At 37.8% G+C, this 72089-nt stretch overlaps 3 protein-coding genes and 1 pseudogene across 3 annotated transcripts; 1 reads left to right on the forward strand and 3 right to left on the reverse strand.

The window, feature by feature from the left end:
- Nucleotides 1-21675: 21675 nt before the first annotated feature.
- On the reverse strand, nt 21676-22698 carry LOC102905510 (olfactory receptor 2AJ1-like). The gene has a single exon (XM_006987723.3). It carries the CDS (start codon nt 22615-22617, stop codon nt 21676-21678), a length of 942 nt encoding a protein of 313 aa, XP_006987785.3. The 5' UTR covers nt 22618-22698.
- A 23154-nt stretch (nt 22699-45852) lies between these two features.
- On the reverse strand, nt 45853-52605 carry LOC143267995 (olfactory receptor 2L13-like). The gene is made up of 2 exons (XM_076548322.1): nt 52377-52605; nt 45853-48515 (listed from the first exon to the last, which is right to left on the reverse strand). Exon 2 carries the CDS (start codon nt 48294-48296, stop codon nt 47358-47360), a length of 939 nt encoding a protein of 312 aa, XP_076404437.1. The 5' UTR covers nt 48297-48515; nt 52377-52605; the 3' UTR covers nt 45853-47357.
- Nucleotides 52606-59134: 6529 nt separating this feature from the next.
- LOC102921273 (olfactory receptor 2L13-like) lies at nt 59135-60151 on the reverse strand. Its single transcript, XM_006987779.3, has one exon. It carries the CDS (start codon nt 60149-60151, stop codon nt 59213-59215), a length of 939 nt encoding a protein of 312 aa, XP_006987841.1. The 3' UTR covers nt 59135-59212.
- Nucleotides 60152-70644: 10493 nt separating this feature from the next.
- LOC107402545 (small ribosomal subunit protein uS5 pseudogene) lies at nt 70645-71537 on the forward strand (annotated as a pseudogene).
- Nucleotides 71538-72089: the final 552 nt, after the last annotated feature.

Raw genomic sequence — 72089 nt, forward strand, 5'->3', positions numbered from 1 at the left:
CAAATTAAGAAGGGGACTACAAGAACAGGCCAATCAACTCAAGCATATGACCTGATGCCCACTAAGTCCTCCCACAAGAAAAACATGGTACACAAAGTAAAAGAGACAGCTTGAATGGAACCTGCCCCAAGCCACTATGTGTAGGATCCAAGTAAGCACGTCTTTGTGAGGTCCACTTATCTAAGTGATGACAAGGAACAGTGTTGGAAGGGAAAGTAAATGAGAACAAAACCAATGAGACTAGTGATTGTGAAGGGCAGGTGCCAGGCCAACTGTAGAGGGGAAAAGGACTTGGGATCTGATCTGGATAAGATGCTAGAACAGGGAGAGTGATGCTCTTAGATTCCGAGACATCATACCAGATTTTCTTGCTCAGAAGGGAGCTGCCATGAGTACCATATAGAGAAGACTACATTATAGAGAAAATACATTATCTGGTGACTTATTTAGATTTAAAAACAGAGGCACACAGGCTGGAGAGATGGCTTAGCAGTTAAGAGCACTGGTTGCATTTCCTAGAGGACCTGGGTTCAATTCCCAGTACCCACGTGACCGCTCACAACTGTCTGTAACTCCAGTTGTAGGGTGTCTGACACCTTCACACCAATACAAATAAAATAAAGTTAAATAATTATTTTAAAAAAACAGAGCCACACATCCCACAAAACCACTGATGCCTGGGTGGTTAGAACAGTAGGATACATACCTGGACCATAGGCCCCTATCTGATGATTCACTATGCCTACTCCCTGGCACAGCACTTACAGCAGGCTCTCAACCTGTTGAAATTAAGGAAACATTATCCTTAGAGATGATAGATTACAATTGTTCATATTGACATCATTTTTTAAAAATCAGTCTTCTGCATCATGACTTGTGAATAAAGAGGAACCTCTTAGCGGCACTTTTTTTTTTACATATTTTATCACGTGTTTAGCTGGTGAGGAAGGAACATTCCGCCATCCCATGAGGAGGGGGTTTCTAATATTCAGCTTTGGCCACCGTCTGCACTAAACTTACTTTCAGATGTTTGATTTCTTAAAAGAAATGCACAAGTGTGTGCTCTCAGATCACACCTCAGTGGTTCATAAACACACTTTGAGGACAGTCACAGCAATAATTATTTTGTTTCCATTGTTTAGAAACTATCATTTTGGCAGGAAATATTACAGAACAGCTATTTTCAGGAGGCCAGATACCTGGAACTTAAGGTTTAAGACCCAAGATATTGAGTCAGAGATAAAGATCTGTATATTGGTAACAAGATAATTTCAATATTGGGTGTGGCCTTTATTCATGCAGAGTCACAAATGGATTTTATTATTTATTTCATTGTAACTTTAAATATCCTCCAGTGGTTGCAAGGCAAATATAATGTTAGTATTCCCCTAGATCATTCCAAAAGATACAAAACTCATGGGGCTCTTTAAGGTGTCATGGAGACTTCTATTATACAGGAATGATACAAATTCAGGATGCTCAGTTAATTTTGACAAAGTTACAGGTATGTAAACACAACAGAGACACATAGCAAGAAATCTACAGAGCACAAGACCAGGCAGGTAATTGAACATCAGTGTCTCTGCTTAGTCTTAAAAACTCCATGTGAATCTGGAGAACGTGAACCTCAATGAGCTGTCTGCATTCCACTCTGTCAGGTGCTAGAGAAGTGCCCATTTCTTTCCTCCATTCCACATCTTAGCTTTTGAGAACACCAGAAAAATGCACAACCTTTAAAAACAGCACATTATAAAATTCAAGTACGTTTACATTGATTCTTTTGTATTTTAAACTAATATGAAAATCATACCTCTAGAATCTCTCCTAGTTATTTTAACCAAAAACCCACTGTGCTCAATAATGTCTTCTGGACTCAGCTTATACACGGATCTTATACTTGTGTTAGTATTGATGGAAAAAGATACCTTCACAGTACAGCCATTCCCTGTAGACAGTCTGTGGGTCTTGTGAAGTCTTCAGCTTCCCCTCTTTGTTCAAGTCCTCTGCCAGGTACAGGGGATGCCACAAAACCATCACCCTGTGCATCAGCCACAGTTGAAGGCTGAAAATCTGTTTCTTAACTAAGAGCCCCTTTGTCCACCAAAATACTAGGAAAGAAATTTTCAAGCATTACCTACTATTATCTTATTCACAGTGAAACTAAGAGAACATCATTAAGCCCTTCTGAAATATGTACATGCTCATTGCCCAGGTAAAACATCATTTCTTGCTAATTATTTTTAAATGAAACACAAGAGACATTTTAGATTTATTTCTCACAGACTATATTGGTGAAAGACAGAATGAAAAATGCTGTATTTTATATGCACAGTCTTGGATCACCAAGTCTTAGAAGTTCCTCCTTTTCCTCTAATTGATCCCTCATGTCTAAATCTACAGAGACCAAGCCTTGGCCATTTCTCCTGACTTGGCTGCTCTGGGGTAGCTCAGTTCTGAACTTAGAGAAATAAATGCATGATGATCACAACTCCTGCAATCACAGGATGTCTGAAGATAGACTAAGGAGGAAGACTGCATTATTTCAGAATGTGACTTGAGAGATGTAAAGGATACTGGGCTATATTATATTATTATAGTGCCCATTTTAAGTGTTGGGCCCAAAAGGGTACAAATTGATATATTGAAACACAGATTGAGACAGAAATTCTACTTTAATAGTGCATTGTTGCAGAGGTCTTATTATAAAGTGGATCTTCAGACTCAGGGTCATCCACGTTGACAGATCCACCACTGATTAGAAAAACAATTAGATCAAACTTCAGAACAAATGAAAAATTGTGACCTAATCTTTAAATTTTGTGCAGGGCAGTGGTGGCACACGCCTTTAATCCCAGCATTCAGGAGGCAGACCGGGTGGATCTCTGTGAGTTTAAGTCCAGTCTGGGCTACAGAGTGAGTTCCAGGAAAGGCACCAAAACTACACAGAGAAACCCTGTCTCAAAAAACTTAAATAAAAAAAAATAAAGTATCTGAGTGAGATTTTCAATGAAATTCTGATAGGATTTTTCTGTGCATCTGTCTGGTCCTGGGGGATTTGTTGGGAGAAGGGTGGGGGTGTGGGGGGTGGGAGGAGGGAGGACAGGGTAATCTGTGGCTGATATTTAAAATTAAATTAAATTATAAAATAAAAACTTAAATATTAGGCCACAATCTTTAATTTCTTTTGAAATTCAATCAACTTGTTTTTCTAATCAGTGGTGGATCTGTCGGCCTGGATGACCCTGAGTCTGAAGATCCACTTTACAAGACCTCTGCATTAACCTGTGACTAAAGTACAGTTTCTGTCTAGATCATGTTTCAGCATATCAATTTGTACGCCTTTGGGCCCAACACTTAAAATGGGGACTATAATAATATAATATAGCCCAGTATACTTTACATCTCTTTTTTTATGATTTACAATTTTTATTGTGTTCCTACCACCTTTAGCTAGACTGTACACAAAAATATTGTTTTAAGTTGTACAGAGATCAAAGTCTTTGCTATCCCATTATTTTCTAAGAATAAACTAACAGTAGGATCACAAGGTAAAAGGATATGAACATTTAAGTTAGGATAAATGTTACAAAGTTGTCATTTGGAAAGCTTTATCAGTATGGTCTTATCAGAAGGGCTTATTTTAAAGCCTGTTATCTTTCAGGGTTAGTTAAAAAGCCAAAATTCAAAGTGTGGATTTGTTTGTTCTACATGATAATTACTGTACTAGGTTCCAGAATGATCTCTTGAAGTACTACTTTGGTTTTGTATTCCTTAGTCCTTCCCTCAGAGGTACTGTAGGACCTATATCAGAGATCCCTATTTCTTAAATTTTCCACAACTTTTTCTTATTGTACTTCATTTTGGATAATTTCTTTCTTTTTCATTATCTTTTTTTTTCTTTTATTTTATTTTACAATACCATTCAGTTCTACATATCAGCCACGGATTCCCTTATTCTCCCCCTCGTGCTCTACTTTACATCTCTTAAGTTATATTCTGAAATAATTCAGTCACCCTTCTTACTCTATCCAGCCCACCCCTCATTCCCATGTCCTCCAGGGCAAAGACTCCCTGGGGATTGAGTTCAACCTGGTAGATTCAGTTAAGGTAGGTCCAGTCCCCTCCTCCCAGGTTGAGCTAAGTGTCCCTGCATAAGCCCCAGGTTCCAAACAACCAGCTCATGCACTGAGCATAGGTCCTGGTCCCACTGCCTAGATGGCTCCCAAACAGTTCAAGCTAATCAACTGTCTCACTTATCCAGAGGGCCTGATCCAGTTGGGGGCTCCTCAGCTATTGGTTCATAGTTCATGTGTTTCCATTCGTTTGGCTATTTGTCCCTGTGCTTGTACCATTCTTGGTCTCAACAATTCTGTTCATACAAACCCTCCTCTTTCTCGCCAATTGGACTCCTAGAGCTCCACCTGGGGCCTGGCCGTGGATCTCTGCATTCAGAAGAGAAAAAAAGTCCCATGACAGATAACAAACAAAACACTAAACATATAGAATAAAGAAAGAATTTTTAAAGTGACAAGGGAAAAAGTCCAAGTAACATGTAAAGACGGACCTATTAAGAGTTATGTCAAAATTTCAATGGGGACTGTAAAAACCAGACAGATGTCTAACAGACTCTAAGAAACAGTGGATGCAAACTCAGACTATTATCACCAGAAAAAAATTCAATTACCATAAATGGAAAACATAAGATACTTTAAGACAAAGTCAAAGTTAAAGAATATCTATTGACAAATCCAGCTAACAAACACAGGCTAACAGCATAGATATAAAACAAGATCCATCCTCTCCTGCATACAATAAACACCTCAACATCAAAACCTAGCTCTGGGTTTCTAACAATTTGTGCTACAAAAGATAGATATTACCTTACAGTAAAGGGTTGAAAGGAAGATTTTCTAAGCAAATGAATGTAGGAAGCATGCTGGTATAGCTAGCTATTCTAATATTTAACAAAGTAGATTTACAATCAAAATTAATCAAAACAGAGGTCAGCACATCTTTAAAGTATACAGTCTGATTTAATTCCGCAGTTTTTTCTGTTATCCAATGTTTCTCCTCAGCTGTCATTCCTTTTTCATTAGCATTTACAAAATCCAAAGCATTCCCCAGTAAAGCACTATGCAATCTGTCTCTGGGGGTCTTTATTACCCACTTCTCTTTGCTTACTATATCCTTTAGAATTGAATTGATCTTTCTATGACTGCTTGACCCATAGGATTGTGTGTTATACCTGTAATATGCTTTATATTGTAATAAGCAAAAAACTGTTTCATTTACCAGAGACATATGCTGGGGCATTCTTGGTCTTAATTTGTTCATGTATAACCACGATGGCCACAAGTTCTAGCAAATGTGTGATTACAGAATCAGCCTTTTCAGAACTCAAAGCGGTTGCCCATTAAAATACTGAATAGGTATCCATGATGTGGTGTATACATTTGAATTTAATTTTCCAAACTCTACAAAATAAAACACATCCATCTGCCAAATTGAGTACCTTTTGGGTTACTTCCTGCAGGTAGTGGAGTTTGGTTGTATAAAGAACAAGTAGAACATTTCCTTACAATTTCCTTGGTATTGATATGAATTTTTATGAAATTCTGAGGCCTCCAGAACATTTCCTATCAATAGTTGATCAATTTCAACATTATCTTGTGCTAGAGAGCCTGCAGACCTGTATGGGATCAGATGTTTGTTATATATGAGGGATAATTCCTATTCCTGATTATTTGTTGTAAATGAATAATGAAGTTAATTCTGACTCATCAGGAATAAATTCAGCAGTTTTAATGTGTAAAACAGCTCTGCATACTGAGAGTCAGTAACTATGTTAAGAATTTTGGAGATCAGCCCTCTGTCAGATGTGGGGAGGGTGAAGATCTTTTCCCATTCTGTGGGCTGCTGTTTTGTCTTATTGACTGTGTCCTTAACCTTAAAGAAGCTTTGAGATTTGCTGGTGTGAGATTATCTACTGCCTGTGTTTTCATGCGTGCTTCTTACTTCCTTGGATTGGAGTTATCCTCTAGTGCTTTCTGTAGGGCTGGATTTGTGGATAGGTATTGTTTAAATCTGGTTTTGTCATGGAATATCTTGTTTTATCTGTCTATGGTGACTGAAAGTTTTGCTGAGTATAGTAGTCTGAGCTGGTATCTCTTGTCTCTTACTGTCTGCAGAGTATCTGTCTAGGACCTTCTGGCTTTTAGGATCTCCACTGAGAAGTTGAGTTTAATTCTGATAGGTCTGTCTTTATATGTTGCTTTGTCTTTTTCCTTTGCAGCTCTTAATAATATTTCTTTATTCTGTGTGGTTTGTGTTTTGATTATTATGTGGAAGGGGACATTTTGGAGGGGGGCAGTCTATTTGATGTTCTGTAAGCTTCTTGTATCTTCATAGCCATGTCCTTCTTTAGGTTGGGAATGTTTTCTTCTACAATTTTGTTGAATATATTTTCTGTGCCTTTGAATAGGAATTCTTCTCCTTCTTCTATCCCTATTATTCTTAGGTTTGGTCTTTTCATGGTGACCCCGATTTCATGAATATTTTGTGTTTCCTATCATATTTTCAGTGCCTAAGATTCTCTCTTCCATCTCTTCTATTCTGTTGGTTATGCTTGCATCTATAATTCCTGTTCATTTACCTAGATTTTCCATTTCCAGAATTTCCTCAGTTTGTGTCTTCTTTATTGTATCTATTTCAATTTTCAACTTTTGTAATGTTTCCTTCACCTATTTGATTGTTTTTTGTCTTGGCTTCCTTGGCTTTATTTAAGCGATTTATTGATTTCTTCCAATATTTTGTTTGTCTTTTCCTCCCTTTCTTTGAGAGAATTTTTCATTTCTTCTTTAAGGGCCTCTATCATCTTCATAAGTTATTTTTGTTTGTTTGTTTTTCGAGATAGGGTTTCTCTGTGTAATTTTGGTGCCTGTTCTGGATTTTGCTCTGTAGACCAGGCTGGCCTCAAACTCACAGAGATCTGCCTGGCTCTGCCACCACCGCCCAGCCATAAAGTTATTTTTAAGGTTGTTACTTCTGTTTCATCTCCATTGGGATGTTCAGGTTTTGCTGTTGTAGAATCACTAGTTTCTGGTGGTGCCATATTGCCCTTTCTATTGTTGAATGTATTCTTATACTGCCATTTACCCTTCTGGGTTTTGGGATAATTATCGGAACAGGTGTTGATTCTTGTGATGTCTTTGTTGTGTGAATCTTTCATTCCTACTGTATGTTTCCTTTATTGTCTTTTGGCCTAATTGGTTATAATCATTGGCTGGTTGTCAGTTCAAGTAGGGTTTTCTCAGCTGAGGGTTGTGAGGGTTTGGGTGCCTAGATCTAGTGTCCAATTCTTCTGGCTGGTGTGGGCTTTACTTGCGCCTATTTTGGGCTCTATTCTACCAACTGGTATGGGTGGTTGGCCTAAGGTCTAGTGACTGGGGTAGTTCAGCTGGGAGACCAGTCCCTCATCTCTTCCTTCAATGGTACCGAAGTGTACCCCTTTTGCCTCTGGGGACTCCTGGTTTTGTGGGGTATGATTGGCCAGGGAGACAATGATGAGTTTGGTGGGTTTGAGTGGCAGAATGGATCTTGTGGGTTATAGGACTCTTACCTGCTGGCCTGCTGATAGGCCTGAGATGTGAGGGGGAGAGGAAGGGATGTGCCTTGGGGCTTATGGCCTAGGACTTGGGGCAATTTATCTGGGAGACCAGTCATACAACTCCTCCTCCAGTTGATGCAGATGTGCTTGTATCTCTACTGGCTGCTGACTTTTTAGGGGATGGCTGGCCAAGGGGAGGATGATGGGTTCAGTGAGCTTGGATGGCAGAGTGGGACTTGTCGGTTACAGAGTCTAGTGGATGGCAGCAGTGGTGGCATGGCCTGTCTACAGGTCTCTTAACTGCTAGCTGGATATTTCATCTTGTTTTAATGATGAAAGTACAGATACAATGTATTGTCCCTGATACAATGAAAAAGATAATTTCTCTGAATAATTTAAGAGGACTTTGTTGTAGCACAACTTTGAAATCTGGTAGAATTTCAAGGTAAATCTATTTGGGCCTATTTTGGTTTTTTGTTGTAGTTGTTTTGTTGATTTTGGTTTTGTTTGTTTGTTTGTTTGTTTGAGGGTTTTTTGGTAGGAGGCATCTGATTACTGTTTCAATCTCTTTATTAGCTATGTATGCATCTGTTTTGGATGTTGAATCCTTCTTGGTTTATGTTTGATAGATAAGCTGGATCTCAACATTCATGCACTTCATTTAGATTTTTCAACTTAATATCGTTTAGGCCAAGGAACTGTCAATCATCTTTGTTGTCTTAAAGACTCATTGATTCTTTGTACTGTTTTCTAGTTCATTCATTTCTGATCTGATTTTTATTATTTCATGCCATTACCGAGTTTGAGCTTAATTTGTTCTTTCTCTGGTTTGAGTTTCATCATTACTCATTTATTTTCAGTCTTTCTGAATTAAAAATGAAAGCACTTAGAGTATAAATTTCCCTTATAAGACTGTTTTTAATGTGGTCCAGAGGTTCTGTTGTGTTGTGGTTTCCTTTTCACTTAGGTGTAGAATTATGTATATCTTTACTTCTGACCCTTTCATCACTCAGTAATGGATTGTTTAATCTTGAGTCTGTGTGATTATTAGAGATTTGTTTGCTGTCAAATTTAAGTTTTATCACATCCTGATCAGATGTAACACATGGAGTTAATTCAGTTTTTATGAATTTCTTAGGATTTATTTTGTTTGTTTTCAAGGATGTGGTCTATTTTAGTGAAGCTTCCATACATATATTCTTTGATGTTTAGACAGAATATTCTGTGCATATCTGATAGCTGTTAAGTCTGTTTTATGTATAAGGTCATTTAATTCTTATGTTTCTCTGTTTTTCATCCAGATGACCTGTCCATTAAAGAAAATGGGGTATTGGAATAGCTTAATATTATTGAGTTGGTGTTAATCTGTGTCTTTATTTCCAGTAGTATATCTTTTTATAAAATTGTGTATACCAAAATGGGTTTATATATGTTTTAGGATTGTAATGTCCTCTTAATCGTTCCATTTGCTAGCATAGAGTGATCATCTTTATCTCTTATGTCCAGTTTCTGTTTGGCACCTATTTTGTTAGAAGTTTGGGTATGAATGCCCACCTGTTTCCTTGTTCCATTTGTCAGGAATACTTCTATGCATTCTGCAACTCTAAGGCACTGCCTGTCTTTAAAGTTAAGATGAGTTGCTTGTACAAAACACAAAGATGGCTTTTGTTTCCTGATCCATTTGTCTAGCCTTTATCTGTTCATTGAATTTAGAGTTAAAGCCAATAATATTAAGAATTAGTATTGAAAACTATATTGATTACCATCATTATGTTGCTGTATTTCTTCTTAGTTATGCATTGCATTTCAGTTATTATACCTTCATTTATTTTCTTCCTAAAGTATCTCAGTTATGCTTAATGCTGTCTCTATTCTATAACATTGCTTCCAGTATTCTTCATGAGTCTAGTTTGGTGAATATGGATTCTTTTAGCCTGTTTTATTATGAAAAGTTTTTCTTTCTTTCATAACAATGGCAGATAGTTTTGCTGCTATAGTAGTCTAAGATGGCATCTGTGGTCTCTTAGTATGTGGAGTACATTGTGGAACCTCCTAGTGTTTAAGTCATGATTAAGAAAGATGTTATTCTGATGGGTTTTATTTATATGTGACTTATTTTTTTTTCTTTTACAGCTTTTAATATTCTTTCTTTGTTTTTTAAAGTTAGTGTTTTAATTTTAGCATGCCATGGGGAGTTTCTTTATGACCTTGTCTATTTGGTGTTTTGTGTGTATCTTGTATCTGTATAGATATATGTTTCCTTCAGCTGGAAAAGTTTTCTTCTACAATATATGGTCTATATAATTGACCTGGGATTCTTTTCCCCCAGTTAATCCTGTATTTTAAAAATTTGTTCTTTTCATGGTGTCCCAGATTTCCTGAATGTTCCTTTACTGTATTTTTTAATTTTTCATATTCTGTGTTTGTATGGTCTAATGATGATACTTTATCTATAAGACCCGATCTACTTAATGTGTTCTACTTATATGGATCTTCCCCCATGATATTTTAAATTAGTTTGTTGGATATTTCAATTCCATATGCAATTCAGCCTGAAGATTTCTATATCAACCTTGAATTATGTATTGTCATCATCATTTAATTAAGCCATAGGATTTGGTTTTCTTAGGCAACACTTGAGCATTTATTACTATTCTAAGGTCATTGATATGGTTGTTTCTGTCTTCTTTAAAAACCTTGAAACTTTCGTTGCTTTTTATGACTGTTATTTAAGAACTGTACTCGGTTCAACTAGACAATTCTCACTGGAGAGCATTAATATAGGTTTCATGGGTTTATGGGGAGGCTTACTGTCTGACATTTCATATTGTTTGTCTTTTGGTGATGAGTCCCAGAAATATGTACACTTTTTTATTGTGTGTCTGATATGGACTCAGTATAGTTGACTGGAGCAAGGATATGGATCCTGGACAAGAGTAGATGTTGTGGAAGTATGGGTGGAGATCTTCAAGCTGGGGCACATGACTGGATATTGGGACCAGGCTCAGTCAGAGGACTAATTTGGATACATTGGTATCCAAGGGCAAAGTCACCAAACATCACCTGAGCACAGGATGTACTGGCCTGGCTGGATCATAGGACACCTTTGACATTGGGAGTGATGGGATAAGATATGATAGTCAAAGGGGACTGAGTTGAACAAGGATGTGAATCCTGGTCTAAGCCTAGAGCTAAGTCATCCTTTTAATCCTTGGAATAGGGAATTTAGAAGATTTCTTTCCCATTTTAAAACAATTATCCATTAGGCAAAGTTGCACCCTAAAGTAATCATCTGTTGAAAACCAGTCCATCCTCTCAAGCAGTCAATCTCCTGGGAAGTCCTTGAGGAACTTCCTGGACTACTTTGTTGAAGGATAATTGAGACAAGGATTGATATATTAACACACAGACATTTGTCTTAAGAGTCCACTTTAAACTTTAAGCTCTAGTCAGATAGCCAAAAGACAGACTGAGGTTCATCAGATTCCTGCATTCTTTCCCTGAGTGTGGAAACACCATGAAATATTCATTCTGCCCATCATCATTACACTGTGTCTTTATTTGACAGTTATACAAACCTAATTAGTTGGGGTTGTTGGAGCTGAGATCTTATTCTATTAAAACTCAAGTTACAATGTAAACCTAAATGAATTCAGGATAAACACACACACACATACACACACACACACACACACACACACACGTATATTTTACATGACCACTCACTTGTAAACCCATTTAGTACCAGATAAATGATATAAACATACAAGTACATGTAAACAATACTTATATACATGTACAAACATGAGTGTCTATGGCCTGAGAACATAGATTTAAGTTGCTCCAAATTCTATGTTTCAATGAGATAACAATTTCATGAAGTTTTTGTAGCAACAGAACAAGGAAAGCTATAAATCAGCATACTTTTCAAGTACATCACTGAGCATAGAATCAAAGGTAAAGACGGACCAAGAGAATTTTGAATTAGACTCTAGGCCTGGAACATTCAAATCTCTACAGAATCATTGAAATTCTGACCAATCATTCTCTTCAGGATGATATTCTTTGTGGAAATTTTTATTCATAAGAGTCATTTCAATATTTGTATTTTGTTTGTTTAGACTTTGTTTTTTGTTTTTTTATTTTTTGTGTGAGAGAGAACATGAAGGTGAGCAGGATGGTGAAGAGGATCTGGGAGAAGTTAGGGAGGAAAAATATGATCAATATATACGGTATGAAATTTTTTTAATTACAAAGTGAGGGAAAAGTTTATACATATAAACACATATAAACGCCTATTTTTCAGAATATTCTTTCTAAATATTTTGTGCTGATTCCAGCCTATCCATAAAATATTATAGTCAAATTCACATATATGTATATTTTATACACACACACACATATATATATATATATGTATATATATATATAACATAGAGAGAGAGAGATAAATATAGATATAGACATAGACATATATACACTTTAGGGCTTCCATTTAACTTTTAATTTCTCCTAGAAATAGTATGCATTGATCATTATGCTAGTAAGTTTTCTGTTGAGTCTCACTCAACCTGTCAAACAATTCTGAAGAAGGGATTGTGGAATTTAGAAATTTAGCTATGGAATATAGATGTAGATGAAGAAAAAGACAGAGACATAGGATAGTTTGGAGGTATGTTTGGGGGGAGGGGCTCTGGATCAATAACACAGATTCCTGAGTTTATTACTCACAGCCTTTATATGCCCAAAGCATGGTGGCAAAAAGACCTCCCCCTTTCAAGGACATCACCATGTTTCAAGCTAAAATGTACAGTCAAGTGTAAACAACTCCTTAGTACTCAAGAGATCTGATGACCATGCCTTAAGGCAATAGTTCCTGTAATTAGGCATAGAGGTACAAGATACCTGGTAACCATGCCTTTGGACAAAGTATCCTACTATGCAGCCTTGCAGGGGAAAATAAGCTGGACTCTCTGACCTTGAGTCAAGATGAAAACAAGTCACAAGCTGGGGTTTCTGTGGGGCCCACAGATTTACATGCCTTCTATTGAAATAACACTCTTTAGTACAAGGACAGGAAGTAAATTACAAGGAGAAATGTGTAAAATTCTGCATTGAGATCATAAAATACTATTAAAAGCATAATTGCTAGTTTTGTCTTATTTACCATGTCCTTTACCTTATAGAAGCATCTCAGTTTCAGGAGGTTCCATTTATTAATTTTTGCTCTCAGTATCTGAGCTACTGGTGTTATATTTAGGAAGTGGTCTCCTGTGCCAATGCATTCTGAAGAACTTTCTACTTTCTCTTCTATCAGGTTCAGTGTAGCTGGATTTATGTTAAGGTCTTTGATCCACTTGGACTTGAATTTTGTGCATGGTGACAGATATGGATCTACTTGCAACTTTTACATGTTGATATCCAGCTATGCCAGAATCATTTTTTGAAGATGCCTTTTTTTTCATTGTACAGTTTTGGCTTCTTGGACAAAAATCAGGTGTTCATAAGTGTGTGGATTAATACCAGGGTCTTCAGTTCAATTCCATTGGTCCACATGTTGGTTTTTATGCCAATACCAAGCTGGTTTTATTACTATAGCTTGAAGTCAGGGATGGTGATGCCTCCAGAAGGTACATTATGATAAAGGATTTTTTTAGCTATCCTGTTTTTTTTCTGTTTTCCATATGAAGTAGAGTATTGGTCTTTCAAGGCCTGTGAAGAATTGTGTTGAGAGTTTGATGGGGATTGCATTGAATCTGTAGATTGCTTTTGGTAAGACTGCCATTTTATTATGTTCGCTCTACCTATCCATGAGCATGGAAGATCTTTCCATTTCCTGATATATTCTTCAATCACTTTCTTCAAGGACTTAAAGTTCTTCTCAAACAGGTCTTTCACCTATTTACTTAGAGTTACCCCAGGGTATTTTATATTATTTGTGGCTATTGTAAAGGGTGATGTTTTCTTATTTATTTCTGTCTATTTATCATTTATATAAAGAAGGGCTACCAATTTTTTTTAGTTAATTTTGTATCCCACAACATTACTGAAGGTGTTTATCAGTTGTAGGAGTTCCCTGGTAGAAGTTTTGGGGTCACTTAAGTATACAATCATATCTCCTGCAAATCATAAAAGTTTGACTTCTTCCTTTCCAATTTATATTCCCTTCATCTCCTTTTGTTTTCTTATTGCCCTAGCTAGAACTTTGAGTACTACATTGAATAGATAGGGGGAGAGCAGACAGCTTTGTCTTATTCCTGATTTTAGTGGAATCACTTTGAGTTTCTCTCCATTTAATTTGATGTTGGCTGTTGGCTTACTGTATATTTCCCTTATTATGTTTAGGTATGGTCCTTGTATTCATGATCTCTCCAAGACCTTTATCATGAAGGAGTGCTGGATTTTGTCAAAGGCTTTTTCAGCATCTAATGAGATGATCATGTGTTTTTTCTTTCAGTGTGTTTATATGATGGATTACATTGACAGATTTTTGTATGCTGAACCATCCTTGCATCTCTGGGATGAAGCCTACTTGGTCATGGTGGATGATTTTTTTATGTGTTCTTGGATTCAGTCTGCCACTACTTTATTGAGCATTTTTGCATCAATGTTCATGAGGGAGATGGGTCTGTAATTCTCTTTCCTTGTTGCATCTTTTTTTTTTTTTTTTTTTTTTTTTTTTTTTTTTTTTTGGTTTTTCGAGACAGGGTTTCTCTGTGTAGCTTTGCGCCTTTCCTGGAGCTCACTTGGTAGCCCAGGCTGGCCTCGAACTCACAGAGATCCGCCTGGCTCTGCCTCCCGAGTGCTGGGATTAAAGGCGTGCGCCACCACCGCCCGGCTTCCTTGTTGCATCTTTGTGTGGTTTAGGTAACATGGTAGCTGTAGTCTCATGAAAAGAATTTGACAATGTTTCTTCTGTTTCTATTGTGTGAAACAATTTGAGGAGTATTGGTATTAGCTTTTTTGAAATTCTGATAGAATTCTGCACTGCCCTGGGCTTTGGGGGGGGTGGAAGATTTTTAACAACTGCTTCTATTTCCATAGGTATTATAGGTCTACTTAAATTGTTTATCTGGTCTTGATTTAATTTTGGTATATGGTACCTAATCGGAAAATTGTCCATTTCTCTTAAATTTTCCAATTTAGTGGAGTACAGGTGTTTGAAGTATGACCTCATAATTCTCTGGATTTCCTCATTGTCTGTTGTTTTGTCTCCCTTTTCATTTCTGATTTTGTTAATTTGGATATTCTGGTTAATTTTCTCAAAAACAAACCGTTTGTTTCATTGATTCTTTGTATTATTCACTTTGTTTCTATTTTATTGAATTCAGCTCTCAATTTGATTATTCCTAATGTCTATTCCTCCTGAATGAACCTGCTTCTTTTTATTCTAGAGCTTTTCAGTGTGCTGTTAAGTCACTAGTGTGAGATTTCTCCAACTTTTTTATGTTGATATTTAGAGCTATGAACTGTCCTCTTAGTACTGCTTTTGTAAGGTACCATAAGTTTGGGTATGTTTTACATTCATTTTCATTGAATTATAGGAATTTTTTTAATTTAAATTTTATTTTACAATACCATTCAGTTCTACATATCAGCCACGGGTTCCCCTATTCTCCCCCCTCCCACACCCTCCCCTTACCCCCAGCATACCCTCCATTCCCACCTCCTCCAGGGCAAATCCTCCCCCGAGGACTGCAATCAACCTGGTAGACTCAGTCCAGGCAGGTCCAGTCTCTTCCTCCCAGACTGAGCCAAGTGTCCCTGCATAAGCTCCAGGTTTCAAACAGCCAACTTATGCAATGAGCACAGGACTTGGTCCCACTCCCTAGTTGCCTCCCAAACTGATCAAGCCAATCAACTGTCTCACCTATTCAGAGGGCCTGATCCAGCTGGGGGCCCCTCAGTAAACTTGTACAACCACTGTGGAAATCAGTATGGCGGTTTCTCAGAAAATTAGGAATCGAACTACCTCAAGACCCAGCCATCCCACTCTTGGGCATATACCCAAGGAATGTTGATTCATACCATAAAGATACATGCTCAGCTATGTTCATAGCAGCACTATTTGTAATAGCCAGAACCTGGAAACAACCTAGATGCCCATCAACAGAAGAATGGATGGAAAAAATGTGGTACATATACACAATGGAGTACTACTCAGCAGAGAAAAACAATGAAAGCATAAAATTTGCAGGCAAATGGATGGAACTAGAAAAAATCATCCTGAGTGAGGTAACCCAAACCCAGAATTATAGGGTTTTAATTCTAGAATTAATTTCTTTCTATTTCTTCCTGATCCAGTGGTGACTTGGTTGAGCATTATTCAGTTTCTATGCAATTATAGGCTTTCTGTAATTTGTGTTGTTGTTGAATTCTAACTTTAAGACATGGTGGTCTGATAAAATATAGGAGGCTGTTCCAAATTTTTTTATCCATTGAGATTTGCTTTGTGACCAAGTATGTCATCAATTTTTGAAAAGGTTCCATATAGTGCTAAGAAGAAAGAATATTCTTTGGTGTTTGGATGGACTGTTCTATTAAGTCCATTTGAGTCATAATGTCTGTTAGTTCCCTTGTTTCTCTGTTATGTTTCTGTCTGGCAAACCTGTCCATTGGTGATAGTGGAGTGTTTAAATCTCCCACTACTAGTGTGCAGAGTTCAATGTGCAATTTAAGTTTTAGTAATGTTTCTTTAACATATGTGGGTATCCTTGTATTTGAGACATAAATATTCAGAATTGAGACTTCATCTGGATGGATTTTTCCTGTGATGAATATGTAATATCCTTCTTGATTTCTTTTGACTAATTTCATTTTGAAGTCTATTTTGTTAAATATTAGGATAGCTATACCAGTTTGCTTCTTGAGTCTATTTGATTGGAAAATCTTTTCCCAATCATTTCAACTGTGGCAGTGTCTGTCTTTGAAGTTGAGATGTGTTTCTTCTATGCAGCAGAAGGATGGATCCTGTTTTCATATCCATTCTGTTAGCCTGTGTCTTTTTATAGGCAAATTGAGTCCATTGATATTAGGGATGTTAATGACCAGTGATTGTTAATTCTTAGGTTTTTGTTTGTTTGTTTGTTTGTTTTAGTTTTTTATGGTAGTGTGTATATGTTTCCCTTTTTAAGGATTTGTTGGTGTGGGATTATCTATTGCCTTATTTTCATGGGTACATCTAACTTCCTTAGGTTGGAGATTTCCTTCTAGTGCTTTCTGTAGGGCTGGATTTGTGGATAGGTATTTTTTGTCCTGGAATATTTTGTTTATACTGTCTATGGTGATTGAGAAGTTTGCTGGGTATTATAGTCAGGGCTGACATCCATGGTCTCTTAGTGTCTGCATAACATCTGTCCAGGACCTTCTAGCTTTCATTGTCTTCATTGAGAAGTCAGGTGTTATTCTGATGGGTCTGCCTTTATATGTTACCTGCCCTTTCTCCTTTGAAGCTCTTAATATTCTTTCTTTATTCTGTATGTTTAGTGGTTTGATTGTTATGTGGTGGGGGAACTTTTTGGGTGATCCAGTCTATTTGGTGTTCTGTAAGCTTCTTGTATCTTCACAAGCACTTCCTTCTTTAGGTTGGGAAAGTTTTCTTCTGTGATATTGTTGAATATATTTTCTGTGCCTTTGCACTGGTATCCATCTCTTTCTTCTACCCCTATTATTCTTATATTTGGCCTTTTCATTATGTCTCAGATTTCCTGTATGTTTTGTGTTATGACTCTGTTGGCTTTAATATTTTCTTTAACCAATGAATCTATTTCCTCTATCATACCCTCCATGCCAGAGATTCTCTCTTTCATCTCTTGCATTCTGTTGGTTATGCTTGCATCTGTAGTTCCTATTCATTTACCTGGATTTTCTATTTCCAGCATTCACTCGGTTTGTGTCTTCTTTATTGCCTCTGTTTTAATTTTCAAGTCTTTAACTGTTTCCTTCACCTATTTGATTGCTTTTTCTTGGTTTTCTTGACTTTATTGAAGGGATTTATTGGTTTCTTCCAATTTTTTGTTTGTCTTTTCCTCAGTTTCTTTAAGGAATTCATTTCCTTTTTAAAGGTTTCTATCATCTTCATAAAGTCATTTTTAAGGTTGTTTTCTTCTGCTACTTCTACATTGGGCTGTTCAGGTCTCACTGTAGTAGAACTACTAGATTCTGGTGGTGCTGTATTGCTCTTTATGATGTTGAATATATTCATGCACTATCATCTACCCATCTCTTTCTCCAATCAGTGCAAATGGTGTCTGTGTCTCAGGGAGTAGCTCTTGGTCCAATTGGCACTGGCAGTGTTTGTGCGTCAGGGAGCTGCTGGAGTCTCTTGGTTCCATTGGAGCTGGTGGAGTCTATGTTCAGGGAGTAGCTGAGGTCTCAGAGGATGGGTGGAATTGGGAGATGGAGTGGGGGCTTGTAGATTACAGGGTCTGATGGGGGTGGGAGTGGTCAGGTCCACCTGCAGTAGTCTTGCCTGTTGGCCTGCAACTGGTGCTGTAATAGGTGGGAGTATGGGGTCATAGGTTGTGCCCCTGGGCCTAAGGCCTAGTGCCTGGGGTGACTGCCTATGAGAACAGTGATTCATCTCTTGGTCCAATTGGAGTTGGCGGAGTCTATGTCTCAGGAAGCAGCTACAGTTTTAGGGAATGGGTGGGTTTGGGAGATGGCATGGGGCTTGAAGATTACAGGGCCCATTGGGGCAGGGGCAGGCCTGCCTGCAGGAGTCTTGCCTGTTGGCCTGAAACTCGAGCTGCAGTGGTTGGGGATATGGGGGCACAGATTGTGCCCCTAAACCTAGGGCCTAGAGGCTGGGGTGACTGGCTAGGAGAACAGTGACTCACCTCTTGGTCCAATCAGAGGTGGTGGAGTCTGTGTCTATGGAGCAGCTGTGGCCTTGGGGAATGGGTGGGTTTAGGGGATAGAGTGGGGCTTGCAGTTTACAGAGTCCAATGTGGGGTGGGGGTGGGGCCTGCCTGCAGGAGTCCTGCCTGCTGGCCTGCACCTGGGGCTGTGATGGGTGGGGGTGTGAGAGCACAGGTTGTGCCCCTGGGCCTAAGGCCTAGTAGAGGCAGGGTGACAGCTACCAGAAGAGTAACTCACCCCCAAAATGGGAAAATATCTTCACCAACCCCACATCTGACTGAGTGCTGATCTCCAAAATATATAAAGAACTCAAGAAACTCGACAGCAAAATACCAAACAATCCAATTAAAAAATGGGCTGCTAAACAGAAAATTCTCAACAGAAGAATCTCAAATGGCTGAAAGACATTTACACAATTACTCAGTATCCCTTGTCATCATGGAAATGCAAATCAAAATGACTCTGAGATATCATCTTACAACAGTCAGAATTGATAAGATCAAAAACATTGATGACAATTGATGTTGGAGAGGATGTGGAGCAAGGGAACACTCTTCCACTGCTGGTCGGAGTGCAAACTTGTACAATCACTTTGCAAATCAATATGGCAGTTTCTCAGAACATTGTGACTCAGTCTACCTCAAGACCCAGCAATACCACTCCTGGGAATATTCCCAAGAAATGCTCAATCATACCACAAGGACACTTGATCATCTATGTTCATAGCAGCATTATTCAAAATGGCCAGAAACTGAAAACAACCTAGATGGCCCTCAACCAAAGAATGGATAAAGAAAATGTGGTACATTTATACAATGGAGTACTTACTCAGCAGTGAAAAACAATGACATCATGAAATTTGCAGGCAAATAAATGAAACTAGAAAATAGCATCCTGAGTGAGGTAATCCAGACTCAGAACATGGTACATACTCACTCATAAGTAGATACTAGATATAAAGCAAAGGATAACCAGACTACAACCCACAGCTCCAGAGCAGCTAGCTAACAAGAGTACCCTAAGAGGGATGCATGGATTGCCCTTGAAAGGGGAAATAGATGAGATCTCCATGAGTGTACTGGGAATTGGGGGGGGGCAATGGAGAGTAGGGGGTGGGGTATTAGAACATAAGGGAACAGGATGACCAAGCTGGAACAGGAACGGAGTGGGAAAGCAATGGAAGATATACCATGATAGAGGGAGACATCATGGGGACAGGGAGAAGCTGGGTACTAGGGAAATTCCCTCAAATCCACAAGGATGACCCCAGTTTAGACTACTAGCAATAGTGGAGAGGGTACCTGAACTAGCCTACCCTGGTAATCAGATTGGTGAATACCCAACTGTCATCATAGAGCCTTCATCCAGTAACTGATGGAAGCAGATACAGAGATCCACAACCAAGCACTAGACTGAGCTCTGGGAGTCCAAGAGAGGGAAGAGGTATTATATGAGAAAGGGGGCAAGATCATGATGGGGAAATCTACAGAGACAACTGAATCGAGCATGTAGGAACTCATGAACTTTATATTGACAGCTGTGGAACCTGCATGGCACCAGACTAGGAGACACTAATATCTTGGTCTGTTTGAAGGGCCCTGGCAGTGTGATCAGGATCCATCCCTGGTGCATGAGCTGCCTTTCTGGAGCCCATTACCTATGATTGATTGCCTAGCTCATCCTTGATGCAGGGGGAAATGGCTTGGGTCTGCTTCAAATGAATGTACCAGGCTTTGGTGTCCCCCGATGGGAGGCCTTACCATTTTGGAGGAGGGGATGGAGAGTGGGATGAGAGGGGGATCTGTAGATGGTATGTAAAATATTAATAATATATTAATAAATAAAAAGTTATTAGGATAGACTAACTAGAAAAAAGACATAATTGCTTCTTTTATGTCTATATCATCAAGCTTTTGAAGTTCAATTATTAGAAGAAATTTTATACTGCATTTGATGCTCTAAGTATATTTTCCAGAATATTCTTTTTAAATATTTTGTGCTGTTTCCAGTCTATGCACAATATATCATAGCAAAATTCACAAAACAGAACTTGTGCTAAATTTTAAGTTAATTTTTTTAATTGTAATATAGTTATATCATTTCCCATTCCCTTTCCTCCTTCAAAATTCTCTTACATACCCCTCCTCACTCTCTTTCAAATGCCTGACTCTTTTTTCATTAATTGCTCTTACATGTAAAATGTTTTGTTCCTTTGATTTGATTTTTTCAAGCAAATTTTTATGAATGAAAATGTACTGCTTTTCAATGGTATTGCAGATAAACCAACTTATTTATAATCACATTGCCAGTGATTGTATTGACAATAGTTTCACTGTAACATATACACTTCCATAAACATTATGGGTAATGAGAATCTTCATATAGAGAAGGTGTTCAGTTATAAAATTCTGACAATAACCTACTTAAAAAGAAAGAGTAACAAATTTTTCATTAATTAAAATCAATAGCATAAATAATTTATCATCATTGCAAAACATATTGAACTACAATCACAGAGTATAGAAGTTGAAAGTTCTATAAAGTGATGAAGGTAATCAAATAAACCAGTAAGCAGTATGAAATCAACAGAATCATGAAGCTCAAAATCCCATATTAAGGTCTTTACAAAAAAGTGTGTGATACAGAGGGGGAGTGTGCGGCACCCGTCAATAAGGACCAGTCCTAGCCTACAACAGAACTGTAACATGCTGAGATGTACTATGGTCATTGAAGAAGATGACAAACTAGGGCATTTCCATCAATTACAATTTTATATGATGTCTTCTTTAAATTACTTTCTGTATGTTATTCATACCACAGCAGTTATTTAAAATACTGGTTGTGATATGATTAAAATTATCCCCAGAAAATATTGCTTTCTACTTCGTTGCTACTAGTAAAGCATATTAATCAGTTTTACTGGGAATATTTGTTCCTTTGCAATGTTTTGGAGAATTGCTAGAATAGATTGTGCACATAATTCTACAATATGTATAGAACATATATGTACATTAAAATTTTTTCAGAGTCATCTCAGATAATACCTTTTTGTTGCCTTAGCAGAGCATAGCATGACTTTACCATGGGGCACCTGAATATGCATATAGATATATGTCTGTGTACAATTACACATTATTCTCAAGTAAATGGGTAAACCAAGCTAAGAAAGTGAGTTTACAAAACACAAAAAAATGCAGGCATTTTTCTATTCATTTTTTATTCAGAAAAGTATTTTGGATGATGTTTTTCATAGCTGCAAGGACATCTTTATTCCTAAAGCTGTAGATTATGGGGTTTAGGGTGGGTGTCAAGATGGTGTAGAATATCGCCAGGAACTTGTCCTGGCCTGGAGTGTGGTACGAGCGAGGTCTCATATATGTGAAAATGAATGGCCCATAGTACATTATGACCACAACCATGTGGAAGGAGCAGGTGGACAAGGACTTCTGCCGGGCCCCTGATGACTGCATTTGGAAGACAGTGAGGAGAATTTGCACATAAGATATAGAGATCACGGAAAATGGGATCAGCAGGAAAATAATGCCACTCACATAAACTCCTCGTTCATAGTGGGATGTGTCTACACAGGACAACTTCAACATGGCAGGAACTTCACAAAAAAAGTGATCAATGGCTCTCGAGTGACAGAAGGGAAAGTGGAGGGCAAAAGACGTGTGGACTATGGAGTTAAGGATCCCCACAAGCCAGGCGCCTGCAGCCAGGAGACTACTGGTGTTGTCCCTCATCAGCACAGGGTAACGGAGTGGGTGGCAGATGGCCACATATCTATCATAGGACATGGCTGCCAGGAGAAGGCACTCACCACCTAGCAAGGTGAGGGACAGAAATATCTGGAGGCCACAGCCTGCAAAGGAAATAGTTCTGCTACCTGACAAATAGTCAGCGATCATTTTAGGCACAATGTTGGAAATGTGCAAGATATCCATGAAGGAGAGATGGCTGAGCAGGAAATACATTGGCGTGTGGAGTCGAGACTCACTGTGGATTAGGAGGATCATGAGGGCATTTTCTGTTATAGTCATGATAAAAATGAAAAATATAAATGAGAAAAACACCTGGCTTGTTTGTGAAGAAGAGAACAGTCCCAAAAGGATGAAGTCACTGCTAAAAGTGTAGTTCTCATGTTCCATCTTGTCTCCTCCTATTTTACCTACAAAGAGATCGTTATTTAATGAGGAAAAAGTACTAAAATCTTATGCTCACTTATATATGTTTACATAATAAAATGAGTTGATATACAATTTGTATTTACCATTAAGTGCCTCATAGAGGGTCTCAGAGTGGGTATATAAGGCAAAGCATATGTTTATTTGTTCTAACTATAATATTTAGTGTGGAATAGACCTTTTATATTATAGATTCCATATGCAATTACTTGAGTCCAGTCATTACTCAAATATAACTTTATCATCTGCGCAGCACATGTAAGCTCCACTGGGGATTCCTGTGGGTGGGGTTCTCTGCTGGAGCTCTCCCTAGAACCTGGACATTGTAAAACCATTCATTCATTAACTGAGACCCAGACTTTCCTGCTCTTTTGCATTCTGCTCCATCCTGACATCTTGGATAAAAAAAGTAGTCTCCAGTTATGAAAGAATAGGAACAAAGAATTACATCAGCATGAATTGTGTAGGTGATTCCATGATTAGTTTTCCAATCATTTCAATACTTCTTTCAAATGGCTCTGTGATTAGACATGTGTGTGTGTGTGTGTGTGTGTGTGTGTGTGTGTGTGTGTGTGTGTGTGTGTCTGAGTGTCTGTGTCTGTGTGTGTGAGAGAGAGAGAAGACAGATAGACAGACAGAGAGACAGACCGAGAGACAGAAAGAAGCAGAATTAGAGACAAGATTGTCTTATATCTATAAAGTTCTTTTTCATGAAAAGTTATTTAAAAATCTTTAGCTTTATGTAGCCCATTATTAACACAGAGAGCCTGTCAAGTGGCTTAGCTGATTTCTACGTGGGAAGCCACATATATGATTCATTGTCCTTAACCACTTGGTGATTCAGCAAAGTACTACAAAACTCACTTTGAGAAAAAAGGTAGACAGTGGGAAGTCTTTGGAGACTATGAATGAAGAACACAAGATGTAATGCATCCAAGATAACTTAAACAACATTATCACTCCCTGTATAGTTAGGGGGTTTGTGGGATTCCTAGAGGAGAAAGAATTCAACATACTGGGTAGGGATAGCAGAACAGCTTCTCAATAAGATATACACTTGGGAAAGCCAAACGGCACTCCTGAGCCGGCCAATGAATTGTTCACAATTCTTTTGCAACAACTGTTTGTGTGTATGAGTGTGTGTCCTTTTAACACTCTAGTAGCTAGAGTCTAGCTACATGCAATCACTGCAGAGTTACCATGTATTGCAGTTTTTATTGTCAACCAGATTTAATGGTGTCATCAAATTCATAATGGCAGGTACTGAGTTATTGCACTAAGTCCCCTCCAATAGCCTTTTCCCAACAATGTCATAAATGGGCATTTATAACTACAGAGCCCATGGATTCATAATGGTGCCCTTTTGTGCAGTTGGAAAAGCTCCAAAATCTCCTTACCTCTGTCCTCTAATATACATCTATACAAAATCACACTTCTACAAGTTCTGCCTCTATAAACAGTGTTCATGTAGTATGTCCTCTCAGATCCTATGACCTGTATGTGGAAATGATGATTCTAAAGATGCATTCTTCCCCTTTCTTTCACTTGAACAAGATTTACGCAGATTCAGCACCACACATATAATCCTGTGCTTCTCATTCTTCCTGAACCCAGTAGAACATGACTAATTGACACTGTTCTCCAGTTATAGTCCAGGAGAGTGGGAACTAAAACAGCCTACCTTTCTCACTCCCCTTATATTATGATTCAGCACTTTATTATGAACAGATTCAAATGGAAGGATTACAGGAGCAGAAAGCTGAGTCCATTCACCATCCAATGAGTACATTTTCAATCACAGGACCTGCTCCAGGTTGCCAACAGCAGCACCTATTTCCTTTGGAAAAAAATATAAAAATGTTTTATATTAATTACTTGCCTGTCTAACTGATGACAGCATCTATTTCTATTGTATTATATACCCAATAACTTCAAGTTACAGTATCTTTAAAGTATTTCTTCATACAATAAGCTTGGTTGAAAGAAAAGAGAAAAAGATTCCGAGACCCTAGAGAAATGACTTTATAGTTTGTTGGCTCTATTATCTACTCTACCACAAGAACAAAGGCTGCAGCAAGTATGGTTCTGCTGCTATCTTCAAGATGGGTAAAGTGCAAAATACTGATCATGTACTTAGATTATTAGCAAATTCCAGCAAGTGTGAGTAACATAAAGTGAGGCTAGAGTGAGCAGAGGTGAGGAAATAGGTTTTGTTGGTAAACATGCATGTGCTTCACACATGGAAGGATATTACACAAGTCTTGTGACTAAGAGCCTGTAAAGAATGAAGATCTTAGTGAGATCTGTGCTTATATGAGAGAACATATAAGGACTAGATCTAGAGGGTCTGCATTATAAGAAGAGCCCCAGTACCTACCTTCCCAAGCACTGTACCTTGAGCATTCTCCTGCAGAGAAAGCTTACTGAAAGGTATCAAGCTAAGTTTCTTACTCCTCAAACTTACTATCATAACATGCCTTCAATGCAACCTACATTTACGATTTTTTTAATATAAGAGATTAAAGTCTCTACCTTAACATCACATTAGAATGATGTTATTTCAGACAGAGAAGGTGAAGGGTCCATAGAGTTTGACGTACAACTACCAGGAAGTAGGTCTGGCTGTCGTCACTCTAAACTCTAAATGGTAAATACTCCCCTAAAGTAGCATTGGCAGAAATGTGGCCACACAGTCTGTGAACTCATTAGTCTCCAAAGGTCAGATGGGTAGTAAGGAGTATGGACAAAGAAAAGAACTCAAAGCCAAGGGCAGCATCAAAGTAATATCATCATATGGACACCAGAGTTTTTCAAAGATCCAGATAAGCTACTGAGTTTCATCATGACAACCAAGATCTTCATTGTGACTGTCCATCAAGAATCTGTAAATAATTGCTATTAAGTGTAGCAGTCTTTGTCTGGAATAATAACACTTTCATTACTTTTGCCTTTCTAGTTCTGTTTACTTCTCAGTTTTTGTTTGTAAGTTAACATAGTAAGATTGCATCTCATTTTTCTAGAGTTAAAGCAAATATGTTTATACTCCACATGTGCATGTTTCTTCTAAGTTACCTCAAATAATTTTATTGGGCTTTGCATTTATCTAAATAAATAATTGCATTTAATGAATTTTAGGAAATCCAGATGATCTATAAAAATATTGTAAATTGGTTTTAAAATAGGTAAAGTAAAGCCGGGCGTGGTGGCGCACGCCTTTAATCCCAGCACTTGGGAGGCAGAGGCAGGCGGATCTTTGTGAGTTCGAGGCCAGCCTGGGCTACCAAGTGAGCTCCAGGAAAGGCGCAAATCTACACAGAAACCCTGTCTCGAAAAAACCAAAAAAAAAAAAAATAGGTAAAGTATACTCTCTCTATATATATAGTTATAGCTATAGTTATAGTTATAGTTATAGTTAGTTATAGTTATAGTTATGACAGAATGGTATACATTTTTTGGACAGAATTAATAGTAATAAAATATTAATAAGAAAAAAATCACAAAATTAAGTTCAAAGTATCTGGTAGAAGAACAGTTACCAGCACCTATTGTAATTGCTTCCTCCTCTGAACACTTGCATTGGTGCATAAACTTGGGAAGTCTTTGTATGGCCTGATGTCATTCTAGTCTGTTGTATTCAGACCATGTAATTCTCTTTTTGCATAACATAGAAATTAAAGATATTGTGTTATATAATGAATTTAATGCCTATAGATTCTTCAGATGTTTAGTACTAAAAGTCAACACTTCCTTCTTTTTTGTGTTTTGTCACATCCCATAATTTAAAAAACAATCATGAAATCTCCAATCCTTATTTACTATTTATGATAAGTGATTTTTATTTACACAATTTAATTTATTTTCTGTATTCCCATAATTTTGTTACTTCCCCGTAAACTGTTTACCCTAATAATGCCAAAGGTTTCAAGGTTTTCCTCTAACCAATTATACCTTTAAAATCTCTCTTACCACAGAGATTCATGCTTTCTGCAGAGATGACTCTGTTCCATTCAGAAGCAGCCAACTTCCCCAGGACATGATACTCAGGCTGTAGGTAAGATGTTTGCAAGAGTTCATTTACTGCTACAGTCCAGGACTAGGGCTTAACACAGTGTATTCCAGCACATGGTGGAATACACCCACACAATTCTGCAGGACCCAGCCCTCCCTCTTGTCTTCACTACTCATCACATCAGACCATCCCTAATTTACTCCTCATAGCATACCTTATCCTGTAGGTTAGGCAGCATAAGGAGCATCCTCACTCAGGATGCTGAGCACTTACTTTGCTTTATATTAACAATACCTCTATATACATGATGGAAGATACCTCAGTTCCAGAAAAACATTCAGATTAGCTTGAACTGAGCAATGCTTGTTGGATGCAAGGTGCAAAAATTTGGAAGACATCTACTCTCCTTGAAGTTCTTGGCGTGTGGTTTCTGGGATAGAAAGAAGCTGTCTTTTGATTGGGGAGCATTGAGAATTGGATTCCCTGAGAGTAGGCTGGCCATGCAGAAGTGGCTTACGTGGGGAAAACGGGTGCACTATAGCATTCCCTATGGTAAAACAAAAGCATCTGGGCATCATGTCATCACAAAATAAACTAAATATATAAATGAATGCAGAATTCTGGTAATATCATTGATTTACTCATAGTAGCTATGACCAACCTTTGTTCAGCATGTTAGAATTTCAAGCAAGATTTTAAACAACTCTTGTTTATTAAAGTCTTACATGATTTGTTGTTGTTGTGAGTAAGGTAGCCCAAGATTACCTAGAACACACTTTTTCCAACTGACATGCCATCTAAATAATTAACTAAGAAACAATATAATTAAATGCAAACTACACTGAATGGACCTAAGTGATGAATAAAGCTTATTCCATCCAAACACCAAAGAATAAATATAACATTTAGCAGCCTGTTGAAGTTTCTCTAAAATATAAGAACATATGAACACAAAAAATCACAATAACTACAAAAAAATTAATTAACTCCTTGGCCACATTGCAACAAACCTGGAAATCAACAGCAAAAGAATCTTTATGAATTAGACAGACTGATGGAGACTAAAGAAGACACCACTGATAAATGAATCGAAGAAATCAAAATGGAAATCCTAAAAAGAAATACTAGAATTAAATTGCTAGAATTAAATAAAAATGAAAAGACAATATATCAAAACCTCTAAGACACATTTTTTTCTGTTTTTCAAAACAGGGTTTCTTTGTGTAGGCCTAGCAGTCCTGGAACTTACTTTGTAGACCAGGCTGGTCTCAAACTCACAGAGATTCACTTGCCTCTGCCTTCCAAGTGCTGGGATTAAAGGCATGTGCCACCACCACCTGGCTTAAAAGCAGTCTTAATAGAGAAATTTATATCTCTAAGTGCATATATTTAAAAAAATCAGAAAAAGTTAAATGACCTAATGATGTAACTTAAGAGTTTTAAAAATCAAGGTCAAACCAAATCCACATTCAGTACATAGAAATAAATAATAAAAATCATGGCAACATTAATACCATAGAAAGAACAACAATAAAATAGTTCAAGTTATTAATAAATCTATGAGCTGCTTCTGAGAAAATGTAAAGAAATTTGACAGACACATCACTAAATTAACCAAAATAAAGAAAGGGTTGACACAAAATAATAAAATCAGATATGAATGGGAAAACATTACAATAAAAAATCCAGAGTATTATAAGTAAATACTATAAAAACTTGCACTCTAATGAGTTAAAAAAACCTAAAAGAAATGGATTAACTTCTAGATTCATCCAAAACCAAAAAGCCAATGAAAAAGAGACAAATAACTTAAATTGACATAATAAATAAGGAGATTGAAACACTAGCAGATTAATATCCAGAATATACAAAGAACTCAGAAAACAGAATCAACCAAACAAAGCCTACTCCCAAAAATATCTTTGAGAAAACAAATGAGCCAATTAAAAACTGGGCTATGGATCTGAACAGAGAGTTGGCAAAAGAAGAAATAAAAATGACTAGGAAATGACTTTTAAAATTATTCCACACCTTTAACCACTGAGGAAATGAGAATTCCAACCACATCATGTTTTTATCTTACCCCTGTGAGAATGGCTAAGATTCAAAAAAAAATTTATCTTGATAAATGCTGATGTGGATGTAGGGGAAGGAGCACTAAACCACTGATGCTAACAGGACAGAGTAGTATAACTACTGTAGAAATCAATGTGGAGAAGTCTCAAAAACCTGAAAAGTGATCTACTATAACTCTATACTTCTCCTTGGAATATATCCAAAGGACTCCATATCCTACACCATACATACTTTCTCTGCCATGTTTATTGCAATCCTATTCACTATAGCTAGGAAACAGAAGCAGCCTAGATGTCCTTCAACTGATGAACAGATAATGAAAATGTACTTTGTATACAGTAGAATTCTATTTAGCTGTAAGAAAACAACAAAATTTGGAGATAAATGGATGGAACTAGAAATCTTCAAAAAAAATGACAGGATTCCCCAATGATGATTCCACATGGACTATGGTAAAGCCATTAAGCTGATTAACACCACAGAAAGATCGACTCTGGACTGCAAACTACTCAGGACAATTTTGAGATGGCTAGCTGAGATGATCCATCCTGGCAGACTTCTTGAACAAGGACTTAAAATAAGCCCTGCACTTTCTCATTATGCAGCGGCTGGACAAATGATACAGGATTTGACAGTTAACCCAAGAATTTTCTTTTCAGGATCCCCTAAAGATGTCTTCACCCCTAGAAAGCAGGAAGTAATCTTAAGAAAATAACACCCACATTCCCAAGAGATGGGATGGGAGGTTTTTGGTCTTTTAATGAGTTTTTGATATTGTCATTGTTTATGATTGTTGGTTACAAATTGTTAATTGTTAATGGTTAGGGAAAAAAGCTGAACAAGGAGATAGAGTCAGAGTTTTTGTTTAAAAAAGAGATAAAGAAATAATAAGATAAATGGGTAGATCACTGAATCTACACTGAAAAGAAAAAGGGGAAGATATAAAAATGACAAAAGGTTGATTACTGAATCTATTATGAAAAGAAAAATTACTTTTAAAAAGGAACTACTTGTTCTAAATAAGATAAGTAATGAAAATTTTTTGTCTGAGTTTATCAAATGTTACTAGACTAAACATTGTTAATATATATAATGGAGTTTTTTCCTGAATCTGTCAAATGTTAATGGATTAGACACCGTTAATGTAATCTTGACTGTGTATATTATGTATACTTATTGGATATAATTTTTCTTGTATTAGTATAAGCTTTTTTAATTTTAGACAAAAAGAGAGAAAATGTGGTGGTATTGTGTTTCCCAAAATATCGTGTACCCTAATAAACTTATCTGGGGTCAGAGAACAGAAAAGCCACTAGATACTTAGGATAGGCAGTGGTAGCACACGCCTTTAATCCTAGCATTCCAGAGGCAGAAATCCATCTGTTCAAGGATACAGCCAAGCATAGTGACCTTTAATCCCAGAAAGCGAGCCTTTAATCCCAGGGAGTGATGGTAGAAAGCAAAACGGTATATAAGGTGTGAGGACTAGAAACTAGAAGCATTTGGCTGGTTAAGCATTTGGCAGGTTAAGCTTTTAGGATTTAAGCAGTACAGTTCAGCTGAGAGCCATTCGGATATGGGGACACAGAGGCTTCCAGTCTGAGGAAACAAGATCAGCTGAGAAGTTGGCCAGGTGAGGTTAGCTGTGGCTTGTTCTGTCTCTCTGATCTTCCAGTGTTCACCCCAATAACGGGCTTTAGATTTGATTTTATTAATAAGAACTTTTAAGACCCCTGCTACACAATACTTAGTGAAATAATCCATACCCAGAAGGATAAAAGTCTCCTTCATTTGTTTCAAATCTTCAGATTTGAGAATATATCTTGAGATAACTCCAGATGCCAAGAAAGTAGAAAGGGAGCATGATAGGAGGGGAGAGTGGGAGCTACAGAGAGCAGACAGTGCAACAAAGGGGAAATGGGAAATAGGGAGAGTTTAACTCAAGAGTAGGGGGATGAAGGTAACCAGAGGATATGGGAAAAGTAGAGACAAATAACAGGAAGGAAATTTGAAAAAGTCACATATAAGCATTGTATTGTATATTTACTTAAAAATTTGCATTTAAGTCCCAACCTCGGCGGAATTCCACGGCTAAGGTGCAAGCCACAGCAGTAAGAAAAATAGGTGAGTGACCTGCCTGCCAGCTGAACTGCCCCATTCCTTAAATTCTATTCCCAAATACCCATTCCATCACCCACCACTCCCACCTCATCAAAGCCTTGAGGTCTGGCCATGCCCTTAACAACAGAAGACTTCCACTGCTCAGGTACAAGCCACACCAGTCAGAAGAATAGAGACACCCTGCTGCACCAAGGTCAAGCTAACTGCCAGAAGACCAGTTTCCAACTTGGAAAGATACTCTGTCATAGATCAGAAATCATGCCAACTGCAGAAATCAAGGTAATAAAGACTGGAAGACCAAAGGAGAAACAGATACCAAGGAAAAAAACACCTATTTAACAAGGAAAAACTAAGAAATCAGGACACAGACATACACTCATTCTAAACCCAAATGCCTACATGCCAGTGTAAGAATACAATCAACAACAGTTAGTACAATATGCTACCGCAAGAGCCCAGCTAGCCTATGACCAAGACGTAGATATTCCAATGCAGCAGAACCACAAGAAAATGGCCTTAAAAACAACTTTGTGAATCTGGTAGAGGTCCTTAAAGGGGAAATGAGAAACTGCCTTTGAAAAAAAAATCAAGGAGAGCTGGAGAGATGGCTCAGTGGTTAAGAGCACTTACTGCTCTTCCAGAGGTCCTGAGTTCAATTCCCAGCAACCACATGATGGCTCACAACCACTTGTAATGAGATCTGGTGCCCTCTTCTGGCCTGCAGGGACACATGCAGGCAGAATACTGCATACATTAAAAAAAAATCAAGAAAAAGACAACCCAAAAAAATAGAGAAAATCAATGAAGAGCGACCCAGGAGATCCTAGCTGGATCAAGAAAAGAGAGGGAGAACAAGGAATAGGAGACCATGGTAAATGAAGACCACATGAGAAAAGGAAGAAACAAAGAACTAAAGAAGCCCACAGAAATCCACAAAGATACGCCCACAATAGACTGCTGGCAATGGTCAAGAGACAGCCAGGACTGAACTACTCTGGTGATGGGAAGGCCAAACACCCTAATAGTTGGGCGAGAAACCCCATCCAAGGACTGAGGAATCTGGATGCAGACATACACAGCTAGGCCCCGGGTGGAGCACTGGGAGTCTAATTAGTGAGAAAGAGGAGGGTTTATATGAGCGAGAATTGTTGAAACCAAGGTTGGATGAAGCACAGGGACAAATAACCAAATGAATGGAAACACATGAACTATGAACCAAAGGCTGAGGGGCCCCCAACTGGATCAGGCCTTCTGAATAGGTGAGACCGTTGATTGGCTTTATCTGTTTGGGAGGCATCTAGGCAGTGGTACCAGGTCCTGGGCTCATTGCATGAGTTAGCTGTTTGAAACCTGGGACTTATGCAGGGATGCTTGGCTCAATCTGGGAGGAGGACACCAGACCTGCCTGGACTGAGTCTATCAGGTCGATCCCAGTCCTTGGGGGAGACCTTGATCTGGAGGAGGTGGGAATGGGGGGTTGGCTGGGGGGAAGGGGAGGGGGCAGAAAGGGAGAGAACAAGGGAATCTGTGGCTATTAGGTAGAACTGAATAGTATTGTAAAATAAAATTTAAAAAAATAAAATATATTGAAATTAAAAAAAATGGAGAAAATCAATAAATCCGTTAAAGAAAAAAATGGGCAAAGCAATATATTCAAGATCTAAAAATTGAAATAGAAGCAATAAAGAATACACAAACTGAGGGAATTTTGGAAATGGAAAATCTCGATAAACAAATAAGAACAACAGACACAAGCATCACCAACAACATACATCATATGGAAGACTGAATCTCAGGCGTTGAAGACACAATAGAAAAAATGGATTCATCTGTCAAAGAAAATGTTAAATCTAAAAACCTCCTAAGACTAAACATCCAGGAAATCTGGACACCGTGAAAAGAGCAAATCTAAGAAAAATAGAAATAGAAGAAGGAAAGGAATCCCAGCTCAAAAACCCTGAAAATATATTTAATAAAATCATAGAAGAATTTCCTAACCTAAAGAAGAGAATGCCTATAAAGGTACAAGAAGCTAACAGAACACCAAATAGATTGGAGCAGAAAGGATGTCCCATTGCAACGTAAAATCAAAACACTAAATATATGCAGCAAATAAAGAATATTAAAAGCTTCCAAGGAAAAGGCCAGGTAACACATAAATGCAGACCTACTAGAATTACACCCAACTTCTCAATGGAATCTCTAAAAACCAGAAGGACCTGGAGGTGTCATGCAGACTCTATGAGACCATGACCATCAGCCCAGACAACTATACCCAGCAAAATTTTCAATTGCCATACATGGAGAAAGCAAGATAGTTCATAAAAAGTCAAATTTAAACAATATCTATCAACAAACCCTGCCCTACAGAGGTACTAGAAAGAAAACTCCAACCTAAGGAATTTAACTAAACCTAAAAAACACAGGTAATAAATCACACCAGCAAAACCAAAAGAATAGAAACACACATACACACACACAAAACCACTACCACCACCACCACCAAAACCAGAAAATAACAGGAATTAACAATCATTGGTCATTAATATCCCTCATTATCAATGGACTCAAAACTGCAATAAAAAGACACAGGCTAACAAAATGAATATGAAAACAGGATCCATCCTTCTGCTGCATACAAGAAACACATCTCAACATCAAAGACAGGCATTACCGTTAAGGGTTGGAAAAAGATTTTCCAAGCAAATGGACCTAAGAAGCAAGCTGGTATGGCTATCATAATACCTAACAAAATAGACTCCTAACCAAAATTAATCAAAAGAGATGGGGTAGGACATTTAATACTCATCAAAGAAAAAATCCATCAAGATGACATTTTGATTTTTAATATCTATACCCCAAACACAAGGTAACCCATGTTTGTAAAAGAAACATTAGTGAAGCTTAAATCACACATCAAACCTTACAGATTAATAGTGGGAGACTTCAGTTCCTCACTCCAGCAAATGACAGGTCATCCAGACAAAAATTAAACAGAGAAACAATGGAGCTAACAGATATTATGAGTCAAATGGACATAACAGATACCTTCAGAACATTTGATCAAAACATAAAAGAATATACCTTCTTCTCAGCACCTCATAGACAATACTCCAAAATTGACTGCACACTTGGCTACAAATCAAGTCTCAACAGATACAGGAAAATTAAAATAACCCACTGTATCATATTGGACCACCCAGGATTAGAGATGGGCATCAACAACAGAAACAACAGAAAGCCCATAAACTCATGGAAACTGAACAACTCCATACTGAATGACTACTGAGTCAAGGAGGAAATAAAGGAAGAAATTAAACACTTCCTAGAATTTGGTAAAAATGAATATGCAACATAGACAAACTTATGGGACACAATATGTAGGGTAAAAGGGCCAGCCAAAGAAAAACACCCTGACCCTGAGACCAGAGCCAATTCATGGGCCCTGAAACAAGAGACAAAACATTAAAAAGGACTAGTGAAAAAACAAACCCTGGCTCTGAAACCAGAGCCAAAAGGTTAAAAATGGCCAGTGAAAGAAACATACGTTGACACTAAAATCAGAGCCAAAAAAACACACTCTGCCCCTGACCCACTCAGCACAAAAACCACCAATCCCTGAGCCAACCAATCCATGAGCATGAAATCCAGCCAATTTCTGAGCTTATCCAAGGTCAGGGATTGAAAACTGACTAATTCTCACCCTGAAAATCTTTACCCTGGAAAAACTCCACCCCTAAGAAGCCCTATATAAGCCCTGTACCTGTTCAGTTTGAAGTCGTCTTTTCTACCTTGGCAGAGGCAGCCACTCTCCTGGATTCCTCCTTCCCAATAAATCTCTTGAATAAGGTTTGGGAAACAACCTTTGTTTACCAGAGTGGAGTGGGGAAGAGAAATAGCAACTTTCACCAGGGCTGGAGCAGAGCAGCTATATTTCTGTACAGAAATTCCCTCAGCAGAGCAGAGCTGTAAGGGCTTTCTCACAGAGGAGCAGAACTGCTATATTACTGTGGGGAAACAATCCCCTACCAGAACAGAGCTGTTGGTATTGCCTGCCTTCTGACAGCCAGGATACCTTTCTCTTCAGAGCTGTAACACCTACAGGTATAGGCTGGCTTCTGACAGCCTGGATACCTTTCTCTTCAGAGCTGTAACACCTACAGGTATAGGCTGGCTTCTGACTGCTAGGATACCTTTCTCTTCAGAGCTGTAACACCTATAAGTATAGGCTGGCTTCTGACAGGCAGGGTACTTTCTCTTCAAAGCTGTAACACCTACAGGTATAGGCTGGCTTCTGATGGCCAGGATAACTTCCCTTCAGAGCTGTAACACTTACAGGTATATCCTGGCATTCAGTCACCTACCTTTCCCTTCAGAGCTATAATGATTACACAATGAAAGTGGTGCTAAGATGTAAGTCCATAGCACTAAGTGCCTTCATAAACAAATTGCAGAGATCTCATACAAGCAACTTAACAGCATACCTAAATGCTCTAGAACAAAACGAGTCAAACATATCCAACAGGGGTAAAAGGCAGGAAATAATCAAACTGAAGGCTGAAATCAATAAATAGAAACAAAGAGAACAACACAAAGAATTAATGAAACAAAGTGGGAGTTCTTCCAGAAAATCAACAAGATGGACAAAGCCTAAGCCAAACTAACTAAAAGACAGAGGGAGAATATCCTAATTAAAAATTCAGAAACAAAAACAAGGAGATAACAATAGACACCTAGGAAATCTAAAGAATCACTATATGTCAAAAACCTGTATTTCACAAAATTGGAAAATCCAAAAGAAATGAACAATTTTCTTGGTAGATACAACTTACCAAAATTAAATCAAGATCAGATAATTTAAATATACATATAACCACCAAGAAAATAAAAACAGCCATTAAATCTCTCAGTCAAAAAAGCCCTGAGCTAGGTGGTTTCAGTGCAGAATTCTACCAGACATTCAGAGAAGAGCTAATATTGATGCTCCTCAAATTATTCCACAAAACAGAAACAGAGGGAACATTGTCAAATTCATTATATGGGGCCACTGTCACCCTGATACCAAAACCATACAAAGATCCAACAAAGAAATGGAATTACAGATAAATTTTCTTCATGAACATTGATACTAAAATACTAAATAAAATACTTGCAAACTAAATTCAAGAACACATCAAAAAGATAATCCACCATGATCAAAAAGGCTTCATTCTAGAGATGCAGGGATGGTTCAACATATGAAATCTGTCAATGTAATCCACCATTTGAATAAACTGAAAGGAAAAAAAAACATGATGATCTTATTAGATGTTAAAAAAGCTTTTAATAAAATCCAACACCCCTTCATAATAAAGGTCTTGAAGAGATCAGAAATACAAGGATAATACCTAAACATAATAAAAGCAATATACAGCCAGCATCAAATTAAATGGAGAGAAACTCAAAGTGATTCCACTAAAATAAGGAAGAAGACAACACTGTCTATTCTGTCCATACACATTCAAAATAGTACTTGAAATTCTAGCTAGAGCAATACAACAAAAAAAAGGAAATACAAATTGGAAAAGAGGAAATCAAAGTAACATTATTTGCCAATGATATGAGACTATATATAAGCCTCACAAAAAATTCTGCCAGGGATCTTCTACAGCTGATAATCATCTTCAGTGACTGAATACAAGATTAACTTAAAAAAATCAGTAGCCCTCCTGAATACAAATGACAAATAGGCCAAGAAAGAAATCAGGTCAACAATACACTTTACAATAGCCACAAATAATATAAAGTATCTTGGCATAACTCTAACCAAGCAACTGAAAGACTGTATGATAAAAGCGTCAAGTCTTTGAAGGAGAAAATTGAAGAAGAAATCAAAAGATGGAAAGATCTCCCTTGCTCATGCATCGGTAGGATTAACATAGTAAAAATGGGCAATCTTACCAGAAGCAATCTACAGATTCAATGCAATCCCCATGAAAATGCCAATATAATTCTTTATAGAACTTGAAAGATCAATATTCAAGTTCATATGAAAAAACAGGATAGCTAAAACATTTCCATATAATAAAAGAACTTCTTGAGATATCAACATCCCTGATTTCAAGCTGTATTACAGAGCTACAGTAATAAAAAACTGCATGGGACATAAAAACAAACACATTGATCAATAGAATCAGATGGAAGACACAGACATAAGTACACACACCTATTGACACTTGATTTTTAATAAAGAAGCTAGAAATGTACAATATAAAAAGGAAAGCCTCTTCAACAAATGGTGCTGGATGTCTGCATGTAGAAGAGTACAAATAAATTGGTCCTTATCACTTTGCACAAAACTCAAGTCCAAGTGGATCAAAGACCTCAACATAAAACCAGGTACACTAAACCTGATGGAAGAGAAAATGGAGAATAGCCTTAAACACATTGACACAGGAGACATCTTCTCAAACAGAACACTGATAGCTCAAGCACTGAAATCAACATTAATAAACAGGAATTCATGAAACTGAAAAGCTTTCATATGGCAAAGGGCACCATCAAATCTGACAAGGTAACAGCCTACAGAATGGGAAAAGATCTTCACTGACCCAACATCTGACATAGGACTGATCTCCAAAATATATAAAGAATTTAAGAAACTTGATATAAAAAACCAAATAACCCAGTTAAACATGGGCTACAGATCTGTACAGAATTCTCAATAAAGGAAATTCAAATGGCTGAGAAACACTTAAAGAAATGTTCACATTCCTAGCGACTAGGGAATGGCAAATCAAAGTGACTTTAAGATTCCATCTTAAACCTGTCAGAATGGCTAACACCAAAAACACAAGTGACAACTTATGCTGGAGAGGACACTTCTCAACTGCTGGTGGCAGTGCAAATTGCATAACCACTTGGGAAATCAATATTTGGTGGTTTCTCAGTATACTGGGAATCAATCTACACAAGACCCAGCTAGACCACTCTTGAGAATATACCCAAAGGATACTCCATCCTACCACAAGGACACTTGCTCAGCTATGTTCATGGTAGCATTACTCATAATAGCCGGAACGTGGAAACAAACTAGATGCCCCTCAACTGAAGAATGGATAAAGAAAATGTAGTACATTTATACAATGGAATATTACTAAGCTGTTAAAAACAATGGTATCAAAAATCTGAAGAAAAATGGATGGAACTAGAAAAATTCATCCTTAGTGAGGTAACCCACACCCAGAAAGACAAACATGGTTTGTACTCACTCATAAGTGAATACTAGTTGTAAAGTAAAGGACAACCATGCTACAATCCTCAGCCTCAGAGAGACTAGGAAACAAGGAAGACCCAAAGGAGAATGGGGATGCAAGGATTTTCCTGGGAAAGGGAAATAGATAACGTGGGCAGACTGAGGGCCAGGTGGAGATGTGAACATGAGGGATTGAACTAGGGAGGGGGCAATGGACAGGAAGAGTAATAAAAGAGGCATCTTGATGCAGGGGCACACATTTTGGGGTCACATAGAAACTTTGTGCAAGGGGAACTCCTATGAATTTACTAAGAGTCCTAGAAATAGTAGATAGGTAGTCTGAACTGACCATCTTCTGTGTTCAGATTGATAACTACCACAATTGTCATCAGAGAGCCTTGATACAATGACTGATGGAAACAGGTACAGAGATCCACAGCCAAGTACTGGGCTGAGCGCTGGGAATCCTGTAGAAGTGAACGATGAGCTTGGGGGGGGAGGCAGAGGGAGGTGTCAAGATTATCACAAGGGAACCCACAGAAACAACTAACCTGGGCTCATAGGAGCTCACAGACTCTGGACCAATAGCTGGGAGCCTGCATGGGACTGACCTAGGCCCTCTACATATGTGTGACAGTTGTGTAGCTTGATCTACTTGTAGGATTCCTAGTGGTGGGAACAGGGCCTGTCCCTAATGATTTGGCTAGCTTTCAGGAACCTGTGCCTCACACTGGATTACTTTGCCCAGCCTTAATACAAGGGGAGAAGCTTAGTGCTACCTCAATTTGATATGCCATGCTTTGTTGATACCCATGGGAGGCCTGCCCCTTCCTGAACAGAAACAGAGGAGGAGTGGATGGGAGGGGTAATGTGGAGGAAGGGAATGGGAGGATAGAAGAGAGGGGAAACTGTGGTCAGGATGTAACAATAAATGAATACATTTAATTAATAATAATAATAATAAAATGAAAAAATTTAAAAGCTCCCATAGTCTATCATAGCTTCAACAATGTTTAAAAGTCCAAACTTCAAAGTCTCTTCTGAGAGTCATGCTATTTCTTAACTGTAATCACCTGTAAAAATCAAAATCAAAAAGCAGATCACATATTTCCAGCATATAATGACACAGAATATATATTACCATTCTAACACATAGAGGGCATATCAAGAAAATACTGGACCAAAGCAAGACCAAAAAATAACGGCTGGGCAAACTCCAAACTGTGCATCTCCATGTCTGATATCAAAACGCTCTTCAGATTTCCAACACCGTTCAGCTTTGTTGATTGCAACACACTTCTTTCTGGTGGACTGGCTCCACTCCTGGTTAGCAGCTCTCCTCAACAGGTATCCCAGAATTCTGGCATCACCAACATCTTGGGGTCTCCAAGGCAATCCAGGCTTCACCTTCACAGTTTTACATAATGACCATTCTAGGCCACCATTCAAGGACACCCCTGACACATGCCTGGCCTCGGAGGCTTTCATGGAGAGATTCCATAACTCCTTTCTTCTATCCTTAACTCTAAAGCCAGAACCATGTAGCCAAAGCTGCCAAGTTCTGCTGCTTACTGGAGCTGGAATATGACCCCCTTGGTCAGTTACATCTTCACCAGCTTTGTGTCTTTCACTGCCTAAATTTAGCTGTCCTAAAATTTGCTCTGTAGATCAGGCTGGCCTAAAACTCAGACATCTGCCAGCCTCTCCCTTCCCAATGATGGGGTTAAAGGTGTGCCACACCATATCTGGTGCTAAGCCTGTCTTTGGTTTCTTTTCACAAGTTGGGAATTTAGCTGGGTGTAACCTTTCCCTGAGGTCAACACACCCTTTATTCCATTTCTTAATCCATTTATCACCTTGAATGCTGGACTTAGTTCCATCTACTTTATGGGGGATATTTTTCTCCTCAAAATTTACATTTTGTAATTTACCCTTCTCAGTGTGGTCCTTTTAATTAGAAATCTTCATTAGAGTTATCAATAATAACCACACAACAGAGTCTATACTAGGCTGTTTTGAGATTTCCTCTGCCAACAAAATTAGTCCAAAATTCTTCATTTTAGCCTCAGGTAGACTCTTCAGACAAGGGTAAAAGGCAGCCATTTCTTCACCAAAATATCACAAGAGTGATTTCTAGGCAACATACTAAAATTCTTATCCTCTGAAACCTCTTGAGTGAGCTCCTAACAGTTCAAATAATTCTTAGCACCTCTCTCTTCAATGCTCCTATGAGCATGGCCCATTAAGCAGAATTTAAATCATTTCACTGCTTTCAAAACTCAAAGTACCAAAGTCCAAATTTCTCCAAACAAACAAATGGTCTGTCCTAGCACAACAAAATCTGAGTCTCTAATACCAACTTCTACTTAGGGATTTGTTTTTATGAAGAGACATCAAGGCCATGGCAATTCTTAAAGGAAAACATTGAATTGAGGGGCTTGCTTACAGTTTCAGAGGTTCATTCCATTATCATTAGGACAGGGAGGATGGTGGCATGAAGGTGGCTGTGATGCTGGAGAAGTAGCTGCGAGTCCTACATCTTGAAGACAACAGGAAGTTGACTGAGACAGTGGGCAATATCCTGAGCATAGAAAACCTCAAATTCTTCTCCCACAGAGACATACTTCCTCCAACAAGGCCATAACTACTCCAACAACGCCACATCTCCTAATAGTGCCAATCCCTATGAGATTATGGGGACCAATTTCATTTAAACTACCACAACAAAAGCTATCTAATTGGAATTAAGTATCACTCAGTAGGAAAGAACTCATGCCTGGTACTATAAGCCTCCCAAATATGCTAGAGAAAGCATAGATGCTAGATGGGAACACACTACTGTCTTCTTATTAAATCAAAGAAGCATCTTTTGCAGCAGAGAGAAGCTACTACAGAGATCTACAACTGGTCAAAATGCAGAGGATAAGTGACTGTGTAGTGTCCAGTCCCAACAGGTACACATACAACACAACTCATACCCAAGGATTAGAAAACACTGTTGAAGAGGGAAGAGAAATATAGTAAGAGCTAGAGAACATGGATGCTTGCTGTAAGACAGCATCTTCTAGACATGACAGGAACTGATGAAATCTCAACAATGTGGTTGCCTAAACAAAATCTGCATAATGACATCACCAAGTGACATGCCAATATAGATGTAGACAATTCCACAAGGTCTAATACCTAGATTGCCAACCCCAGGCATTCAATGACTGATAGAAGAAAAATCAGTTTTCTTTGGGGACAATTCCCTGATAGGTTATCAAATCCAATCTCAAGTGATGATCTCTAAACACATGTTTATAAGAACAACACAAAATGGAGTCAGCAGTGTATGTATGTATTTACAGATGATAGATAGATTAGATAGATAGATAGATACATACATATACATACATACATACATAGATGATAGATAGATAGATAGATAGATAGATAGATAGATAGATAGATAGATAGATAGATAGATAGATAGATGATAGTGTTAAAGATACATAGATTCATAGATTTAAAAAATAGTTCTAGAAGTTGTCTTAATTTCCAAAGAGAGTGGGAACTTGGAAGGAATTGGAAGGAGAATGAGGAGTATTATTGATACAAATACAGCATATACATGAATGAAATTCTCAAAAGGTCTCTGTGTGTGTATGTGTGTTCCAGATTGTATGACACATTATATACATTATACACATGCAGGAGCCCAAAGAGGACAGAGAGAGATGTGGTTCTCCTGGACCTGAGGTTACAGACAGTAGTGTGCCACCTATCATGGATGTTAGAACTCAACCCATGACCTCTTCAAAAATAGCAAGTGCCCTTAAGCCTTGAGACATATTTCTAGTCCATCAAAAATATTTTTTAACATTTTAATTAGATTATTATTGAATCATTTTCTTTCATTCCTATTTCTTCTACAAATTTCTTGCATCCACCAATCATTCCTTGCTAATTAACCTTCTCTTCCCCTCTCTAATTATTATTCTTGAATATAATGATGCATTTGCTCTGTGTGTGTGTATGTGTGTGTGTGTGTGTGTGTGTGTGTGTGTGTGTGTGTGTGTGTATGACCTCATGAATACCTTGAGATTGCATGTGGATAATTTCAGAACTGACCACCTGGTATTGAATAATGAATTGGCTGGCTCCTCCATGTAAGAAGACTACTCTTTCTGTTTGCTGCATCCCTTAGCTACCTATAGGCCTTTGTCTAGGGGTGGAGTCCCATGGGTATTCTCCCTTTCATGTTAGCATGTCTACTGGTGATATCCCTGTTCAGATCTTGTTTAGGCAGCCATATTGCTGAGGTGTCATAGCTGAAGCTTCTCTGTCACTTCTAGGATACACAATTTCACAGATTTCCTGGTACTCTGCCATTTACATAATTCTACTCTCTCTTCTGTTCTGCCCTGAGTCTTATGCTCAGGAGTTCTGTGCCTGATGTATCCACTGGGGCTGGGCACACCACTACCAGGTGATCTCTGCATTTGGATCACCTGTGGTTTTCTTTAAGGGTCTCTGCTGCATTGAAAAACTCCCTTGGGAGGTGTTGGGAACTACACTTAAATCTGGGTATAAAGACAAGTATTTTACAATGCAGTTAGAAATGATACTGGTTTATTAAAGTAGCTGCTGTGGGATATTTTGTATGTTGTCAATGTGTTGCTCTGATTGGTTGATAAAAAGGAGCTGATTGGTCAGTAGCCAGGCAGGAAGTATAGGTGGGAAAAACAGAAAGGAGAATTCTGGGAAGGTTGAGTCAGCAGATGCCAGCCTGCCGTCCAGGGTGTAGCATGTAATGGCACACAGGTAAAGCCACAGAATACATGGCAACATATAGATTAATAGAAATGGACTGAGTTTCATGTAAGAGCTAATCAGTGGTAGGCCTGAGCTAATGGCCAAGCAGTTTTAATTAATAAAAGCCTCTGTGTGTTTACTTGGGTCCGAGTGGCTGGAGACTGGGTGGGACACAGAGAATTCAGCTACAAGTAGCTGTAGTAGGTTCTCCCCTAAGATCCATAACTTCCCTATCACTAGCTCCAGGAATTTGGGTAGGTTTCCAGAACCAGGCATGATTTCCCTCCTGTTGAGCTTGTCTTAAGTCCAATTAGACAGTTCTTGGTTTCCACAAAGATGATTGCCCCTACTTCATATTTAGGGATTTCTTGCCATACTGGTCTTTGATGTGGTTCATAGGCTTCACAGCAAGTGAAGAATACTGGCTGCTTTCCATTCTTAAGTGCTCGCACAACAACTTCTGATTCCTTAGAAGCTAGTCCTCAAAAAGGAGGCTTCCAGGTCAGGTACAACTCAAATCCTGGAAGTCGAGTATCTTAAGTGCATGGTGTACTCAGCAATAATAACATATCTTCTATACCTGAAAGGCCACAAACAGTAGTGGCAATAGCCTGTATTATGTAGGAAATCTCTTGCATTCCCCTGATGAACTCAAAAGAGGATTTCTCATGTCTGATACTGTGATTTATATTAAATAGTCTGTGGCTCTTTGAAGGAGTATTTTCGGCCCAATCAACTGAACTTCATCTAAACTTTGTGTTTATATGGAATTACATATAATTTTATGTATTATCTGTAGTTCTGGATAAATGGGAAATAATATGATTCCTTATAACTTTTTCAAATATCTTTAAAGTTAATTTTCCCTCTTCCCTACTTCTTTCTATATTGACTTCCTCTTCTCCCCAGTTAAAGACCACCCCAAGTTTTGCTTGGAAGTTTGGATAAATAGAAAAAATGATTCCTTATAACGTTTTCAAATATCTTTAATGTTATTTTTCCCTCTTCCCTCCTCTTTCTGTATTGACTTCATCTTCTCCCCAGTTAAAGACTTTCTCAAATTTTCCCTATTTTCTTCTTCACTGCACTGGTATCCTGCCCTCTATAGCACTTCCCACATGGGACCTCTTTACTTTCTCTTCCTTGATTATATGGTTACTTCAGGTTATATACTCACATGTGAACATGCAGAGCTAGACATCATGAATGACAGAAAATGTGAGATGTTTATTGTAGGTCTGGATTGCCTCATGCAATATAATCTTTTCTATTTCATTCATTAACTTACAAATTTCATGATTTCAATTTTTATACCCATATACTACTCTACAGTACATATGTAACAAATTCTTATTGTCCATCAGTAAAAGGATATTTAAGTAATTTCAATTTCTGAGCTCTTGTGACTAGAGTGGCAATGAATATGGGTGAGCAAGTAACTGTGGATTAGGATATCAAGTTCTTTGGGCAGATGCCAAGGAGTAGTACAAGTGGGTCAAATGACAGAATATATTTTAGTCCTTTGGAAATTCTCCACACAAATTTCCAGAATGGCTACATCAGTTTGGATTCCCACCAGTAGTAGATGAGGTCTCTGCTTTCCACATTCTCCCCAGAATACTCTGGAGTTTGATTTGTTTTGTTTTGCTCTGCTTTGTTTTTGGTTTTGGGGTTTTTTATAGTTGCTATTTTGAATGGATTAAGATGAAATCTCAGATTTTAGAGGAGTTATTGTTTGTTTTGAGGGGTTTTTGATTTGTTTTACTTGTATTACTTTGAATGGTTGGGTGATGAGACATTTTATTACATATTTCTTTTTATATTTCTTAAAATATTTTATATAAATCTTTGAAAATTTTCTGTTTATATCCACAGCCAATTTTTGGATGGGTCATTTGTTTTTCAGACTCTTTTTTTTCTTTTACTTTTTAGTTTTTTATATATTCTGAATGTTAATCCTTGTTAGATGTATAATATGAAAAGATCCTCTCACACCCTGTGGGCTTCCATTTCATTTGGTTATTTCCTTGGCTATGCACAAGGTTTTGGGTTTTATAAGGTCCCACTTGTCAGTTGTTGGTCTGAATTTCTAGGGAAATGGAGTGCTATTCAGGACTTCCTTTCCTATGCACACACATATTGTAAGGTACTGCCTATAATTTTTCTACCAATTTCAATGTTTTGAGTTTCACAATGAGGTCTTTGATCAACTTAGAGTTAATTTATGTTCCAAATGATGGAGAAGTGTCTAATTTCATCCTTCTGTATGTAGACATCCACTTTTCCATACACCATTTATGGAAAAGTGGATATATCTTTTCTACAGTGCCAAGTTTTGAAATCTTCTTCACATAACAGATGGCAATGCTGTTCATGATTTGAATGAGATGATTTCAGGATTTTTAATTGATTTAGGATGATTTGGGCTGTGGGATTGCTATGCACAGCCTTTTCTGTATCAAGGTATGTTTGGTCTAGTCTTATTCTATGACATTCATCATGAATATATGATAAATCATGTCAAAGATTCTTTCTGCATGTATTGAAATGATCACATGATTTTTCTTCTTTTATGTCCCATTATATGATTTATTACATTCATTGATTTGGTAATGCTGATGCATTGTCACATATTCCAAAATAAATAAAGAGCCTTGGCACAAGTAACTAAAGGAAAAAAGATATCACCCAAGTGAGAATTATTACTGGAATAGGAAGCATCTCAAAACATACCACTGCAATTCCATATATTGCAAGGGAATCTCTTAATAACCTATGTGCTGTTCAGTTGAAAAATATAAAAGAAATTGATACATTTCAAGATGCATGCAATATACCAAAAAGTAGACTAAGAATCAAAAAAAACCTATGGGCATATATCAAAAGATTATACAAAATGAACAAAACAAATTTAACCTAGATTTTAAAAAGGTAGATAAATCTCAAAAACTCTTGAGTGTCATTTCATTTCAGTGTTTTATGGAAACAAGAAAATTTCTAAGCAAATTATGTTCCTCTAGTATGGTCTTGTACAAAGACATTAGGATAAGATGGCCAGCATATGTGCTCTATATGATAAATGTTTCAACTGAAGATAATTGTACTTATTCATGGGGTACAATGTGATATTTCATGCATTTAAACATTGTATAATGATGAAATGAGAATAATTAGCCAATTTATACTTGAAAATTTTTACTTCTTTAGCAAGAATATATTCAATATTATCTATTTGGGATATAAGAGGCATTATGTTTAACTATATTTCCCCAACTGAAGCACAGGATACCAAAATCTCTTCTGGCTAACACAGAAGGTTGTTCAGTAGATGGTGTAGGGGGAATGTCTCTTAAACTCTTCAAATGTATTCTATGACAATTTGACCCAGAAACTAGACTGACAGATGCTGTGGGATGGTCTGTATGTCAAATTGCTCTGATTGGTCAATAAATAAAACACTGATTGGCCAATGGCTATGCAGGAAGTATAGGTGGGACTAACAGAGAGGAGAAAAGAGAGAACAGGAAGCTAGAAGGAGTCACTGCCAGCCGTCACCATGACAAGCAGCTTGTGAAGATGCTGGTAAGCCACGAGCCATGTGGCAAGGTATAGATTTATGGAAATGGATTAATTTAAGCTATAAGAACAGTTAGCAAGAAGCCTGCAATGACCATACAGTTTGTAAGCAATATAAGTCTCTGTGTTTACTTGGTTGGGTCTGAGTGGCTGTGGGACTGGTGGGTGACAATGATTTGTCCTGACTGTGGGCAAGGCAGGAAAACTCTAGCTACAGACAGTTCCCATAATTCTCTATTTTTATGTTATTGGCTAAACATACTGTTCCAAAGGTATGGTATTAATTTACACTTCAACTAACTGTGTATAATAGTTCCCCATACTTCTACTCACAGCAGCATTTGATAACCATTGTTTTTTGATAACAATCATTCTACCTGTAGTGAGATAGTACTTTTGTGGTATATTTGGATGTTCTTCCAACATTTCAAGAGTCTGAGATTGCTCTATATAAGGATTGGTGACATAAATTGGCAAAGTCCAAACTGTAATAAATCATAAATATTCAATATACATAGGCTTTTAATAATTAAAATAATGAAGGCAAAATATTTGAACAAAACAATTAATTCATGGTAATTTTATAGAAACAACATGTCAATATCAGCATAAGCAGTATCATATTAAAGGAAACACATAAAGTATATCTCATGTTGTGTTGGTACAGTAATTTATTGTCTAATATGAGTCATTAAAATCATTACCTGTAAGGTTATGAATTAAACATATGAATAATTATACTAGCATGTAACAATAAACATATTATTTAATCTTAATCAGTAATGAATCACCAGAAAGGTATGACATGTGTGTGGCACACATGTTTCCAGTACACAGCACTGCCCTATGAGATTCTCCATGAAAATTGAAATATGAGTAGAGATGAATTAATCAATGTTTAGTGGAATAGAATGTCCCAAAGACTCTTGTCATGGCCCCCAGGACCTCCTTATTCCTCAGGCTGTAGATGATAGGGTTGAGCATGGGGGTGAGGATAGTGTAGAAGACAGCCAGAGTCTTATCTTCTGTCGGGGAACGGAGACTCCTAGGACGAAGGTAAGTGTAGACAAAAGGTGCATAGTAAAATGTCACCACAGTTAAGTGAGTTGAACATGTGGTGAAGGCCTTTTTCTTTCCCTCTTTTGAGCGCATATGGAAGACAGCAAAAAGGATACGTCCATAGGAAACTGTGATGCCAAGGAAAGGAAGTAGAAGAAACACACTTGTGCTCACAAATACCATGTACTCATAAACCCAAGTGTCCATACAGGCCAGGGGCAACATGGCAGGGACATCACAGAAGAAATGGTTAATGGATCTAGAATGGCAGTAAGGAATATGAAGAGCATAGACTGTATGGGCTAAAGAGTTGATTGAGCCCAATATCCAGGATCCTATGATCATCTTCAGACACATCATTTTGCTCATGCGAATTGGATAATGAAGAGGGTGGCAGATGGCCACAAAACGGTCATAGGCCATGGAGGCCAGGAGCAAGCCCTCAGAACCTGCCATGGTCAGGAAGAAAAAGGATTGCACTCCACAACCCAAGAAAGAGATGTTTTTCTGGCCAGAGAGGAAGTTAAATGCCATCTTGGGAACAGTAGCAGAGACATCCATCAGGTCCATGAGAGAGAGCTGACTGAGGAGAAAGTACATGGGGGTGTGGAGCCTGGTATCTACACGAATGAGGTGGATCATTGCTGAGTTGCCAAGCAAGGCCACAGAGAATATGGAAATGATGAGCAGCAAAAGCAGAAGGCCTGTTTGGTTTTGTGGAAACAACCCTAACAAAATGAAATCACTTGAGCTCTGATTCCATTTCTCCATTAAGACGTATTGCTTTATCCTTCTTGAAAAAGAAACTCACAAGCAACATACACCTATCACAGGAAATAAAATGACAGAATAAAGAGGAACTGGCCTGTCATGAATGCTTGCACTGAATTGTTCTTCCTCCAGCACGGTTCTTCTGCTGAACTTATTTTGAAATCTGAGCTGAATGTTTCTTCTGTCTTGCCTCTGGCCAAGTTCTCAGTTCAGAGACACCTGTGTGGTCATTTTAAAACCAAGGGTGGCAACATGAGTAAGATAGTTCACACATTTCCTCCTAGGTAACTCCATGCAAGACCATTACTCAAGACCGTCAAGCCATCTTACAAAACTAAGAAAGCCTCTATCTTCTGCATCACTTACTTCCTGGCCCTGTTCCCATAATTGAACACAGTGCAGGCAGATCCCAGAGACCTGCTCCTTGTGCTCTGCCTATCAAACTCTCTAATGAATCTTTGCCTTTCCTGAGGATAACATCCACTCCCAATTCACTGTTCTGGAACTAATGGATTTTTTGTGTGCTCAGATCCACACTAATCATCAGATGCTATTTGTGTGTCCTCACATCCATAAGGGATGATTTGGTTTGTGCAAATTTTATAGCTATCAACTGAGTACACACAATAAAACATTTTATACAATAAAACATAACAAATGTTACACTTTCTCTAACATATATTTTTGTTATATTTTACAACTGTAAATGTTATACAAATATATTCAAATAGTATAAATATTGGTGGTATGCACTGCTTTCTCCTTTTCCTCTAAAGTTCTGGTTTATGAACTCCTTTGGCAGGATCAAGAAGCCCTTAAAAACCTGCTCATTGGAGAAGAAAGGTACAGATTGCATTATTTACTCTGTTCATTGATATTTTAAAATTCTTATATTTTAATTCATTTATTTATATGTCTTTTATGAAAGATAGACTACCAGCAGAGAGTCAATTTCCTTGCTCCTTCTGGAATAGCAAACTCAGATCACCAAGTTGGAGGCAAGGGTCTTTACTTGCTGAGCCCTCTCAGCAACCCAAATAACAAAGGAATGTGTTGGTCTTATTTATTAATTTTTATGTCACATATATTTTACTTACACACTTTAGACTTTTTTCTGGGGAAAATAAAATAATTGGCCATATTCAGAATAGATCAATTAAAACAAGAATAAAATTAATAATTGTTGCTGCATATATGTATGTGCATATTTATATATTCCTAAACATGTACATACAACATCTTGGTCTGTATAATGTTATAGGTATGTATATGTTTTCAAGAGAGATCATTTAGCATTGTATAACATTGATTTTGCAAGAGAACAACAAGAGTACATGGTAGAGCCTGGATAGAGGGAATGAAAAAAACGGATCTCATATGACTATATTATGCCAAAAATTAAAAATATTATCTAAAAAGTAAAGTGAATGAATATTCTTCCAGGATAATGTTTCCTACTTTTCTATGGCCAGTCTTAAGCACCGGCTTGCCTCAGTAATGGTGTCTCCTACTGCTCGGTTCTATTTCACCTGATTTTCTCCATTCACTCTCAAGCATGCAAAACTCACAATTATGATTTATTTTCTCTCCAACACACATTTTCTTTCTTCTTACCTGTCCTCAGTATAGGGGTTTATGCTGTACATGTGTGTACCCTTGTATCTGAGAGAGGTATCAAAGACACTGCCCTAGTCTGATGTTGGATTACTAATAATTTTCAAAACTAAGAACAGCAAATGATCCCTTGTGAAAATTATTCACATGGAGCAACAAATTATTTAGCATTCCATATGTCTGTGGTGAGCACAAAAACCAATGAAAAACAGAGCTTGTCATATAGAATGGGAATACAACTTTATAGTTATCAGATCAAGAGATACTGACAACAAGGAAAACATAAACAAGAACATGGCAGCTGTACAGGACCACTTGGCAGAATATAAGACCAGAAGAATCCTGTGCTTCCTTATTACCTTTTAAATATAAATGCTTATATACTAACTGAAAAACATGAAATATAAGTAAAAACCACAAGAACCAACTTTATTGTATACCTTCAAAAATACCTTCCCTGTTCTTAGACACTTGAGTGCTCTGTTATTAACTTAAGCATGATCACGCACTCTGTAGCACAAATTAAGAAAGAGACTACAAAAATAGGCCAATAAACTCAAGCATATGACCCAATGCCACCCAATATGTCCTCCTACAAGAAAAGCATGGTACACAAAGGAAAAGAGACAGCTTGATTGGGGCATGCCCCAAGCCACTAGGTGTAAGGCTCTGTGTAAGCAGGTCTTTGTGATGTCCACTTCTCTAAGTGATGAACAAGGAACAGGGTTGGAAGGGAAAGTCAAAGAGGACAAAAAACAATGAGACTAGTGATTGTGAAGGGCAGGTGCCAGGGCAATTGTATAGGGGGAAAAGGACATGGGATCTGATCTGGATAAGATGCTAGAACAGGGAGAGTGATGTGCTCTTAGATTTCTAGACCTCATACCAGATGCTCTTGTTCAGAAGGGAGCTGCTGTAAGTACCATGAAGAAAAGACTAGTTAGAGGAAATTCGTTATCTGGTGACCTTTTTGGATTTAAAAACAGAGCCACATAGGCTGGAGAGATGGCTTAGCAGTTAAGAGCACTGGCTCCTCTTCCTAGAGGACCTGGGTTCAATTCCCAGTACCCACGTGACCACTCACAACTGTCTGTAACTCCAGTTGTAGGGTGTCTGACACCTTCACACCAATACAAATAAAATAAAGTTAAATATTTTTTTTAAAAAAAGCAGAGACACACATCCCACAAAACCACTGATGCCTGGGTGGTTAGAACAGTAGGATACATACCTGGACCATAGGCCCCTATCTGATGATTCACTGATGCCTACTCCCTGGCAAAGCACTTACAGAAGGCTCTCAATCTCTGTGCCTATTGAAACATTATCCTTAGAGATGATAGATTACAATTGTTCATATTGACAACATTATTTTTTAAAAAATAAGTCTTCTGCATCATGACTTGTGAATAAAGAGGAACCTGTTAGTGGCACTTTTTTTTTACATCCTTTATCACATGTTTAGCTAGCAAGGAAGGAACATTCCGCCATCCCATGAGGAGGGGGTTTCTAATATTCAGCTTTGGCCACCGTCTGCACTAAACTTACTTTCAGATGTTTGATTTCTTAAAAGGAATGCACAAGTGTGTGCTCTCAGATCACTCCTCCGTGGTTCATAAACACACTTTGAGGACAGTCACAGCAATAATTATTTTGTTTCCATTGTTTAGAAACTATCATTTTGGCAGGAAATATTACAGAACAGCTATTTTCAGGAGGCCAGATACCTGGAACTTAAGGTTTAAGACCCAAGATATTGAGTCAGAGCTAAAGATCTGCACATTGGTGACAAGATAATTTCAATATTGGGTGTGGCCATTATTCATGCAGAGTCACAGATGGATTTTATTATTTATTTCATTGTAACTTTAAATATCCTCCAGTGGATGCAAGGCAAATATAATGTTAGTATGCCCCTAGATCATTCCAAAAGATATAAAATTCAACTCATGGGGCTACTTAAAGCTGTCATGAAGATTTCTATCATACAGGAATGATACAAATTCAGAATGCTCAGTTAATTTTGACAAAGTTACAGGTGTGTAAACACAACAGAGACACATAGCAAGAAATCTATAGAGCACAAGACCAGGCAGGTAATTGAACATCAGTGTCTCTGCTTAGTCTTAAAAACTCCGTGTGTATCTGGAGAATGTGAACCTCAATGAACTGTCTGCATTCAACATGTGTTAGGTCCTCCAGAAGTACCCATTTCTTTCCTCCATTCCACATCTTAGCTTTTGAGAAACCTCAACACCAGAAAAATACACAACCTTTAAAAACAGCACATTATAAAATTCAAGTACGTTTACATTGATTCTTTTGTATTTTAAACTAATATGAAAATCATACCTCTAGAATCTCCCCTTGTTATTTTAACCCAAACCCACTGTGCTAAATAATGTCTTCTGGACTCAGCTTATACCAGGATCTTATACTTATGTTAGTATTGGTGAAAAAAGGTACCTTACAGTACAGCCATTCCTTGTAGACAGTCTGTGGGTCTTGAGAAATCTTCAGCTTCCCCTCTTTGTTCAAGTCCCCTGCCAGGTATACCACAAGATCATCACCCTATGCAGCAGCCCCAGTTGGAGGCTGAAAATCTCCTTCTTACCCAAGAACCACTTCTTCCACCAAAATACTAGGAAAGAAACTTTCAAGCATTACCTACTATCATCGTATTCACAATGAAACCAAGAGAACATCATTAAGCCCTTCTGAAATATGTACACGCTCATTGCCCAGGTAAAACATCATTTCTTGCTAATTATTTTTTTAATGAAACACAAGAGACATTTTAGATTTATTTCTCACAGGATATATTGGTGAAAGACAGAATGAAAAATGCTGTACTTTATATGCACAGCCTTGGATCGCCAAGTCTTAGATGTTCCTCCTTTTCCTCTAATTGATCCCTCATGTCTAAATCTACAGAGACAAAGCCTTGGCCATTTCTCCTGACTTGGCTGCTCTGGGGTAGCTCAGCTCTGAACTTAGAGAAATAAATGCATGATGATCACAACTCCTGCAATCACAGGATGTCTGAAGATAGACTAAGGAGGAAGACTGCATTATTTCAGAATGTGACTTGAGTGATATAAAGGATACTGGGCTATATTATATTATTATAGTCTCCATTTTAAGTGTTGGGCCCCAAAGGGGTACAAACTGATATACTGAAACATTGATCAAGACAGAAATTCTACTTTAGTAGTGGGCTGTTGCAGAGGTCTTGTTATAAAGTGGATCTTTAGACCTAGGGTCATCCAGGTTGACAGATCCACCACTGATTAGAAAAACAAGTAGATAAAACTTCAAAACAAATGAAAGATTGTGGCCAAATCTTTAAATTTTCTACAATTTAAGGGAATGTTCTGTGACTAGCCTGGGAGATGTATGCTATTTGCATGTGGAGTTTCTATGTAGAAGCAGGAATGAGGAGACATAGTCTTTCTAAACTACTCAATCCACAATAAGTAGATTAATGAACATTTAGAATATTTAAAATATTTACCCGTGCCCTGGGTCTCATTGTAGAAATAGATGAGAGTTTGTTTTTTGTTTGTTTTTTTTTTAACTTTCTTTTTATTTATTCTTTGAGTCTTTCACATTGTGCATCTTGGCCCCATTCATTTCCTATTCCTTTGTACCCACCCTCTGTCCTTGCAACCTCCCTCCCCAAATAAAATAAAATAAAATTTTAAAGATAAATGTCATCATGGAAGCTGTAGTGAGACATAGTGAGTCATGCGGTAAACACTTTTATCCATATCTTTAGATGCAAGTGTTCATTGCAAAGAGCTATTGGTTTGGTTCAAGACTTCTGATTTCCGCTGCACTATTGATGCTGGGCCCTCACTAGGACTCCTATTGGTTATCCTGTTTGTTGTCCTGTTTTATGAAAATCTTGCAGCTTTGGATCTGCAGAACCGACCTTTTCACATGCTCCAGCAGATCATAGATGAGGTGGATGTTGTGGTGGGCCAATGCATAGCCCTCTTTCTGGGCCTGGGTGGTTGCAGGGTTGGTCAGAACACCAGCTCTCCCCTATCCTCACCAAGAGGGTAAGTTCTCCAACACTGCATCCAAGTAGTTCACCCTATACAACAAAAGAGCAATGGACAGGCCCAGTTCTCCCACTTCCATGCCCTTGGGGCCACCTCACCCACACCTACACCACCAGGGTCAGTTCTACTGTGTTGACCAGGTGAGGTACAGTGGCAACTAGTCTGATTGCTGCATTTGGTTTTGGGCAGGGATAGTTCTCCCACTCTCACGACCTCCCTGACACAGGTGTTGAGGGACTGGAAGGGGGCCATCTCTTCCTCGACCATGCCACTTTATGGCAGATGAAGGGCAGGGACTGATCTCCCTCACTCACATTCTATGGGCCAGTTCACCTATGTGCCCTGCCATAGGGTCAGCTCTACTGTGCTGCCCAGGCAAGGTGCAGGGCCCACTTGCCCAAGTGTTGTAGCTGTTAAGGGAGAGAGTCTGCTCTCTTACATGCTACAGGTGCTAAGGAGCCACCACATGGCATGGTTGAGACCAGCTCTCCACTCTCAAGCCCTCAGGGCCAGCTTGCCTGCACCCCCTGAGAACAGAACCAGCTCTATTTTGCTACCCAGTCAAGGTGCAGGACCAGCTTTCCCAAATGCTGCAGCCAGTGAGGGGCAAGGCCAGTTCTCCCCAGTGTTATAGCATGTGAGAGGATAGGCCAACTCTGTACAGCCCCATCTTCTCAACCTTCTGTGATAACAAGCACACAGGTAACACAGACCATGGCTGGAGTTGGACCACTGACCCAGACATGGGTCTTGGCAGCAGCCCTATCACTATGATCCTTGGATGGCAAGCAAGTTATCGACCTTAGCCTGCTCCTCACCACCTTCACCTCTTCAGATCTGTCTCTCTCCACAGTACATGAACCATTCTGTCTCTACCTCCCATACTCCACGATATATTTGCTTACTATAATAGTGTCTGACCTCTAGGCCATACAAAAATACCTTCTGAGTCCATTCAGTTTGCATGTGCATAATTTCAGAACTGACCACCTGGTATTGAATATAATTGGTTGGCTCTTCCATGTAAAAAGACTACTGTTCCTGTTTGCTGCATCCCTTAGCTGCCTATAGTTCTTTGTCTAAAGGTGGAGGCCCATGGGTATTCTCCCTGGTGATGTCCCTGTTCAGATCTTGTTTAGGCAGCCATATTGCTTCATAGCTGAAGCTTCTCTGTCACTTCTAGGATATACAATTTCACAGATTTCCTGGTACTCTGCCACTTATAGTCATTCTACCCTCTCTTTGTTCTGCCCTGAGTCTTATGCTCAGGAGTTCTATTGCAGATGTATCCACTGAGGCTGGGCACACCACTACCAGGTGATCTCTGCATTTTGACCACTTGTGGGTTTTTTTTAAGGGTTTCTGCTGCATAGAAAAACTCCCTTGGGTGGTGTTGGGAACAAGACCTAAATCTGAGTATAAAGACAAGTTTTATAATGCAGTTAGAAAGGATACTGGTTTATTAAAGTAGCTGTAGTAGATTCTCCCCTAAGATCCATAACTTCACTATCACTAGCTCCAGGAATTTGGGTAGGTTTCCAGAACCAGGCATGATTTCCCTCCTGTTGAACTTATCTTAAGTGCAATTAGACAGTTCTTGTTTTCCACAAAGATGATTGCCACTACTGCATATTTAGGGATTTCTTGCCATACTGGTCTTTGTTGTGGTTCATAGGCTCCACAGCAAGGGAGCACTACTGGCTGCTTCCCATCCTTAGGTGCTTGCACAGAAACTTCTGATTCCTTGGAAGCTAGTCCTCAGAGAGGAGGCTTTCAGGTCAGGTACAACAAATCCTGGAAGTCGAGTGTCTTAAGTGCATGGTGTATTCAGCAATAATAATGTATCTTCCATACCTGAAAGGCAACAAACAGCAATAGCAATAGCCTGTGTTATGTAGGAAATTTCTGGCATTCCTCTGATCAACAACTCACAATAGGATTTCTCATGTCTGATATCAGGATTTTTATTAAACAATCTGCAGATTTTGGAGGGGCATTTTCAGCCTAAGTGACCTAACTTCATTTAAACTTTGTGTATATATGCATATAAATATACTTATATGTATTATCTGTAGTTTTGGATAAAATGAAAATAATATGATTCCTTATAATTTTTTCAAATATCTTTAATGTTATTTTTCACTCTTTCTCTTTCTGTATTGATTTCCTCTTCTCCCCAGTTAAAGACTCTCTCAAATTTTCCCTATTTTCCTCTAACTGAACTGGTATCCTGCCCTCTGTAGCACTTCCCACATGGGACCTTTTTACTTTCTGTTTCTTGATTATGTGTTTACTTCAGGTTATATATTCACATATGAAGATGTAGAGCTAGATATCATGAATGACAGAAAATATGAGATGTTTCTTCTAGGTCTGGGTTGCCTCATTCTATATAATCTTATCTATTTCATTCACTTACTTACAAATTTCATGATTTCAATTATCTTTATACCCATATATTATTCTACAGTATATGTGACACATTCTTATTGTCCATTCACCAGTAAAAGGATATTTAAGTTGTTTCAATTTTCTATCTATTGTGACTAGAGTGGCAATGAACATGGATGAGCAAGTAACTATGGACTAGGATATCAAGTTCTTTGGGCAGATGCCAAGGAGTAGTAAAATGAGTCAAATAATAGGGTTTTTTTTTTTTTTTTTTTTTGGAGAATTTTCCACACTGATTTCCTGAATGGCTAAAATAGTTTGGATTTCCACCAACAATGGATAAGGTGGCTCCTTTCCACAGATTCTCCCCAGAATTTTATGTTTTATTGATCATTGCAATTCTGAATAGCATAAGATGAAATTTCAGTGGTTTTTGTGTGTGTTTGACTGTGTGTGTGTGACTCTGTGTGTGTGTGTCTGTGTGTGTGTGTGTCTGTGTGTGTGTGTGTGTGTGTGTGTGTGTGCATGCACACGTGGCAGGTTATTGCTTGTTTTAGGGGGTTGTTCTTTGTTTTACTTGTATTACCCTAATTGGTTGGATGACGAGAACTTCTTAACATATCTTTTTTAAGAAAATTTTATGTTGACCTTTGGAAATACTCTTTTCATATCCATAATCCATGTTTGAATTGGTCATTTCTTTTTCTGATTCTTTCTTTTCTTTTCTTTTTGTCTTTTTAATTCTTTATATATTTGGATATTAATCCTTTATTAGATATATAACAGAACACAATCCACTCCTGTCTGTGGGCATTCTCTTCATTTGGTTATTTCCTTGACTATGAAAAAGTTTACTAGATTTATAAGGTCCCACTTGTCAGTTGTAGGTCTGAATTTTTGGGCAAAAGAGGTCCTATTCAGGAATTCCTTTCCTATGCACATATATATTGTAGGGTACTACCTATGTTTTCTTCTACCAGTTTTAATGTTTCAGGTTTCACAATGAGACCTTTGATCCATTTAGAATTATTTTATATTCAATGTGATAGATAAGTGTCTAATTACATTCTTCTGCATATAGACATGCAGTTTTCCCAGCACCATTTGTGGAAAATATAGTCTTTTCTACAGTGCATATTTTTGGAATCTTCATCACATATCAGACGGCTGTGTTGTTCATGATTTCAATGGATAATGTCAAGATTTTTAGTTGATTGAAGATGAGTTTTTCTGTGGGACTGACATGCATAGCCTTTTCTGTGTCAAGGTACATTTGCTCTAGTCTTACTCATGACTTTCATCATGAACACATGTTGAATTTTGTCAAAGTGCTTTCTATATGTATTGAAATGATTATGTGATTTTTGCTTTTAGGTTTAATTATGTGATTTATTACATTCATTAATTTGGGAATGTTGATGAATTCCCACGTTTTCCAAAATAAAGAAAAGGCCTAGGCACAAGTAGCCAAAAGAAAAAAAAAGATGCCACTCAAATTAACAGAATTAGTACTGTACTGGGAAGCATCACAAAATATAACACAGCAATCCAATATATTATAAGAAAATATTTGAATAAACTGCAGCCTGTTAAGTTGAAAAAACATAGAAGAAATAGATAATTTTCTAGATGCATGTAATGTACCAAAAGTTAAACTAAGAATCCACCAAATTTTAAACAGACCTGTAACAAATGAGGAAATTCAAATAGCAACAAATCCTTGCAACAAAAAAAAAAAACTGGTCAGGACCAGACAGATGCACAGAAAAATCCAACCAAAATTTCATTGAAGATCTCACTCAGATACTTTAAAATTATCCAAAAGAAGTAGAAAAAGAAACATTTCTAAACATCTTCTATAGCACTAGTACTACTCTACTACCAAAAGAAAGTAAAGATACAAAAAAAACTGACCAATAGCCTGGTAAAATTACATTTTAAAATATTCAATAAAATATATGCAAAGTGTATTTGAACATATATCAAAAAGATTATCCACAATGAACAAAACAAGTTTTAATTAACTAAAAGGTGATAAATAGCATATACTCTTGATCATCATTTCATTTCTGTATGGAAACAAGAAAATCTCTTAACCAATTAAGTCCCTCTAGAATGGTCTTATACAAAGACATAAAGAAAAGATGGTCAGAATATGTGGTCTATACGATAAATGTTTCAGCTGAAGATAATTATACTTATTTATGAGGTACAATGTGATATTTCATACATGTGAGCATTGCATATGGATGGAAACAGGGTAATTGGTCAATTTATACATGAAACTTTTTCCTTCTTTGCTTTTTACAACTATTCTACCTGGGGTGATAATGGTTCTACTGTGTTGTGATAAAATTGAATGTTTTTAAAATATTTCAAGACTGTGAGATTGCTTTATTTTCCTGTACAGTAGACACTGGCTTCATGTGAGTATTGGTCACTTGTATGAGCAAGGTCCAAACTGAAATGTGTTGTAAATATTCAATATACACAGGCTTTTAATAATGAAAAGAATTAAAACAAAATTCTTGAGTAAAGCAATTAACTCAGGTTAATTTTAGTCATATCCATATTACAGAACATTCATAAAGTATATCTCAGGTTGTATTAGTATAGTAATCCATTGTTTAATATCTGTCATTAAAAACATTGACTGTAATGTTGTGAATTAAACATGTGAATAATTATACTAGTTATACAATGATGAACATATTGTTTAATCTTAACTATTAATAAATCACCAGAAACTTATGGCATGTGTGTGGCACACATTACATTTCCAATAGAGGGCACTGCTTTATGACATTCCCCAGGAGAAGTCAAAGAGGAACAGTGAGGAAAAGATCAAGTTTTCGTGAAAGAGAATGTCCCAAAGACTCTTGTCATGGCCCCCAGGACCTCATTATTTCTCAGACTGTAGATGATAGGGTTGAGCATGGGGGTGAGGATAGTGTAGAAGACAGCCAGAATCTTATCTTCTGTGGGTGTACGGAGACTCCTAGGTCGAAGATAAGTATAGGCAAAAGGTACATAGTAAAATGTCACCACAGTTAAGTGAGTTGAACACGTAGTGAAGGCCTTTTTCTTTCCCTCTTTTGAGCGCATACGGAAGACAGCAAAAAAGACCCGTCCATAGGAAGCTGTGATGCCAAGGAAAGGAAGTGGTAGAAACAGGATTGTGCTCACAAATACCATGTACTCATAAACCCAAGTGTCCATACAGGCCAGGGGCAACATGGCAGGGACATCACAGAAGAAATGATTAATGGACCGAGAATGGCAGTAAGGGATGTGAAAGGCATAGACCGTATGTGCTAAAGAGGTAATGGAGCCCAGTGTCCAGGATCCTATGATCATCTTCAGACACATCATTTTGCTCATGCGAATGGGATAATGAAGAGGGTGGCAGATGGCCACAAAACGGTCATAGGCCATGGAGGCCAGGAGCAAGCCCTCAGAACCTGCCATGGTCATAAAGAAAAAGGATTGAACTGCACAGCCCAGTAAGGTAATGCTTTTCTGGCCAGAGAGGAAGTTGAATGCCATCTTGGGAACAGTAGCAGAGACATCCATCAGGTCCATGAGAGAGAGCTGACTGAGGAGAAAGTACATGGGAGTGTGGAGCCTGGGATCCACACGAATGAGGTGGATCATTGTTGAGTTGCCAAGCAAGGCCACAGAGAATATGCAGATGATGAGCAGCAAAAGCAGAAGGCCTGTTTGGTTTTGTGGAAACAACCCTAACAAAATGAAATCACTTGAGCTCTGATTCCATTTCTCCATGAAGACGTATTGCTTTATCCTTCTTGAAATAGAAACTCACAAGCAACATACACCTATCATAGGAAATAGAATGACAGAATAAAGAGAAACTGGTCTGTCATGAATCCTTGCACTGAATTGTTCTTCCTCCAGCACCGTCCTTCTGCTGAACTTATTTTGAAATCTGAGCTGAATGTTTCTTCTGTCTTGCCTCTGGCCAAGTTCTCAGTTCAGAGACACCTGTGTGGTCATTTTAAAACCAAGGGTGGCAACATGAGTAAGATAGCTCACACATTTCCTCCTAGGTAACTCCATGCAAGACCATTACTCAAGATCGTCAAGCCACCTTACAAAACTAAGAAAGCCTCTATCTTCTGCATCACTTACTTCCTGGTCCTGTTCCCATAACTGACCATACTGCACACAGATCCCAGAGATCTCCTTGTGCTCTGCCTCTCACATTCTCTAATGAATCTTTGCCTTTCCTGAAAATAACCTCCTCTCCCAATTCATTGTTCTGGAACTAACAGGATTTCTGTGTGCTCAGATCCACACTAATCATCAGATGCTATTTGTGTGTCCTCACATCCATAAGGGATGCTTTGGTTTGTGTAAATTTTACTGTTATCAACTGAATACATGTTCACAAAGTATTTATACAATAAAACATAATAAATGTCACACATTGTATAATATGTATTTGTATTATATTTTACAATTAAGAATAATGTACAAATATGTCCAAATAGTATAAATGTTGCTTATATGCATTGCTTTCTCCTCTTACTCTGAAATTCTGGTTTTTGTATTCTGTTGGCAGGAGTAAGAAGCCCTTAAAAACCTTTTGACTTGGAAGAAAATGTGCAGAAGTAAATTCTTGACTTTGCATTTGTATTCATTGTTTATGTGTATTTGTGGAGTATTGCATGCCATGGTACTTGTATGGAAGATAGAATACGATTAGGAGAGTCAGTTTCCTTTCTCCATCCTGAATATCAAACTCAGATCATAATGTTAGAGGCAAATGTCTTCATTTGCTGAGACATCTCAGCAGCCCAAATAACAAAGTAATGCCTTGCTCTTTTTTTATTGTTCGTGTCATATATATTTTCCTTGCACACATTAGACTTATTCAACTGAGGTAATAAATAAATATGGCTAATAAAAAAATTATTAGCCATATTTAGGATAAATCAATTAAAACAAGAATAAAATAAATAATTGTTTGGTGCATATATGTATGTATGTAGTTATATATTTCTAAATGTATAAATACAACATCTTCAGTCTATATAATGGTACAGGTATGTGTATGTTTGGAAGAATGATCATTCCATACTGAATAACAAATTGAATTGCAACAGAGCAAGAAAAGTACATGGTAGAGCCTAGATAGAGGAAATGAAAAAAATGGATCTGATATGACTATATTACAATCTGAAATATAAAAGTGTTATCTAAAATGAATAAATGTTCCTGCTAGGATGATTCCTACTTTTCTATAGCCTCTCTCAGTATAGGGCATACCTCAGTAATGGTGTCTCCTACTGCTAGTCTGTGTCATCTGTTTCTTCTCCACTCACTCTCAAACATTCAGAATCCATAATTATGATTTATTATCTCTCCAACACATTTTCTTTCTTCTCTTACCTGGCCTCAGTATAAGCATTCATGTTTTACATGAGTGTGCCCTTATATCAGAGAGAAATACTGAAGACATGGCCTGGATACTGATGTTGAATTACTGATAATTTTCAACACTAAAGAACAGCAAATGGTACTTTTTGAAAATTATTCATATGTGGTAATAAATCACTTGGCATTCTAAATGACTGTGGTGAGCACAAAAAAAGATGTAAAATAGAGCTTGTCACATAGAATGGGAATACAACTTTATAGTTATCAGATCAAGAGATACTGACAACAAGGAAAACATAGACAAGAACATGGCAGTTGCACAGGACCACTTAGCATAGAGCAAATATGAGACCAGAAGAATCCTGTGCTTCCTTATTACCTTTCAACTATAAATGCTTATAAACGGACTGAAAAACATGAAGTATAAGTAAAAACCACAATCACCAACTTTATTATATACCTTCAAAACATCTTCCCTGCTCCTAAATGCCTGCATGCTCTGTTCATTAAGTCATGCAATATCATGCAATCTGTAGCACAATTTAAGACGGTGATAACAATAATAGACAAACAAACTAAAATATATGACCTGATGTTACATAGTAAGTCCTCATATGAGAAAAACATGGTATACAAAAGACAGCTTGATTGGAGCCAGCCCCAAGCCACTAGGTGTCAGCCCTGCATAAGCAGGTCTTGTGAAGTCCACTTCTCTAAGTGATGAACAAAGAAGAGGACTGGGAGGGAAAGTCAAGGAGAACAAAAACAATGAGACTATTGAATGTGAAGGGCAGGTGCCAGGGCAATTGTGTAGGGGGAAAGGACTTGGGATCTGATCTGAATAAGATGCTAGAACAAGGAGAGTGATGTGCTCTTAGGCACATTTCTCAACCCTATTCAGGATGCTCTTATTCAGAAAGGAGCTGAGATGCAGACCATAGAAAGGAACACTAATTAGATAGAATAAGAATATCTGATTAGTGATCAAGATTTAAAAACAGAACCACACATCCCACAAAACCACTGACACATGGGCACTTTAGGACAGTAGGTTGCCTACCTAGACATTGGCTCCTTCCTGAGGATTCACTGATGTCTGCTCCCTGGCACAGCACTTACTTACAGTAGGTTCTCAACCTGTGTGCCTGTTGAAATGAATAAAACATTGTCCTTAGAGGTGATAGATTACAATTGTTCATACTGACATCATTTTGAAAAATCAGTCTTCTACATCATGCCTTGTGAATAAAGAAGAAGCTCTTAAAGGCATTTTCTTTTACATCCTTGAACAAAGATTTAACTATAGAGGAAGAAACATTCCATATGGTCTCACAGGAGGTGTTTCTAATACCCATCTTTGAATATGGAGTCTGCACTAAACTTACATTTTACACATTTGATTTCTATGAAGGGAACATACATATGTATACACTCAGATCACTTCTCACTAGCTCATAAACATGCTTTGGGAACAGTTACAGCAGAAATTATTTTGTTTTCAATGCTTAGAAACTATCATTTTGGCAGATAATTTTCAGGAGGCCAAAGCCAACAATCTCTACATTGATGCTTAGACAATTTCAGTATTTGGTGTGGACTTTATTTAATACAAAGTCTCAGAAAGAATTGCATTTTTAGTAGGTTTTAACTTTAAATCTTCCAGTGGCTGCAAGGCAAATGTAATGCTAGTGTGTCCCTTGATTATTTCAAAAGACATGAAAAACACAGAGTTATTTAATGTTCTGTTGTAAAGATTCTTATTATACAGGAGTGGTACAAATGCATGATGATGGATTAATTTTGCCAAAGTCACAGGTGTGTAAACACAATAGAGACACACAGCAAGAAATCTATAGAACAAAGACCAAACATGAAATTGAATATCAGTCTCTGCTTAGTCTTAAAAACTCCATGGGACTCTCGAGAACATGAACCTCAATGAGCTGTCTGCATTCAACATGTGTTAGGTCCTCCAGAAGTGCCCATTTCTTTCCTCCATTCCACATCTTGGCTCTTGAGAAACCTCAAGACCAGAAAAATTCAGCCTCTTATTTATGGTCACAACCTTCAACAATGACACATTGTAGGATTCAGGTATATTTACATCGATTCTCTCAGTATTTTAAACTAATATGAAAATCATACCTCTAAAATTTCCCCTAGTTATTCTAACCTAAATCAACTATGCTCAGTAACGTCTTCTGGACTTAGTTTACTCAAATATCTTACACTTGTGTTTGGATTTGTGAAAAAAAATGTACCTTTACAATAATGCCATTCCCTGCGGACTCTCTGGGGGTCTTGAGAAGTCTTCATCTCTTGTTCACATCCCTTGCCAAGTACTCCAGAAGACCATCACCCTTTGCAGCAGCCTCACTTGGAGGCTGAAAATCTGCTTCTTATACAAGAACCCCTTCCTCCACCAAAATATCAGGAAAGAAATTTTCAAAAATTGCCTATTATCTTATTTATGATGAAACCAAAAGAACATCATTAATCCTCATTATTATATTGCTCAGGTAAAACATCATTTCTTACTATTTTTAAATGAAACATAAGACATTTTAGACACATTTCCCACACACTATATTGGTGAAAGACAGAATGGCAAATGCTGTATTTTATATGCACAACCTTGGATCACCAAACCTTTAGATGTTCCTCTTTTTCTTCTAATTGATCCCTCATGTCTAAATCTACAGAGACATAGCCTTGGCCATTTCTCTTGACTTGGTAGCTCTGAGGTAGATCAGTTTTGAACTTATAGAAATAAATACATGACAATTGCCACTCCTGTAATCATAGTAAGTCTGAATATAAACTAAGGAGTCTGCATTATTCCAGAAATGGAATTCCAGAAAATAGACTTCATTATTCCAGAATATGACTTGAAACCTGTAAGTGGTGTTTGTCAATAAGTATTAATGTCCCTCATTTTTAAAAGCTGGGCCCCAGAGGAGTACACATATGCTGTGGGATGTATGTTAAATGTGTTGCTCTGATTGGTTAATAAATAAAACACTGATTGGCCAGTAGCCAGGCAGGAAATATAGACAGGACAAGGAGAGAGGAAAATTCTGGGAAGTGGAAGGCTGAGTCGGAGAGACATTGCCAGCCGCTGCCATAACAAACAACATGTAAAGATACTGGTAAGACACAAGCCATGTGGCAAGGTATAGATTAATAAAAAATGGCTTAATTTAAGATAAAAGAACTAGATAACAAAAAGCCTGCCATGGCCATACAGTTTGTAAATAATATGTCTCTGTGTGTTTACTTGGTTGGGTCTGAGTGGCTGCGGGACTGGTGGGTGAGAGAGATTCGTCCTGACCGTGGTGGGCCAGGCAGGACTGGAGAAAACTCCAGCTACACACATATACTGAAACATTGAGCTAGACAGAAATTCTACTTTAGTCATAGGTTGATGCAGAGGTCTTGTGGTTAAGTGGATCCTCAGACTCAGGGTCATCCAGGTTGACAGATCCACCACTAATTAGGAAAACAAGTAGATCAAACTTCAAAACAAATGAAAGATTGTAGCCTAATCTAAATTTTCTGTGATTTGAGAGATGTTCCAGGAACTAGCCAGGGCGATGTATGCTATTTGTCTGTGGAATGTCATTTTTACATTTTGCAGAAGTAAAAATGAGGAGACTTACAATCTTACTGTCCTACTCAATCCACAATAAGGAGATTAATGAACATTTATGGTATTTAAGATATTTATCTGTGCCCTGGATGTCATTACATGAGATTGTACTCAATAAATATTAGTCATGGGAGTGATGGGGTATAATCTTTTACCAATTAAGTCCACCCCTTTAATGTTACTAGTACAGAAGCAATAAATGCATTTAGATGCATATTATTGTCTTTTATTGATAACTTCTCTGCTGAGTGGTACGCATTGCCTAGAAAGTTCACATAGTGCAATCACCCTCTCAGTTTCTTACCATGCATGCCTAGTTTATATGTAACACTGAAGAAAAGATCAAACCATGACGACAGACCTTACTTCAAGTTTGCAGTCTAAGGTAGTTTTCGACATGTCAGCATTTCTTTAGTCTCTGAAGGCTTTTATTTAAATTATTTAAATTCTTATCACATCTACACATCAGTGCACTTCCTTATTCCTTTGTTAACCCAGAAAGGAGTAAATTTGGTATTAAAAAATGGCCAGGGATAATTCTGCTGTAGTAGGTGTAACAGCCTGTTTCCTGCATGCTCAGCATTTCATGTACTAGCAGCACACAATACTATGCTGCTGGAGCCTAAATCCACACCCTCCCACTATTACATTGGCCTCATCTCTTCTCATCCTTGCCTTTTCCTGTCTTCCCTGAAATTGGACCATCTTCATAGCATATGGACATTAGATATTTTAGGTGTATTAATGTTGAGTCTCTAATGAATGAGTGTGCACTTTTTCTCTATAGAGATTGAAACTGCTCATGGGTAAGTTGCAGTGGTTGGAGGATTATAGATAAGTAATTTGAAGAGATGTGATCTATGAAAGAAGTAAAGAGAGGTGACAAATTGTTCTGACTTGGGATTTCCATAGTCTTTGGGGCCTAATGAGGCAGAGATTCTTTGCAGTGGCTTAAGGATAACTGTGTTTTGGTATTCAGGGTAAAGTGGCCCTTCTGAAAAGACTATCAGCACAAGGAGTCTCCACATGCCAGATCCTAGTTAAGAGATGATACTGATGATCTTGGAGCCTTAGAGGGCAGAGTAGTGGCCTAAGTGATACTACAAACATATGTGATTTAAATATCAATTTCAAATAGTTTACTAGATGATTGGTTGAAAATTTGAGCGAAATTTAAAAAGTGACTTTTTCATAAGCACATAAAAATTTACTATAAATGCTCACTTTATTAACAACAAAATTTTTTATTCTTGATTTTTTTCTTAATATATTCTGTTATGCATTTTACTTGATGTATCCCTGCCTCCAAATGTCTGGGATCATAAGTTTAGATCCATATTTTTCATTGTGCAGTATAATTTTTGATGGTCATCAGTATTCCAGTGCAGATAATTTTAATGCTAGTTTGACTTTTTTTTCAACTTTACACAAGCTGCTGTTACTTGAGATTTGGGAACTTCAATTGAGAAAGGCCCCCACCAGCTTGGTCTATAGGTCCTTGTGGGGTATTTTTTGATCTATAATTTGTGTAGGAAAGCACAGCCACTGTTGGTAATGTCACTTTTCTAGAAGTGGTCCTGGGACATATTAGAAAGTAAACTGAGCAAGCCATGGAGAACAAGCATGTAAGCAGCACCCCTGCATGTCTTCTTCATCAGTTGCTGAGTCTCCGTTTATACCTTTGGTTCCTACTTTGAGTTCATATGATGATAACTGTAATCAAGACATAAGTTGCTTTTGGTCAGGGTCTTTATCACAGCAAAAGAAAGAAACATAGACTAGTTCTCCTCCCAGAATATGCCAGCCTCTCACTCCATGCTTACTTCATGTGTTCCTTTATGCAATTGCTTGTGGGACCTTGGAGTGATGACACAAGCCTTTAAACTCAAGAGGAAGAGGCAGGTGAATCTGTAAGTTTGAGGTTAGTCTGGTCTACATAGCAAGATCCAGACAATCCAAAGCTGCAGAGTAAGACCTTGTCTCAAAAACAATTGTTATGAGAATGGGGTGGTGCCAAACATCAAGATGATCAGCTCAGACACAGTTTGTTAAAGCATTACCATTATTATTATATAGACATATAAACAGATGTGTACATGGTTTTTATGTGATGCTCTGATACACATCCATGATTTGTAATTATCAAATCAGGAAAGCAGCAATTTTATTCTCTTAAACATTTCTCTGTGTTAGGAACCTTCATAATACTCTATTTTTTAAAATATGTCTTATATCATTTTATTCAGTGTTTACCTCCCTGTGCCATAGAAAACCCAAACTGGTCTCTTCTCTCTAGATTTTGTTGCCTCCTGTTTCTCCTCTTTCTCACTGTCCCTGTTCCTCATTTTCCTGCACAATCTCATGAGCACTGTCTACTGTGTTCCTCTGTAATTTCCCTTTTAATTTGCACAAATGAGTGAGAGCATATGATACTGATTTTCTGTTTCTGGGTTATTTCTCCTAACAGAATTTATCCATGCCAATCATGCTAAATCAAATCTCATTCATTTCATGACTGACTAAAATTTCGTTCTCAATAAATGCCACATTTTTAGTTTATTTGTTTTCTTTCCTGGGGATGGAACCAAGGGAATTCTGAATGTTCCGCAGATGTCATACCTTGGTGCTTCATCTCAGTCCACTATATTTTCAGGCATTCACGCATTGATTCACATTCTGGAATCCCATAAAAACACAAAACTAGAAATCACAATATATATATGCAAAGGACCTGTAGTGGGGAAAAAGGAAAGAAAGGGAAGAAAGATATACAAATACAGTAAAAGAAAAAAGAAAGGAAAATAAAACCCTGACACAACATTATGAAACAAGGAGCCTCAAAAGCTACCTTTGAGTCCATTTTCTTTCGGCCATCTATCTCTGCCTTCTCTCCCACAGAGTTCCCTGAACCATGAAGGGAGAAATTTGATTGAGACATATTATTAAGGTGTGAGTGTTCTAACTTCTCTCACTCCATGCATAATTGCTAGGTGTAAGTCTCTGTATTTGTTCCTGTCTACTGCAAGAGGAAGCTTCTCTGATGATGGCTGAGAAAGGCACTGATCTACGAGTGTAGCAGAATGTCATTAGAAATCATTTTATAGCTAAGTTCTTTTAGTAGAAAGTAGTATTTAATTTTATACTAGGTCCATGGGATGTCTGGTCTGTTTCTTGTTCACTAAGTAGTGTTGAATATGGGTTCTATCTTGTGAAGTGGACCATAAATCAAATATGATGTTCATTTTGTTCAAGATTGTTTTGGTTATCTGTGGCATTTAGTAGTTCCATATCAATTTTAGGATAGTATTTTTCCATCACTGTAAAAAAATGAGATTGGGAATTTGATTGAGATCACACTGATAAAGAAAATAGCTTTGGTAGAATAATCATTTTTACAATTTCAATACTACCAATCCATGAGCATAGGAAGTCATTTCATTTTCTAGTGTCTTTCTCTATCTCTTTCATCAGAGATTTAAAGTTTTCATTGTAGAGGTCCTCCACTTCCTTAGTTAGGTTTATTTCTAGAAATGAACATGGTTGAGCAAGTGTCCTTGTGGTAGGATGAAGCATCTTTTGCGTATATGCCCAAGAATAATAAAGATGGATCCTGAGGTAAGTCAAGTCCGATCTTCCTGAGGAACCTTCACACTGATATCCATCCATACTGGCTGTACAAGTTTGCACTCCCACTACCAATGAAGAGTGTTCCCCTTACTCTACATCCTTGCCAGCATGAGATGTCACTTGTTTTGGTGATATTAGCCACTCTGATAAGTGTAAAATGAAATTTCAAAGTAGTTTTGGTTTGCATTTCAATGATGGCTAAGAATGTTGAACATTAAGTGTTTCTTGGTAACTTGAATTTTTTCTATTGAGAATTCTGTTTAGATCAGTATCCCATTTTAAAATTGGGCTTTTTTTCATATCTAGTTTTTTATTCTTCATATATTTTAGGTATTATCCCTTATCAAATGTATAGTTTGTCAATACATATTTTTCATTCTTTCAGCTGCTGATTTGTCTGAATGATGGTATCCCTTGTCATACAGAGGCTTCTCAGTTTCTTGAAATTCTAAAATTATTAATTATTGATTTTTGTGCCTATGCTAATGGTGTTCTGTTCAGAAAGTATTTTACTGTACCAATGAGTTGAAGGCTATTCCTCACTTTCTCTTCTATCAGATTCAATTTTATGTTAATATTTTTGATCTGTTCAGTGTTGAGTTTTTTATGAGTTTTATGCAGGGTAAGTATGGATATGTCTGGATTCTTCTACATGCAGATACCCAGTTTGACCAGCAATAATTGTTAGACATTCTATCCTTTTAACAGTGTAGATTTCTGGCCTCTTTATCAAAATTAGGTTCCAAAGGTGTATGGATTTATGTCTAGGTCTTCTATCTGATTCCATTTATGAACGTATCTGCTTTATGCCCATATCAAGCTGTGTTTATAACTATTGCTTTATTGTAAAATATGTTATCAGGGGTGGTGACACTTCTATCAGTTCTTTCATTATTTGGGATTGTTTCTGCTATCCTATGCTTTTCATGTTTCCATATGAAGCTGAAAATTATCCTTTCAATACCTGTGAAAAACTGTGTTGGAATTTTGGTGGGAATTGAAATTAATCTGTAGATATCTTTTGGTAGGATGGCCATTTTTACTGTGTTAATCCTACTGATCCATGAGTGAGGGAGATCTTTCCATCTTCAGAGATCTAACTCAGGTTCTTTCTTCAGTGTTTTAAAGTTTTTATTATACAAGGCTTTCACTTCCTTGGTTAGAGTTACCCCAAGATATTTTACATTATTCAAACTATTGTAAGAGGTATTGCATCTAATGAGATGATCGTGTGGTTTTTGTCTTTCAGTTTGTTTATATGGCAGGTTATATTTATTAATTTACATGTGTTGAACTATCCCTGCATCTCTGGGATGAAATGTACTTGATCATAGTGGATGATCTTTTTGATGGGTTCTTTGATTCAGTTTGCAAGTATTTTATTGAGTATTTTTGCATCTATGTTCATGCAGTAATTTGGTCTGTAATTGTTTTTCTTTGTTGAGTCAGTATGTGGTTTGAGAATCAGGGTGACTGTGGCCTCCCTCATAAAGTGACTGGTCAAAATTCCTTCTGTTTCTATTTTGAGGAGTATTGGCATTAGCTATTATTATTATTTTATAATCTGGAAAGTGCTTCTTCTTCTTTGGGAAAACACCAAATGGCAGACAACGCCGGTGCAGCGGGAGGGCCCAGAGGACCCGGGGGGCCCAGGACTAGGAGGCCACGGTGGCTTCCGTGGAGGATTCGGCAGTGGTCTTAGGGGCCGCGGTCGTGGTCGAGGCCGCAGGGCTCGTGGAGGTAAAGCTGAAGACAAGGAGTGGATCCCCGTCACCAAGCTGGGCCACCTGGTTAAGGACATGAAGATCAAGTCCCTGGAGGAGATCTACCTGTTCTCCCTTCCCATTATGGAATCCGAGATCATTGACTTTTTCCTGGGCGCATCCCTAAAGGATGAGGTTCTAAAGATCATGCCAGTGCAGAAGTAGACTCGGGCTGGCCAGCGGACCAGGTTCAAGGCTTTTATCGCTATTGGTGACTACAATGGTCATGTTGGTCTTGGTGTGAAGTGCTCCAAGGAAGTAGCCACTGCCATCCGAGGGGCCGTCATCTTGGCCAAGCTGTCCATTGTCCCTGTGCGGAGAGGCTACTGGGGGAACAAGACTGGCAAGCCCCACACTGTCCCATGCAAAGTGACAGACCGCTGTGGCTCTGTGTTGGTGCATCTCATCCCTGCCCCCAGAGGCACTGGCATCGTCTCTGTTCCTGTGCCTAAGAAGTTACTGATGACAGCTGGTATTGATGACTGCTACACGTCAGCCAGGGGCTGCACTGCCACCCTGGGCAACTTTGCCAAGGCCACCTTTGATGCCATCTCCAAGACCTACAGCTACTTGACTCCCGACCTCTGGAAAGAGACTGTGTTCACCAAATCTCCTTATCAGGAATTCACTGACCATCTTGTGAAACCCCACACCAGAGTGTCTGTTCAGAGAACCCAGGCTCCAGCTGTGGCCATCACATAAGGGTTTTTATACAAGAAAAATAAAGTGAATTAAATCTATTAAAAAAATAAAATAAAATCTGGAAAGCACCTGGCTCTGAGTTTTTTGTTGTTATTGCTGTTGTTTTCTGTTTATTTGTTTGGTTGGTTGGTTGTTTGGTTGGTTGGTTGGGTGGTTGGTTGGATGGATGATTTTGGTTAGGAAAATTTAAGGACTGCTTCAATTTCATTAAGTGTTACAGGGTCTGATAAATTGTTTATCTGATCTTGATTTAACTTTGGTAGGTGGCATATACTGAAAAAAATTATCCATTTCTTTTAGGTTTTCTAATTTGCAAGAGTTCAGGTTGTTAACATATGTCCTTATTCTCTGGATTCCCTTGATGTCTTTCATTATGTCCCCTTTTTCATTTCTAATTTTGTTAATTAGAATCTTGATTCTTTGCCTTTTAGTTAATTTGAATAATGTTTTGTCACTCTTGCTGTTTTTCTCAAAGAACCAACTCTTTGTGCCTTAGTTAGGGTTTCTATTGCTATGCAGAGACAGTCACCACAGTAATTCCTATAAAAAAAAAAAGCATTAAATTGGGGTAGTTAACATT

This window comes from Peromyscus maniculatus, chromosome 12, assembly GCF_049852395.1.
Source record: "Peromyscus maniculatus bairdii isolate BWxNUB_F1_BW_parent chromosome 12, HU_Pman_BW_mat_3.1, whole genome shotgun sequence".
Taxonomy (NCBI): Eukaryota; Metazoa; Chordata; class Mammalia; order Rodentia; family Cricetidae; genus Peromyscus; species Peromyscus maniculatus.

Coding starts and splice junctions, on each gene's coding strand:
- LOC102905510 (XM_006987723.3), bottom strand. CDS start 22,617: ATGGAACATGAGAACTACACTTTTAGCAGTGACTTCATCCTTTTGGGA.
- LOC143267995 (XM_076548322.1), bottom strand. CDS start 48,296: ATGGAGAAATGGAATCAGAGCTCAAGTGATTTCATTTTGTTAGGGTTG.
- LOC102921273 (XM_006987779.3), bottom strand. CDS start 60,151: ATGGAGAAATGGAATCAGAGCTCAAGTGATTTCATTTTGTTAGGGTTG.